We start from the raw sequence: 60,948 nt of genomic DNA, 5'->3' as shown, positions 1-60,948 counted from the left end.
GCTTTAAGCCAGGAGGGCACGTTTTTAGCCTCATAACTATATACATGAAATTGCAACCTATAACATTACTATAACAATGATTACTATCACAACAATGCTCAGTACATCATGAGCCTTCTGAAGACACCTGACATGACAGACTTTGCATTAGATACCACACAATCATATTCTAAGTATGAACATGGGGGTGCTGGGTGTTTCCCCCAAGGTACAGGACATCACACCTCCCCCATTAGTTTACTGCAAGAAGGTTAGTCACTGACTATCTTGAAGGCAGTGTGCCCTGGGTCCTCTTTCCTGGACACAGTGTCTGCTACCACGTTTTCCCTTCCTTTTCATGTATATAATTTCCATGTCAAACTCCTGCAGGATCAGGCTCCAGTGCAGAAGTTTGGAGTTTGTTCCTTTGGTTCTGTTAGACCATTTACCCCTTGGTATGGTTAGTCAGGATCCTAAATTTTCTATTAAAGAGATAGGGCCTCAACTGTTTAACTGCCCACACCATAGCATAACATTCCTTTTCAATGACGGAGTAATTTTGTTCGGTTGGTGATAGCTTTTTACTTAAGAAGACAATTGGGTGTTTTTTGTTACCTTCCCCTGTCTGCATCAGTACAGCACCTACCCCAATATCAGAGGCATCTGTACATAGCTCAAAAGTTTTTTCAAAGTCAGGACTGGCTAGTATGGGTTTTCCAGACAAGATTGTCTTTATCTTCTCAAAACCCTTTTGGCATGTTTCTGACCAAACCACTTCATTGGGTTGGTGCTTTTTATACAAGTTTGTGATTGGGGATACAATGTTGCTGAACCCACACACAAACCTTCTGTAGTAGTTTGCCAGACCGATGAATGATTGGACCTGTTTTTTAGTTTGGGGCACAGGCCAATTTACAATGGCTTCCACTTTAAGGGGATCAGGATATCTGTCCCCCTCCAACCCAGTGTCCCAAATAAGGGACTCTGGTTGCTCCTATCTTGCACTTAGAGGGTTTTACGGTTAGACCAGCCTCCTTGAGTGTGGACAGCACAATTCCCAGGTGTTTTTTATGAGCATCCCATGAGTCACTGAACACCGCTAAGTCATCTATGTATGCCTTGATCCCCTCCCTTTTCTTCCATACAAAAGATTAAATGGGGAAAAACCTGTGGATTCTTGGGGTACTTCCCTGTAAGAACACAACAAAAATGGTAATAACTCATCCCAATTTTGGCCCCTCTTCTTAGTGTATATCCCGAGCATGGATTTTAGAGTCCCATTAAATCTTTCCACTAAATCAGTGGTTCTCTAACTTTTTTTTTTTTTTTTTTTTTGCGAACCACTTGAAAATTGCTGAGGGTCTCGGTGGACCACTTAATGATCTTTGGGGCTTGGGCTAAGGGGCTGTTTAGTTGCTGTGTGGGGGCTCAGGCTGCAGCCTGAGCTCTGGGAAACTCCCACCTCGCACAATTAAACAGCCCCTTAGCCCAAGTCATCTGATCCTGGCCAGCCATGGGTTTTTAATTGCAGTGTAGACATACCCTTTAAGACATGCACTAACTTGATAGGCAAGAGTAGCCCACATGTGTCTGTCTTTTGGCAAAGTCCCATTGAATTCTTGCATTGTAAAGCAGTTCATGTTCTTATAGCAAGTTATGGTGATTACACCATAAATATACATCACAGGGCAAATTACACTCAACAGTTACTTAAATTCCTTGCATATACAAATAAGAAGCCATTCTGTTCATGCTTTTCTCTCAAAAGGTGGCACCAATAATCTCTTCATTAGAGGCCCTTCATTAAGGGGTCCATTTCCTTTACAATGACATTTTCCATCTTAAAATGTGGAGATCATGAGTCGACATGTTTGTGAAATGTGTTTCATTAAGAAACCCACTGAGCAGTCAGTCAACTATTCATTTACTTTAGAAAGGTTTCAGAGGAACAGCCGTGTTAGTCTGTATTCGCAAAAAGAAAAGGAGTACTTGTGGCACCTTAGAGACTAACCAATTTATTTGAGCATGAGCTTTCGTGAGCTACAGCTCACTTCATCAGATGTTATCTGATGAAGTGAGCTGTAGCTCACGAAAGCTCATGCTCAAATAAATTGGTTAGTCTCTAAGGTGCCACAAGTACTCCTTTTCTTTTTACTTTAGAAATGTTCTCAAAGGGCAATGAATTGGTCTCCCAGGTTCAGAAATGAGACTGGTCAATAATTTGGCCTCTAGGGACAGGCCTAGAGTGGCTGTTCATTTGTGTAAACTTGTCTGAGGGTTGAATCAGGTTTGGAAAAAAAAATCAGTAAATTCTGTGTGTCCTTGATTTAGTTCAAGAAGCTACACCTAGAGAAAAGATTTCCCTCCACTACACAGACAAGCAACCAAACAAAGTGGGCACCAAAACCTGAGAATCATTAATCCATGCACAAAATTTACAATCTAAATGCTTTCCACAATGCTTTGACAGGAAAACAAGGTTGGAGTCTTGAACAACATTTGAAGAGACACTGGCATATACTATTTCATTTTAAATACTTAAAGTACTCCAATATACTGAGAAGTAACGAAAAAAAAACAGTGCAGGTTCTGTAGGACTGATTTAAAAAAAAAAGATAATGTTTCATATTCTTGTGCTCCCTGTGCTGGTTATGTTTTTGCCACAGACTACTGAATTACTGTTCCGAGAGCATTGCCCACTCCTTAAGATTGCTAATAATTAGTAGCTGTGGCAGTAACATTACAAAACAGCACTGGAAACCTTTGCATTCTTATTTAATGTGTGGACAAATAAAATGTTCAGTAACTCCTCACTTAATGTTGTAGTTACGTTCCTGAAAAATGCAACTTTAAGTGAAATGATGTTAAACAAACCCAATTTTTCCATAAGATTTAATGTAAATGTGGGGGGTTAGGTTCCAAGGAAATTTTTTTGGGGCATACAAAAGGTATTATGTACTGTACTGTGGTTGGGAAGTGCTCCTGGCTTACCCCAGACAGGCACAGCCCGCTGCAGGCAAGGACGCTAAGAAGCACCTTCGCAGCACCAGTAGCAGCTTACCCGGAGAAGAACAGGCGACAGCTTTGCTGGGGGATGCTCCAGACCCACCTCTTCCCATCCCCTCTCCATTCCAGGCTCACCTCTTTCCATCCCCACTCCACCTCCTCTCTGGAGCACGCTGCATCTCCACTCCTTCCCTGCCTCCAGAAAGTCCTAAGCTGTTTGGCAGCGCTTAGGACTTTCTGGGAGGGAGGGGGAGGAGTGGAGATGCAGCGCTTCCCTGCTCCTCCCCATCCCTCACAGAAAGTCCTAAGAATCGCCAAACAGCTGTTTGGTGGTGGGGGAAGCGCTGGGAGGAAGGGGGAGGAGGCGGAGAAGAGGAACTTATGCAATGCTCCCTTGTAAAGTTGCTGCTCTTCCACCCACAAAATCTTACATGCAGTGTACAGAGCAGGCAGCCAAATGACGTTATAAGGGAGCATTGCACATTTAAACGAGCATGTTCCCTAATTGAGCAGCGATGTAACTTTGAAACAATGTTAAGTGGGAGGACGTTAAGTGAGGAGTTACTGTATTGTGATAACCTCTCTGAAGTTAAAATAGTGCCACTTAGTTACTAGACACATTTTTCAAAAATAGGAGCCCAGAGTTAAGCTCTGAAGGTGAAATTTTGAAGTATCTCTTGGTGACCTACAATCCTAACAGCACTCTTCAAAATCCCCTGGTTAGGTGCTTAAACAGGGACTTAGGAGTCTAAAGTTGGGCTCCTATCTTTGAAAGTTGGACTACAGATATTTTTTTCTTTAAAATTGTTTTTAGTTCTGATTCACAGCCATAGGACCCAAATCCCTTAGTTTAGCCTCAGGATAGGTACAATAAAGGTTCAATAAAGTGCAAGCCTCTGAATGCTGTCACATCAATATGTGGCTCAACTCAGCCCTGAAGAAACCACCTCCAGCATTTAATTTTCTATGGCCCATTCAATATGTGGCCTTTCTGCTGAGACTGCAGGCAAGGCTGCTCATCATTGTTAATTGTAGGTATGTCTATACGGCAGTCAAACATCTGTGGTTTGCCTGTGTCAACTGGCTGGGGCTCAGACTAAAAGGCTGTAAAATTGTGATGCTAGGGCTGGAGTCTGAGCTCTGGGATCCTACCAGTGGAGCATAGAGAGCAATTCCAAGCAATTATTATGGAGGGCCAACTACTTGCCAGAACGTCACCACAAGCCTCCCTCGACACTGCTGATACTGCCATCCATTCGATCTCCACAAGCAGTAGTTATGAAGAGGGCTTCCTAGTTCCAGTTCTCCAGATTTCTGAAAGAGGTACAGTATATAATGGAACAGGGGTTCTCAACCTTTTTCTTACTGAGGTCTCCCCAACCGGTGCTATAGAACCGGGATGGACAAACTTTTTGGCCTGAGGGCCGTTTCGGGTTTCCGAAAGTGTATGGAGGGCTGGTGTAATGTATTAAATTGCTCCCCATAGGAATGTGCTGTTTATGGTGTACTACTTACACTGCCAGTCCTGGCGCTCTGAGTGGCATGGTAAGGGGGCAGAGGGTGGGGGGGTTGGATAAGGGACAGGAGGTCCCGGGGGCAGACAGGGGACAGCGGCGGTTGGATAGGTGTGTGAGTCCCGGGGGCCTGTCGGGGCGTGGGTGCGAATAGGGGGCGGGGCAGTCAGGGGACAGGGAGCGGCGGGGGTTGTATAGGGGGTGGGATGCCATGGGGGCAGTTAGAGGATGGGGGTCCCAGGAGGGGACAGTCAGCGGACAAGGAGCAGGGTGGGTTGGATGCGTCAGGAGTTCTGAGGGGGGCAGTCAGGGGGCAGGAAGTGGGAGAAGGCGGATGGGGGTGGGGGCCAGGCTGTTTGGGGAGGCACAGCCTTCTCTACCTGGGGGTGTGGTGTAATCTATTGCTCCCCGTAGGAATGTGCTACTTACGGCTGCCAGTCCTGGTGCTCCGTAAGTAGTACATTCCTACGGGAAGCAATTTAATACACTACACCCAGCAGCTCTCGCAGCCACGTCGCCCGCAGGAGCTTGCAGCCCCACCGCCCAGAGTGCTGGCAGCAAGAGGAGCTGAGGCTGCAGGGAAGGGGCCAGGGGCTCAAGGGCCGGGCAGGATGGGCCGGATGTGGCTTGCAGGCCGTTGTTTGCCCACCTCTGCTATAGAAACTCCACAGCCCACCTGTGCCACAACAACTAGTTTCTACATATAAAAGCCAGGGCCAGCGTTACGGGGTAGCAAGCAGGACCGCTGCCTGGGGCCCCATGCCACAAGGCCCCTCACAAAGCTACTTTGCTCAGGTGTCAACTTCAGCCCCGAGTGGTGGGGCTCAGGGCCCGTGGCTTCAGACCCCATGCAGTGGGGCTTCCGCTTTCTGCCCTGGCCCCAGCGAGTCTAACACTGGCCCTGCTTGAGGGACCCCCTGAAACCCGCTCCCGGCCCCCTAGTGGGTCCAGGACCCCTGGTTGAGAACCACTGTGATGGAAGACCTTCCTTTTGATGGGTCTCAATTGTTTGTGGACATCACAAGTTAAGTGGATGTCTGATTGCATTAATTCTTGCTACAAATCTTGTAATATTCAAGCACCTTTGGACATATGACCTCACTCTATGAGGTCCATTTCCATCTCTACAGCATTTCTCAAAAGTGTGCCTGTTATTGAAATATGTAAGGCTGGTACTTGGGCTTCTATACATAAATTTGATGAACACTATGCAGTAACTCACAGCTCTGCTTTTGACGTTGTTTGGCTTGGCTGTACTGTCTTCTGTACTGGACTCGACTCCAAAGCCCCCTCTTCCTTAGAGGGAACTGCTCAGTAGTCATCTAGAGTGGAGCACTCATAGGGACACTACTTGAAGAAGAGAAAATGTTTACTCTGCAGTAACTGGTTCTTTGAGATATGTCCCCTATAGGTGCTCCACTACCTGACCTCCTTTCCCTTTGCTTCAGAGTTCTCTGCTATAGGGCTTCGTGGTAGAAAAGGAACTGAAGGTGGTTTGTCCTCGCAGTTCTATATAACAATGGCACGAGATATGATGCTGACTAGCCTGCATGTGTGGGCCAAATGGATACTGCTGTGAGATCTCCAATCAAAGATGCAGAGGGCACAAGCATCCCTAGTGACCACAGTTACTGCACAGGGTGAGTAACCATTTCTTTCTTATGTAATACTTTCTACCAGTAAATCGCAAAGCACTTCACAATCTTTGATGGATTAGTCCTCATAACACCCCTGTGGGATAGGAAAGTATTATTCTCTCCCATGTGCTTTGGTTCCCCATCTGTAAAGAGAGGCTAAGTGATTTTTCCAGGGTCACACAGAAAGTTTTGCAGTGAATTGAACCTGAATCTCCTGAGTCCTAGGCTAGTACTATAACTACTGGACCATCCTTCCTCTCTAGTTTTCTGAGACTATCAACAATGATGCCAGTTAGTGTCAGTTCTGAGGCCTGAGATCATCTTCTTTCAAAGAAGCTACTGAACAGCCATTAGCTAGTGTTAAGTTTCAGTCATTACTTGCCTCAGATAGATTTCAACTTGAAGCTTAGAATTAACAAGTTTACTATTCCCTTGGGTTATATGCTGTTCCTGCCTTTACCAGGCTTTATATTTTAATCAGTGTGGAAAAATCAGACATGGACAATCCAGAATTTATTTTAAAATAAATAACCCTCATTGATGTACAGTCATTGTTAACTATACAGATAGCCATAATTAAATTTCCTGAATAAAAACTAAGGGAAAACATCCCCCTGGCATTTTATTTAATCTTTCAAAAAAGACAGCCTGGAAATGCTTCAGCAAGAACCTTCTGGAAGTTCGTCGTCTAGACTGATGTAAGTGTAATAGCCATCAGTAATGGATTTGTGAGATGATCCATGAAATTGGCCAAAAAGTCTTTACTGCAGAATAAATACTAACTTTTGACTAATCTAAATTAAGAAAATTAATTTTAAACAAGAAGGGAAGTGTGGGGCTGGCCAGCTGAGCTTAAACATCTCTCAGCACTTAATTCAGTGATGCCCTTGCGATTTCATGGTAAATGCGAATGGAATTGGTTCACCCTCCTTTCTGCTTCATTTTGTCACTGTTGGATTATTGATTTTTTTTTTCTTTCCTTAAATATGTAATTTGCTTTTTTTGTTAGTCTGAAAACCTTCAGGTGCTGCTGTTCATATAACACCCTGAACTAGGCTTATTGTCAGTTAAAAGATAATAAAAAGAGACTGAGAGTGCCCAGCCCAGGTGTTTTATACACACAGATTAACACTAGGTTTTATACAACAAAATACCAGTCAGGACATGTTGGTGCTATGGCAATACCACACAAAGGTGTGCGGGGCTCGTACACAGCTTGGCAGCTTTGAGATGTGCACACCCTAGCATGACTTATTCTTGCTAGAGCAAAAGACATCTATATTAAGATTTCATTTAATCAGAGACACTTCACAACATTAAGTTTTGAGGTTTGGAGGGTTTTTATTTGTTCACTTCTTTAGATTTATACAAACACGACAACTGTGTCTAGCCATACATTGTATGACATAACTTAAAAACACAACCCAAGTACAGAAGTACCATTTAATATAAACTATATCACCATGCACCAAGTACTTGAATCCTTTTCCCTCTCTTACAAGTCCCCTGACCCCTCCGTTGCAAAGTCTTCTCCCACTCCTCTACTTTGAAATGCTAGGAAAAAAGATGAGCTTTGCAATGTGCTCTGAATGTCATGAGATTCAGGTTATTTGGGAGCAAGGTGGGGAGTGAATTCCAAAGCTGTGGGGTCCTTGCAGAGCATGCCCAACCAGAAGCCCCTCTCATTTATACCCATGAGATGCCAGCTTAAGTATCTATGCTAATTTCAACTGTGGCAGAATAGCATGATAGAGAAGTGGCCCATAGCCAGTTAGGGCTTTAGAGGTCAAAACCAAGACCTTAAGTTCACCCCAAAATTCTCAAGCAGCCAGTGCAAATGGGAGAGTATTGGTTTAATATGCTTGTGGTGAGATTTTCTGCTTACCAAGCAGGTCAATTTTATTCCACCACTAGCTTCAGTTTCCAGATGATTTTAAATGTAGACCTCCATAGCACATATTGTAGTATCTGATCTTTATGTGACAAAGGAAGGAATGATAGTTGCATAGTCTACCGAAAGGAGAAACAATTGCAACTTCCTGTCTAAATGTAAAAGATGTTTCTTGCTGCTAGCTGGTCTTTTGATTGTGAGCCTGGCCAACAAATGGTGCGCACACACCCTCAATCAAAGGAGCAGAAATAATTCTTGCCATATCCTTCAGTTGCATTAGTCTTGTCTGGACTGAGCCTCTGTTTATTAGCCAGCTTTTATCCATCCTTCCATGTTCATCCAGATGCTGAGAAAGATCATTGACTGTTTGGGCTGAGTTAGATAGAATGGAGATGTGGAGCTGGGTACCATCAACCTATTGAAAGTACTGCAGCCCAATCTCCTCACTAATCTTCCTGTGGCCCTATATATGCATTAAACAATGGGGTGACAAGAAGGAACCCTCTCACTGCCACATAAGAGCGGCCTCAGCTAGGATGAGCAGTTTTTTCTGCACTCATCTGACCACTTCTCCCTCTGCCTATTTTCCTCCAGTGAGTCTGAATGTCTTTTCATCAGGGGTCTGTAAATCAACAGACACTTTCAACAGGTCATTTGAAATATTAACTGCTATACACTTTTAAACCTTGAGAACAGAAAGCGGGGAGTGAAAGGAGCTGAAGGGTCACAAATCAAGGTTTAAAAAGAACTGAGGTATATGGAATGTGCTTTAATATTACTTTGCCCCTTCCTCACCCATCCCTGAATGCTCCTTTAAAATGCAATGACTAGGCTGGAGAGTGAAACAGAGCTTTCTGATGAGTATGGCCACAAGAGGGGAGAGGGTGGTGGATCTTCCACGTAGAAGCTGCCATCACTTCCATATCTCTGCCCAGCCACTCAGTTAATGCATTGGCTGAATTAAACATGGCAGCTAGAAGAGGCAGAGGAGAGGTAGATTGAAATTCCAGTGCCAGTGCTCCTCCCGCAGTTGGGCTCAAAAGGAAATGCTGAATTTTCCCCTCAGCCATTTATAGTAATGTTTTCAAAGTGCCTTAAAAAAAAAAAGCTATTGTAATTACAACAGCATTACAGGGCGTGTACTTGTCTGCCACTATACACGCTTGTTGAAGCATGAGGAGCAACTACACGTCTAAGCTGTGTACATCGGCTAATAAACACACAACCTTGGAGTGTGTTACTACATACTTGAAGCACTCTGTCATACTGCACTGGACAAGTACAGTCCCTGCAGTGCTCATGGAAGCACAGTACTCAAGCGCTGAGGCAGCTGGAGGGATGGCCATATGAATTGTGCATACTGGTGTTAGTTTTAAAAGGTTTTATTTTAAATCATAGAATCTGTTTATATAGGAGCTAAGTCCTTCCTTTTAATTTAGTTGTGTGGCTGTATTTCTTTCTTTTAGAAGAGCTTCATATTGTGAACAGCAGCAGTGCGTACAGATGTTTGATTTCATTAGTCTTCTCTGATGCATAGTCTTGTTCTGGTAACTTAATTACAAACCTAGGTTGCTTCATGTTTGAGGGAATAACAGTATCATGGTATGGGGGGGTTGTCATGTACATTTACTGATGTTTGTATCAAGTAACTCTATTTTATAGACAGATATTAGGCCACTGCATAGCTGTTTTTCAGTTAACAGGAAGCACCCAGACATTATTAAACTGAAATGTTTAATTAAATATTCAAATCTGAAATGGAAGCATACGTCTCATAGACTTTAAGGCCAGAAGGGCCCATCATGATAATCTAGTCTGACCTCCTGCATAGTGCAGGCCACAGAACCTCCCCCACCAACTCCTGTAATTGACCCCTAACCTGTGGCTGAGTTACTGAAGTCGTCAAGTCATGATTTAAAGACTTTAAAACCTATCCAAAGTTCCTACAGCCAAGAAGCAAACAACAAAATAGGAATTGCCTGGATCAGAGCAGTCATCTGCCTCGGGCCTAATCCAGATCCCTTTGAAATCAGTAAAAAGACTGTCCCGACTTCAAAGGGCTCTGGCTCAAGCCCTGAGTCTGTATCCTGTCTCTGACAGTGGCCAGTAACACCTTCTGAAGTATGTGGAACATTTATGCTAGGTTCTAGGGCCTGTGTTATGCAGAAGGTCAGACTTGATGACTATAATGGTTCTTTCGGGCTTTTAATCTATGACTCCCTGTAGCAAACAACCATGGAATAAGTTGGGGGGAGTTTCTTCTCAACTTCAGGCAGTTAGGGAGTAGTCTATGCCCTGTAGCATGAAGGTTTATACCCCTCATCTTTGTCCTCTGACACCTGTGGCTGTTCTTCAAAGCCAGAGCCGGCCCACAACATTTTGACACCTGAGGTGGAGCGCTCAAATGGCACCTCCATACCCCCTCGCTTTGGCCAAAATTTTGAAAGATCACAGTTCTGCCTTTTTCCTGTTCTACTCCTCTCATGGTACTTCTCTGCTACCTACCCCAATAAAGGAGAACTAACAACTTAAAATGCCTTGTTCAAAAATTTTAAGTAACACTTAACTTTCAGATGCCTGAACAGCAAATGTAACTTTTCTTGTCTGCACAGTAAACACTGGCATTTTTATCTGTTTGAATAATCAAAGTGGTGCTTTCTGTGCCTCCTTGGTTGCACAGATTTTAACTGCTTCCTGAAGATCCAGTCTGGGCCAGCTCATGCTCTATTGAGATGGTTGCAAGGCCGACCAGCCTCTCCTGTGTCATTGTGGAGCGTAGATGTGTTTTTATTAACTTCAGCTTGGAGAAGCTGCATTCTCCACTGGCAACTGTTACAGGAAGTGTTAGAAGTATGGGCAGAGCAACAAAAGCATTTGGAAAGAGGGTGGTCATCTTATTTGTGCACATATATTCCAGAACAGCCTTTGGAGTTGATCCTGCTGAAATGTATCTTGAAAGGGCTTTCAGTTCATCACCTAAATCACTCGCATCAATATTGCACGTCATCATGTGTCAACACTGTCTCTAGTGCCCTGCACTGCTGGTGTGGGTCTTCTTCAGGTATAGTGAGGAGTTTTGGAATATCATACAACATCCCAAATATACTGCTGTGTTCCTTGAGCTGCATGAAACGTTCCTCAACTGACTGTATTGCACAATCTAGCACCTGGTTAAAGAATTCAACTTTGAATTGTTGTTTGGGGTCACTTATGGGATTTTTCCTGTGCCTTGTAATCAAAATGTCTTCTTTTTCGGTGACTCTTGTATTCTTGAATGGGTGGGAAAATAGCTTCAGTGTGAAGTTCCTCTGCCAACTTTTGTGCACTCTTCAGAACGTTTTGAAATCCCTCATCTGACCGGTAAGACTGTAGGTATGACTTTGCTTTGTCCAGTTGTTCCGTTGCTCCAGATATATCGAGGTCAACACCTTGGAGTCTCTTACTTACAAATTTATTTCAAACAGTATGTCATGCCACAACACTAAGCCACACAGAAATTTGAAGTTATGTATGTTTCTAGTGATTCCATTTCCCTCTGCCACTGTTCTCCCACGAACAGTTCTTGTCATAGCATTATCCTCCATAATGGCAACTATGGCATCATCTATCTTCCCAATTTGGTGTTTGATAGGCTTTATCGCCTCCACTCGACTTTCCCATCGTGTGGCACTCAGTGGTTTCAGTGTCCGAGAGGACATTCCCAGATGTTGCTTCAAAATTTGCTATCGCTGAGTTGATGCAGAAAAAAATACATAGATGCTTTGAATTACATTAAAATGTAAAATGCTGCATCACTGACCACCAAGTTCAATGAATGAGAACTGCATGAGACAAAAAAAGCTTGAGGGTTTAACTCTCGGATCCGTGTCTGCACTCTTCTGTTCTTTCCTCTCATGTTGGCACCATTATCGTAGCCCTGACCTCTCATGTCAGCTATCACAATTCCCGTATCTTCCAGCTTTTTAAGAAGCACATTTGTCACACCAGCTCCTGTAGTATCATCAATGTCAATAAATTCTAGAAAATGCTCTCTGACAGTCACCATTGCAGGGACATTTTCACTAGGTTCTGTTGTTGTTACAAAATGCACCATTAAAGTAATTTGTTCCATATGGCTGATGTCAGGTGTGCAGTCCAGAATAACAGAGAAATATCTTGCTGACTTCAGATCTGCCACAATCTTCTGTTTGACTTCTGTTGCCAGTAACTGTGTGATCTCATTTTGAATGTTTTTTCCAAGGTAGCGGTGTGTGCACATTTCTTGGGTGGTGACTCTTCTTAGATGCTCCTGGAGTTCAGCGTCAAACTCAGCCATCAGCTCCACACTTTTAAGGAAGTTTCCATTGTTTGGCACATACAGCTGATCTGAAGTGCTACATAGTGCTAGGTTTTGGGTAGCAAGCACTCTCACAATGGCAGTGAGCCTTTTCAGAACATTTTGCCAGTAAAGAGACTCTGATGCAATTTTCTCTTGATGCTGATCATCTATGGTGGCCTTTAACCTTAGTCTCATCTCAAGCTGTTTCCACCTATGGAATGCTCTCTGGTGATTTTCTGCCTTCTCATGGCATGCCAGATTCCTAGCCAGATTTTTCCAGTCCTTTGTTCCTGTAGAACCCAATGTGGCTGGAACATTAGACTGGAAGATTTTGCAACAAAAACAGTATGCAGCATTCTGGGTTTTTGAGTACATAAGCCTTGGCCTCTCCACTTTGACACCATTGTGGATTTCACGCCAGTAATGTGTTGGATGGAAACTTCTATTTTCATTGTCTTTGGGGAACATGAAGTTTTTCACTTGCTGTGGCCCAGGCAGTAGAAGGAAGTCCCTCAGGCTACTGCTCAAGTGGGTCCACAGTCCTGGATCATCTAAACTTAAGGAACTAAACTCAGCAGCAGCTGTTCCTTGCACCTGAACCACACTCTTCTCTGATCTACACTTTTCTTCAGGAATGTGCATGGTTGCATCCATTTGAGATGGAGATATGGATGCTGTAGTAGCTGCCAGGTCACCTGCACTCTGACTAACTGGAAGATCAGGCATCTCCTCACCACTCATCCTCACTGAGGCCGGAAGGCTCACCGTGAACATTTATGTCTATGTATTTCAGGAGAGCTCCTTCCTGCTTAGATAGAAAAGTTTTCTTTGCTTTCTTTCTTTTTCTGAATGCTGCCCCAGAGGTGCGTTTTCTTCTTTCACTCATCACTGCTGTTCTGTGCCAGCTATATTGGCTCTCAACACTCAATTGAAGGGGACAAATAAGCAGGCTGGTAGCAGTGCCTGAGTGAGGGAAGATATCAGCATCTTAAGGGCCTAACTGGCTCCTGCTACTTCAGTTGACTGCCTGTTCTCCTCAAGTGGGTTCAGGGAAGCAGCAGGAAACAGGCAGCTCCCTGCGAAGCTGGTGTTAATCAGACCAGGCTCCTGGGGGTGCTAGAGAGGTACATAAGAAGCTCCTCCTCCTCCTCTCTCTCCCTGCAGCTCCTGCTGCTTTCTGTTATTCCCTCTAACCTTTTCTCCTGCCTGTCTGTTATGTCTCTTGTGTCTCAGTTTTTCTTTTCTCTAGTTATTGGATATAGTCCTGTTTGCTAAGTACATCGTTTTTATATTTCAGGAGTTAAGTATCAAAGAATCTGCAATGGGTACTGAGATGTATCATTGTACTGGGAATTGTAGAAGGTGTCTTCATGTGAAACATACCCATAATTAAAGTAAATGCTAAGAGAAGTTTTCTTGTGACTGTTTTGAACTTTTCACTCATTTCCTCCATGTAAATTATATGGCTATGGAGAAACAAAATTGTTCAGGATCTTATTAGACTGTACCATGTTGGCTGTAGTGTTGTAGGGCCCAGGATATCAGAGACAAGGTGGGTGAGGTAATATCTTTTATTGGACCAACTTGGTGAAAGAGACAAGCTTTCAAGCTACACAGAGCTCTTCTTCAGGTAGCTCGAAAGCTTGTCACTTTCACCAACAAAAGCTGGTCTAGTAAAAGCTATTACTTCACCAACCTTGTCTTTCTAGCCTTCCATGGTCATTACTGTATTAATAGTAATTGAAGTAAGGTTATAAATACAAGATATCACAGATTCCATAGATAATTAAGTGGTACAAGAAAACTTTCCTTTTCCTTAGGAAAACTCCTACCATGCACAACACAATAATTCAGCCTTTATGAATAACAGTTTTGTCTTTTCATGTTCCATGGGTATTACTCTAACATGATGGATACCTATCTTCCATGCTTGGTGTGTTCTGAAGATCACAAGAATACAGGGCAGAGATTTCTATTGTGTGTAGCTGATAGGATCCTTTCAGCCACTGGACGCTAAAAGACCAGTACAGAGAAAAGCTTAAGGCTATTGTCAGGCTCATAGACTGGCTTCAGAAAAAAAATTGTACAGTAGGCAAAGAAGAACTACCTTCAGCATTAGTGTTCTGCCTGCACAACTGTGGAATATTGGTATTGAAACAACTTAGTTTCCTTTTTCCCCAGACTGATGAATCCTGCTAATCTGTGCACTGAGCTGAGTTGAGAGTTTTCTTGGAGCACCACAGTGTCAAGTAATCTACTGTAATGACAAGAATGGTCACCTAGAAGTAGACCCTATGCAGTGCCAAGGATCTACAGGATGGGGTACATAGTGAGTAAAAGCTTGATCTTACATTAATATCAATTGGGGTTTTGCTATCAACTTCACTGGGAGCCCTAAATGCTAGCCATTCAAAGCTATGTCAATGGTGAGAGCAACTTCCACATAAACAGTCACAGTTCTGGAAAACGGTTGCAATTTTTCCCCTGCTTATTTCTCCCAGTTATTCTCATTTATGCCATGGCCCTTATTTGCCCCTTTGCCGGTATAAAGTGGCCTTGAAGTGGGTTAAGTTATATTTCCCATATATTTAAATATATTCTAGTTGTGATGTACCAAAAAATGTCATTGAATTGTTTCCTAAATCATGTGTTGATACTACCATACAGAGAAGGTAGTGGCAACAAGCTAGTCAAGTTTATCTAATGGCAAGCAGACTACACAGATAAAGGGGAGAGTGAGTTAGAGTATTTAGATGAATATAATTCATGGATACAGGCAAAACTGAGAATTATGCATTCAAAACACTGTTTTAAAATAATTTAACTTTATTTTTGCATTTGAAAAACTGCATATAAACATAGCCTCATTTTTACATCAGAATTTGTCATTCTTTCTATCACGCAGGACCCCAATGCCCCTTAATAAAATTAGAAAATTTCTTCATGCTGTAATTGTGCAAACATACTTCAAAAACTATTTACATCTTATGGTTCTCACTTTCCCTAGTGGTAGTTCAGTTGCAAGAGGTATGTATTCTGCATACATAGCTTGCTCTTTGGCGTTCACGTTTGATTCAGATGTACAATAAAAAGCTTTCATGGTTTAAAAAGCTCCCCAAAGGCAGTTTTAATAAATCTCATTTCTCCTTTGTAAAGGAGGCCTCTGTATCAAAGCTTCCATCTAAATGCTTCAGAATTCCGCAATTATTAGGAAATTCCACTCTGTTTCCTAGATCATCTTCCTTTAGCACGAACGCACGCTTTGCTTTCCCCAATGAATTGTAGTGGAAAGGGGAAAACTTGATTTTTGTAACAAGCAAAGTAGAGTGTAACAAAAAGTCAGACTCACTAAATATCTGGTACATCATTCTTTGTACAATGCAAGATTACTTACAGTATAATACATTATCTAAACATCGCAATTAAACTACCATAAATCCAGCAGCAGAAGCTTAGATACTAAAAATTGGATTCATGCTCATCTAGTCTTGATTTCTCATTTTCTAAAAGAAAAGCTGTAAACCATCCCTTTATATCATGACACCATCCATTTTAAAAATTAGCAGACTACTAAGACAGACGGACTTCAGCTGCTTGGGTCATGCTATATTTGACTCACATTTCTGATATACCGTAAACTAGGATGCAAAAAAGAATTTCAGGTTTTGCAAGATAGTTCACGTGTACCATGCTGGGAGGAGAAGCTTTTTTGTATGCAAAAAGTATAATATCCTACCTATTATCATCATAAATACTTTTTGCTGTTTGCAATACATTTTTATATATGCTAGTAAAATTAAATTCTGATTGAGTGTGAAAACATTATTCTAGACAGTATAATAAAGAAATAAGGGCTAACTGTTAAAGAACATAGGTTTTCTCTACATTATGGATCTACTACATATGAACACTAGTCTCAGTAGGTAAGCTGAATATTAAGTAATGCATTCCAAAGTCGGTGTTGCACAGTCACAGAATAAAAGTTGTGCTCGTGTTTTATTTAAATACGAACTGTACAGCGAGGTTTTATTCTGGTTTTCAGTTATGGTAATTGTGCAGGCTAGCTTTTGTATGAGGAAGCATTGTTTCCACAAACCCAAACCTTTTTCTAAACAAAAAACCCCTACATGGAAGAAGACATTTCACATAGTAGCTGTTGCATCATTAACCCTGGCAAGTTCAGTTCATAATGGCAACAGTACTTTCATGCTGATCTCCAAATAACTGGGAGAAGAACTCAAAAGCCAAATGGATGTGGATAGGGATAAAGACATAAGCTGTATACACCACCATAGCAAAAACAGTAATAAAAATAGTATGGAACATGGATCGCTCCCAGGGCTCCAACACATAGCAACAGGTGATCAGGAGGTATTGATAGTATAGCCAGTAAAGATAATCCTTCGCATGCTTAATATCCATCTTCAGCTTTTAGTGGCTTTGGGAAACTTGACCTGTAACAACAAAGAACAATGCATTATAGCTGAGATGGAAGATGAGTGGAATGTTGAAAGCCCTAGATATAGAGGTGGAAAAAGCCTTGATGCTGTGAGTTACTATGACAGACACAGCTGTGTGTGTTGTAATTGTTACACAAAATAAAGTTCATCAAATAGAAATAAAGTACCTATGTTATCATAAATCTCTAATCCTCCTAGAGTCAATACTAATAATAACCGGTTTTGGAGGAAGAGAATTTCCACTTGGAAAAAATAAAGTATCAGTTGAGCACTCAAAATTCTTAAATCCTGATTTATGAATATTCTTCTTATTCCATCCTATAAATGGAGTTAAAGCTACTGTCTGCTCTTGAATGCAAAGGCTCACCTGGAAGTCAGAAGGAAGGCTTTGGCCCCAGTTCTGCACACTGGGAGAGCAGACTCATATGTTTCCGGAATAAGGATGAGATTTAAAACAAAAGAGCTGCTCATTCCAAACTCCTTTGCATTTTACGTTTAGTCCATTTCTTAAAATCAGACAAAACAACCGTGCAGAAAATCAAAACAGAACTTGAAAAATGTCTAATCTTCCCTGCAAACTGGTAACTAGTACCCAGATCCACATGGTTAAATTATCTCACCTTGTAAGATGTATGGTCAGCACACTTCCATAAAATCAAAGCACAAACTTTATAAATGAGAGGAACGTTTGAGTAAAGTTTAGACATCTAGGGAAAAATTCTTTCCTCAGAGCTACCGAACAAGTAGTAATTTTAGATATTCTGCATTCCTGCTTATATACAGAGAGTTGCCAGGAGATGTGCTTTGCCCTTTGTTTGTGTTTCTGAGTGTGGTTTTGAAGTCTGTTATGTTAATGCTTTCTTTAAAATCAGGATGACACAAAAACAGTCTACAATGAGGATAGCGATTAAGTGATTATAAATAGCTGTTCATATTTCACAGAAAATAGGTTTATTATTGTTCTTAAGTACTAAGTGTAGAGACACGTTCATTCACATAGATCTGTCCTTGGTTCAAGACAAGGGAAGTGGGTGAAGGGGAGGCTTTAAGCCAAGGTTGTGATCTCCCTTCTTTAGTGGCAGCTTCCTGGCATAAAGTAGAGCAGCATCAGGGTATTGCCCATTGCCTATGACCCCCAAGGGGCTACACCAACAGCCATGGACTGCCCAGGCCTAGAGATGCCCTGAACTCGCCCTGTTTCCCCAGACACCACCCCCACTCCAGAAGCTGGGAATTGAGGGTGGTGTGGATACTCTTATGCCAACATCCTCCAAGGGCCAGTTAAGCCAGCTTTTAGGCTCTCTTGTGCCTAGATTTTTGTGTCCAGATGCAAAACTACTACCAATTGAGCAGAGCTGGTCAGAAAATGCAACTTCTGTCCCACTGTTTTCTTTTAATTTCTATATAAATTAAAAGGTTAAAATTAAGATGAACCAAAACAGGCAAGTTAGAACACAATACTCCATTTTGATTTGAAATTGTTTAAGTTTTTCCACTGAAAATTTCATTGAAATTAATGTGTCCACACAATGTTTCAATTTTAACAAACCAGCATTTGCTGATGGAAAACTGTTCTGGCGAAAGTTTTTTTGGCCAGCTTTATAACTGACTCATAAGGACATCATTCATTCCAAGGGCCAGTCTGAAAGCTTAACTGATGAATCTCCTAGCAGACATTCTTAGTTATCTTGTAGTATCCATGTCAAGGCAATAAACTAGGAGCACTGAAGAATTTGTCTGAGGGGTGAGAAGTGGGAAAGTGGAGTCTCCTTCTGAGCAGCCAGGGAGAGGCGTGTGTGTGTGCGTATTAAAGATTGTCTTTTCAACCTGAAATTATCATACACACTCTAGCAGAGGAGTAGAGGGGAGTTAAAAAGTCAAGACAAGCTATACACCTGATTTGACTTAAAAAAAATCTCAAGATTTTGGGGCCGATCTCATTATTTTGGGGATTCTGACTCCTGGTTTTTGATCGTTGAAGATTGGCAATACTGAATCCCCTCCATCTTCCTCTTCCATAAGATTTTGATGCACCTTCGCACTTTTGTTTTACAGTTCCACAATGGCATTGATTCACCTAGCTCCAAGAACGGGGTGCTGGACCTCCTCCTAGGACATGCAGACATATGCAGTATGGAATGGACTCCTCTGCAGGAGCTTGTGAGCCACTTGCGCACACTAGCACAATCAGGGATAGCTGCCAGTGAGCCACAGGCCTCGGGGTGGTACAGCCACGCCAGAGGAGCTGCAGGTGCGGGGTGCTGGCTCCTGGGAGTGGCGGCCTGACATGCTGTTGCTGCGGTTTCCAGTAGAGCCTTGCAGGTCCACGGATACAAATTTATATTCATGGATATCCGCATCGCAGATATAAAGCTGTGCATGGCTCTAGTCTAAAGGCATAAGGGAACATTAGATCATTTAGTCTGACTTCCTGTATATCACAAACCATTACACTTCATCCAAATATCCCTCTAAGCCCAACATCTTCAGTTAGACCAAATCATTTCAGTTCTTGGGAGACTGAACTGCGTGCTACAGGCAGATAACAGGAGACTGAGGTGCCACTAACGCATGAGGTAACTCCAATGGCTGGGACCTGATTAGGTGAGATATACCCAGATGATCCTAGCAGGTGAACCAAACCCCGTGCTGCAGAGGAAGCCAACCCCTGCCCCAGCTCCTTGCCAGTCTGACCTGGGGAAAATTCCTTCCTGACCTGAAATCTGGCTATCAGTATGACCATAAGCATGTGAACAAGACACCCCAGCCAGGCATTATTTCTAGAGGATTCTTCGTACCACATCAGATCAGTGGTCCAGCCTGTTCAGTGTCCCATCTCCAGCTATAGCTAGATGAAGGCATCCCCTCCTACTAGCCTGCCCAAAATACATCTAACCAATTGTGCATGGGGGGGAAAAAATCCTTCCTGTTCCCAGTGAGCATCCAGCAGTTGAGAGGTCTTCTTGATGGATCCCTCAGAGGAAGATATCAGACAGATCCTGCTCTTTGTAGAGGAATGATCCTATCTTCAAGATGTGCACAAGGTGTTCCACCCAACAAGAAAAAGCCAAAAAGCTTTTAAGAATTCTCCCTAGTCTGACAGACCTACATTCTAGTGTATTGGTATTAGGCCAGGCCTAGAGCTGTCTCGTCAGCATTAGAATATCTGCCTGGCATAATTTTTAGTGAGAAGGTCAAGTCTGAAGTAATAAAATAACATAGATCTTTGCAGCTGTTGCTGTCATGATGCCTTACAAATGAAGGTATCATTATTCCCAGTTGACAACTGGTGATACTGAAGCATAGAGAGGTAAAGTGACATTCCCATAGTCACCAGAAAGTCAGTGGTAGATGCCAAGAATAGAGCAGAATAGGTAAGAAGGATGCAGATAGGGCATTTAAATGGGACTGAGGAGACCCGAGTTCAGTTTTCAGCTCAGCCACAGACTTCTTGTGTAAAATCTACCAAATCCCTTACTCTACTCCAGGGTTGAGCAAACTTTTTGGCCTGAGGGATGCATCTGGGTATGGAAATTGTAGGGTGAGGCATGAATGTTCACAAAATTGGGGTTGAGGTGCAGGAGTGGGTGAGGGCTCTGGCTGGGGGTGTGGGCTCCAGCGTGGGGCCAGAAATGAGGAATTCAGGATGTGGGAGGGGGCTCCGGGATGGGACAGGGGGTTGGGGTGGGGTGGAGGCTCCGGCTAGAGGTGCGGGCTCTGGGGATGAGGGGTTTGGGGTATAGGAGGGTACTCCAGGCTGGGACCAAGGGGTTCGGATGGCAGGAGGGGAAATCAGTGCTGGGAGGCAGGGCCAGGCAGCTCTGCGCACTGCCCCATCCGCAGACGCTGCCCCTGCAGCTCCCGTTGGCCACAGTTCCCGGCCAATGGGAGTTGCGGGGGGTGGCACTTGGGGAGGGGGCAGAGTGCAGAGCCCCCTGGCTGTCCCTATGCATAGGAGCCAGCGAGGGACATGCTGGTTCTCCTGGGAGCCACGGCATGCACAGAGTGCCGCCAGACCCTGCTCCCTAGCAGGAGCTTGAGGGCCAGCCCAGATGTGGCTTGCCCACCCCTGCTCTCTGTACCTCACCTCACACGGTTATTATGAGGACAAATTCACTAGTGATCATGGGTTGCTCAAACACTACAGTAAAGAGCACCACGTAAGTTCCTAAATAGACCAAACTCAGGTCCCTTGACTCAGCACAGTGCTCGGAATACTGAGCTATGCTGTCTCTAAATAAAACATAAAGGTTCATCTAAATAAAGATAGTCAGTCATTTTTCAAGTCTCTGTCCCTACCACTGATGCACTTCCACATTTAATATACTGAGACTTATTCATTTTGAGTGGGGTTTTTGGAAACATACCAAATGGAAAGAGCATCTCAGGGTAATGGAATTCAATATAAATTATATATATATATAACAAAAACCCATGTAGATGGCAAGAGCCAAAGCCATCTTAAACCAACTGATCCATGAACAAGATGTAAGATAATCCACAGTGGTATGCCGGCACGGACACCTTTTACTAAGACCCATTTTATGTTAACTCAGAGCTGGCTTTAAGCACAAACACTACTTCAGGTCGGAGGGCTTCTGGAGGCTCCAGGCAGACTTACAACTCATGAGCAAGCCACATTACTTCATAACAGCTGGACTAGATAGGGAAAGAAATAAAAAAAGAATAAATGCTCTGGCTGTTTGGAGCCCTGCACATTTTTTAAAACTTTATTTTTTCTTGTTTTTATATAAAATATAAGCACATAATGAAACAAAACATAGAAATTCATGCACAACATGGAGATAACAGATAAATAACAAAATTCAGTGTGCATTATTTGCACAACCTGGAAAAAAAACAAAACCAAAGCCGCAAAGGTCATTCAGGGCATCAATTATTAAAGTGACTAAATGAGAACATAGACTAATATATACTAAACTGCAAAAGTATGCAATCGTTTCATGTGTGACCAGATCCTCATATTTTTTTTCCCCAAGTATTTCTATTAGACAGAGACATTTCCCCCCCCATTAATGCAATAGTAGAGAGCTCTCTAAGCCAATCTGTGTATGAGGGAGGAACTGCAGAGTTCCATTTTCTCAAAATAACTCTTTTGACCACTAAAATAGTTATTGCAATCCATTTCTTAACACTAACTGGTAATTCCAACTCATTCAGCACCCGTAAAATACACAAGCTAGGAGAAGGAAAGAGCAACGCTTAAAATTTTTGAGAAAGAGCTGTAAATAGTGTTTCAGAACATATGCCTTTTTGACAGGCATAGAGGATGTGTGAAAGGTTAGCATGTGGCTGTTTGCATTGCCAACAATTGCTGTATGTTGCCAATCTAGCCTTAAAAAAACCAAAAACATTCTACTCATTTAATATCTTATTCTGGAAGAATGGCAAGAATACAGAACTTGAAGTATCTTTCATATTAAGCCAGATATCCTCCCATGTTTCTGTTGTGCTAGTAAGGCTAAGTTCTTTCCCCCCTTTTTTTCTTTCAGACTGAGCTTGAGGAGGTAATGCAAAGCATTTAGCCACCTATAAGTAATTCCTACAAAGTGACTTTTGTTTCCATATTTCTTAACATGTTCTTCTAGAGCTGAGAGAGTTGAAACAGACCAATTGTCCCCATCCTTGCATGGATCCTTAAGCATAGCCGCTGAAAGAAGGAACTGAGACACAGCAATAACTGGTATTTGTTTCACATTTAATTGAAGGAGACCAGTCTATAGTCCTGTATTATATCTTTAATTTTTATTAATCCTTTTTTTTTATCCAAATTGTCTTAAGCGTGGAGTTAGCCTTGATCCTGAGGCACAGATTATCCCATAGTGGTATGAGAAGAGAATTTGTAAGACTTGATGCTGTAATAATCAGAACGCATTGCAGAATGCCCCATGTAGATGCAAAGACTGGGTAGCATCTTAAGGTATATACAAGAAGAGAGGGAACCAAATGGCATAGCTAATTTTTCAATCTCAAACCACGCCGCTGTGTATATAGAGCCACTGGAAGGAACCCCCTTACAACAGGACACGTTTGGAATGCTAGATAACATTGATACAAATCTGGCAACCCCATGTAACGCCCAGTTGTCCAAGATTTTTTAACGGCCTTGTGTGACAAGCAAGGCTGTTTTTTTAATCTTATATAAATGTCATGATACGCCTATTTAGTCGAGGAAAGAATGAGGGAAGATACTTTGAAAGGCAATAGCTTAATGATATAAGTCAATCTTGGGCCGATATACATTTTGGCTATTTCTGTTCTCCCCAGTAAGGACAGAGGGAAGAGATACCATCTCTCTACATCCTTGGAAATTTCTTGTACTATATTGTCCGTATTTATAGAAACAATTTTGGGAAGATTAGGACAAATGTTAACACCTAACTAAGTTATTTCCTTGCATAATTGAAATGGAAAATGCTGAAACTGAGAAGGATTTGGTCTTTTGGATATATTCATTTCTTGTGATTTATTCCAGTTAATGCGAAAACCACAAATCTTTCCAAAAAATATCAACCACATTCAATAATAATGGGATTGATGAGGATGGATTCTTCAATAGTATAAAAATGTCAGCATACAAACTGATTTTGTGTTCTTTCCTGTTTATAGTCATAACATCAGTGGCTGAGTGCTGACATATTTACATTGCCTGTGGTTCAAGAGAGAGATTAAAAAAGAGGGGCGAGAGGGTGCAGTCCTGTCATGTCCCTCTTCCTCATTGAAATTGGTAGAAATATTTCCATTAATTGATAATGAAGCAAGGGGAGAGATGTAGAATACACTGACCCAATTCAGGAATATTGGTCCAAATCCATTTTTTAAGGACAGCCATTAGATCAGGCCATTCAATCCTATCAAAGGCCTTTTCTGCATTTAGAGATAAGGCTAGCGAGGGAACATCTGAACTTGCTGGATCAAGTGAATGATTTTTCTCGTGTTATCAGAGGCCAATCTTCCTTTAACAAAACCAGCCTGATCTGCATGTATAAATTGATGGGATGATGGCATTCAGTTGTGCCTCTAAAATGTTTGCAATTATTTTGCAATCTGTATTCAACAGTTACAACCATTTTTGTTCTTTAATTTTAAAGTAGTTAAAACAGTTCTCATGTCTGGAGACATGGCTCCTTTTTGGAATGTTTAATTGAAGATCTTTGGAAAAACAGAAGATGGTTGATTACAAAATGTTTTGTAGAAATCTGGAAAGCCATCCATCCCAGAGGCCTTACTTGAATTCATATTTTTATAGCCTATTCAGTTTCTTGTGTTGTGAAGTCCCTAAACAACACTCGTACTGAAGTTAGGGTATTAAAAGCTAGGCCTTCAATGAAATGTATTAGTCATATTGATTGATTTATATAAAGGTTGATAGAATTGCTTAAATTGATTATATATATTGGTTCAAGGATGGCACTCCTGTCTTCGTGTAACAAGGAAAAAGTATTATTGTTGCCTAGTTCCATATTAAGTCTTCTGGCAAGCAGTTTACCTGCCTTATCTCTCCATTCATAATGTCTTCGTTTGACCCTCTTGAGCGTAAATTTGACTTGGCTGGATAAGCATTCATTATATTTATATTTGGCATTGATTAGAGAACGTTGAAGGTTTTCATTATTTGGGTCAGTCTTGTGTGTTCTCTGCACACATCTATTTCCTTGTCCAGAGAATCTAGTAACTTGAGTCCCTCTTCTTTTGGGAGGCATACTTTATGCATTCATGCCTTACAGTAGCTTCCAGAGCTTCTCAAAAGATAACTGAGTGCTTATTTTCTTGTATGAAGGTAGAGATGATTGAATCAACTGCAGAACAAAATTTTGCCTTTTAGTAGCACAGTGTTCAGCTTCTGTCCGGAAGATTTTAATGATGTGTAACCAGTGTCATTGGTAAGTATAATTGAAACATGACCTCAAATTATCAGCAGTTTCTTCTAGTCATGGTAGAATCAGTTCTAAAGATACAAGAAAAAAGTCAATTCTGGAGTAGATGAATGTACTGTAGAGAAATATATACACTCATACTCTTTGGGGTGTCCCAGTCTCCATATATATTTTAAATCAAGTTAATTCATTAACAATTAGGGTTGGCCTATTGTGCTCTGAAAGCTGGGTTTCATACAATTGGATTTGTCCAGATGTCTATCACAGCATTCCGATCTCCTCCCAGTATTACAGGAATGCCTTTTATTAGAAATGGATCTTACAAAATCTTATGGAGCTTGCTAAATCCATAGTGAAGGTGGATTGATACTTGATGCTGTATCTGCCTTTGGTCCCCTCAGGATTTGCTTTATGCCCTTGAATGTAGCTCTCTTTTTGTTAAGCTCAGATGAGATGTCAAGAAAAAAAGAAATTGTGTGTCTGCGTAAGGGTTTTGGCTTCTGGCAGTATTCATTAACATTACTTTACCATTGAACTTCCGCAGCTTGAAGATGATGGATCTGGGCTTATCAGATTCCTGCCTTGTAGTACCAGCATTCAATGAGCCCTTTTGATATCTAATGGGGGCAGCTGGGGATCCAATTTAAGTATGTCAGGGAGCAGCTTCTGAAGAAAGTAATATCCTTCTTCTCTAGGCCCTCAGTAATGCCCAAGACGTGAAGGTTGTTTCTTTGAGATCTATTTTCCTACTGTAAGCTTAAGGAAACAGTTTCTTCTTTAATTTCACTGTTTTCAATCGCAGTCTTTTATAGCTTATTTTCTAACTAAGTCATTTCAGCTTGTACATCACATTGCACTTTAGAGATTGAATCCAGTCTTTCTGCAAGGAAGTCTTTCAGTGCTGCGATATCCTGGCCTAGGTTCTGCTGTGGCCTTGTGGTCTCCCCCTCCAGCTGCTTAGGTCTTTTGTTGCCTCTCATTTTTTCATTGGAATCCATATTCAACAATTTGAAGTTTATCCAGGGAACTAATTTAAACTTTTATGACAGGAACTTATTGCCAATTTCCTAGGAAAGTAATTATTAGAGATGAGTAGTTGATATATGGGGCGTGAGAAGGTCTGGGACTAAGCAGCTATCTTCCTCACAGGTACCAGGTGACCCTACCCTGCACATTTTAAGGGTCCTGCATTAGCTTGTCTGGTCTAAGAATCCCAGTCTCAATGGATCATTACACAAATATCACCCGATAACAAAAACTGATCTGGAATTTTGCTTCTTTTAAAACTGCATAAATGTCCTAATTAAAAGTTTCTTCCTTCTACCGCTATATGTGCATACACATCCCCACTTCTTGCTTACAGCCAAAGCACCAAGATACTATGCGAAATGCTGTTCTTGCTGCATTTCCAACCCCTATAGCAACATTTTCTCTGCAGTTTATCCTAGTTGGGAGGAGAGGAGAAGATGGTTTCTCAGCATTGTGTTATTTTGCTGCTGCACTACTACTAAAGATTTTTTTTTTTTGGTATCAGTCAGCTAACCAAAGTTATTTCCTATTTAAAGATCATGGAAGAGTTAAAACCAGCTATGAATAAAATGAATGGAATTCAGTCTAAAATACACTAGGAATCACTGGCAAACTCAGGTCCTCCTTCTGGAAGCAGAATGAAAGGAGAAACCAGAAAAGCAGGTTTCTTTGTTCTAAATCCCACCTGATTTTCCTGCCTATTGACACACCTCTGATTAGATCAGTCTACGGAGAGAGATATTTTTATAAAAGTGTCTCAGTGCTTGTTGACACTGGGCTCATTTCTCTTTAAAAACTCTGTGTCATTGTCATGTAATCCTGCTCTGAACAGGGTTAGATAACATGGTGTTTAAGGTACTGGTGGGCACCTAGAGCATTGTTCAGCCTTGTTCAGGCTCTAGGGCTCAGACTGGTGCACTGTTGATAGCATTGGTGGAAAATTCTTGCCCCCCCCGGAAAAAAAAAGTTCTCTTATAGTGTAGCCAGTCTACACTAGACTCTAAAATATGTTTGAAAAGCGTGTTTTAATTTAGTTAAAACGCAGTTCTAGCTAACCCAGTTTGGGTACTTAGTTGCTTCATTCAAGCTTAGCAGTCTGGTAAGGTACTGGTGTTTTAATCACAATGCTGTCTAATGATGCTCAGAGGTAAGAATGCCAGTGCCCACTGAAACCTGTTTACACCAGCACTCCCACAGTTGTGGGAGACTTCTTTTTCTTTTTTTACTAAGAAAAATGCAAATGTACAGAAGGTCGAAGAGCCCAATCCAACTCCTACTGCCTGCAGTGGGAGTTTGATAAGGCCCCAGTTGCTTAACACTAAATCGTGGAATTTATTTCACTATTCACATTGAACATGGGGTATGCTATTGCTATGTCACAGAGACTTATCATAGGTCTTTCAACAGACAAAGCTAAATGGTCATGTTCAGGCTCCCATTTTAAATAGCACCCAACCCCTGGTTTGGGACTGAAATTTTCCATGCTTGGTTATAACCCAAAGGTGAATTTTTTTTGTTTAGCCATTTGAATTACAGAAGAGTGCAACAACATAACGTTAAACAGTGCAGCTAGATTTTGTAATCCAGAGCCACTACAGGACTAGCAGTTAAACTACACTGCACCCCTCAAAATCCACACAGAACTTCCTTCTGTCTGGCCCCACAAACACACCCAGCCTTTAGTGGACTGCTGCTTTGGCAGCTTTTAAACAGTTTCTCAGTGGTCATTGGAGGTGGTTGGCCCTGGGCGCGTGACTCCTATAACTCATAGGAGTTGTATATACTTGTAAATATAATTGGTAGATTCTTGCCAGATTGAGAATGTATATCTACATGGGTTGCAGTGTGTTGACAATGGCAGTCCTTGAACTATTATATACTCCTGCATTGAAATCATAAAGCATGCAAAGCCAGTATGACAACTATTCATAATACAGTTTAAAATGATCTAGGAAGTAATTTAGATTAGAGAAAGCAAATCTCAGATTGCTCAACGGATGTTCCATTCACAACTACACCTGTCAGTGCTCCAAGAATGTGGAGCTGATCTATAGCTTCCAATGGAATTGAGTCCGGGGATGGGACATCAACTCCTCAAAGCATAGCGAAGTCCAAAACACGGGAATTTTTTTTTTTTTTTTTTTTTACTACTAGGACCAGTCAAACAACCTTCAGGGAAATCAAAGATTGTCAATATTCACACTGAAGAATAACTTACTGTAGCACTCTTGGTTTTGTCCTCCTTTTCCTATTGTCCTTTTTGCCACCTAAAAGGATGCGAAGCCTCTCCCATCTATTCCATTGTAATGTGCTTATCACAATAGTATCTAGGCCTCTTTTCTTCAGTCTATGTATCGCTAGAATACGTTTGCAGTACAAATATATTCTTTCAATATTTGCTATTTTCCTCCCTCTAAAGAGTTCTCAATTTTTTTTGGTGCACAATTTGTTGTTTCTTCCCCATTTGACTTCAGTTCATTTGTCCATATCCTCCCTCTCCCCACCCTCCATCATTATTCTGCATTCACTCCCCCTCTTAGGTTGTGAGCGGGACAGTATATCTTGATTAGCTTCCAGATGTAGGTGATGAGTGTTTCAGAGCCATTTAAATGCAAGTGAGTTGTTACCTCCCACCCACCAATGGTTGCAGTTTAGTGGTGGCCACCCCCCACAAATGGTTGCACTTTAGTGGTGGCCAGAGGCAGTACTACATGGGTCAAATCCGGAGATCTTTGCCAGTGAGTGTGATGGGGTCACAGTTTCACCCTGATTTCTATTGTGTGTGCAACTCTATAGAGTTTTGAGTAGAGATGGGCCAAAACCAAACCCTGAACTTTGTAGGTGATAAGAATCCAGAACTGGGTTTAAATTGTAAATAACACTAAAAAGTTCAAGGGATCTTTAAGGAGGGGCACTACTAGATGTTTTTAAACTGACATTGCTCCAGATGTTTTTTTTTTGGTCTTGTTAAGAAATTTCAAGCTCACTCAGGAGCCTTCCAGTAATCCATGGTTCTAGAATCTAGGCTGGAAACATTGAGAAACTTCAAAACACAGCACCTGCAGAAGGTCACAAAAAATGGGGGGTGGGGGGGCATAAACAAAGTTAATGAAGATTTTGTGAACCTCTAAAGAGCTTTTAGGTTAGTTCTTATATTAATGAAACTGATTTGCTCAACTCTAAGCCACTTTGATATGGGCTGATAGTATTAACTGGATTTTGTGTGACTTGGGAGAATTTGATTTTTTTAAACAATTTGTTTATTTTAAAGTTTTTTTATTTTTATTGATTTAAATTTTCATAAGGTGAGGTAGTCAGACAATTATTTAATAGGAGTAGAGGTTTAGATTCAGAAAGTTAAAGTTTTATAACCATTAAAATACAAATTGTCAACATCACATGTCAAAATGTGCAAAATAAATATCCTTAAATCAAACTCTGTGTTCTTAAGCAGCATTTTCTTTACTTTGCCTTTCTGTACATTTCAATTATTATCAATGGAAATTTTGTTTGTCTGTGCGTTGAAACTCAAATTGATGTTTACTGACATCTACTGATAAAAATCTAATCCTACCAACCCTACATATAGGTTATATGTAATCTGACAAGTTGAATGTTGTCTTAGTTCTATTAATATCATCAAGTGGAAGACATTATCATTTGTTGTGCAAGTATATCACCTTGCTGCACTAATAAAGTGAAGTGGAGATCCGCTGGTAACTGCTTATGCTGGTCAGTGGGTCACAATAGAAAAAATATGGAGGTAGTTATGGTAAAAGTGGAAGTAAAAAGGGGCCTGCATCTTCCAGATTGACATATTTATCACCAATGCACGTTCCAGGAAACAGCCTTATCGTCAGAGCTTCACTCTTTCAAACTGGCACTCCTAAGAGTGGCAGGCTACAGCCAACAGCTGTACAGAAATATCAGTCTAATTTGACCAATCTGACTTTGAATAAAGTGAGCACACCCTTGACACTGTGAGTACTCTTGTCCATTCATAGGATGAGGGTGCAGAGAAGAGCAGTGTATCTGTTGGGGTGGGATGAGAGGATTGTCTGTGGATAAGACATGGTGCTGTCACAATGCCAGTTCCTGAGAGGTGGAAGAAGCATGTGGGTTGTCCTGTGGAGAAGCTAGGGCAGGCAGAACTAGTGGGTAGGAAGGAGAAGCTCCCTATAATGAACTACTGACATCTTACTCCAATGGGGTCACAAAAGAAAATACACTTGTGATCCAGACTTGAGTATAGGGAAGCTGATACTCCTACTAAGAGAACCCACAGGGACTATTAGGGATACTGTAGATTCCCACCGTGGTGTTTGAACTGCTCCACACTGCAAAGCAGCAGCAGCACAAAATATGGTACTTGCTAAACAGCGGGAAAGGACATAATTGGGGTGGGGTTATTTTTCCTTTGCAATGATGCAATACATGTAATTAGCCAACATATATGTCTGCCAGCTGTTCAGCGCAGTCTTCAGTCCCACCTCTGCTCCCAATGCGTGGGTTCTGCAGTTGTGCTGCACAAGCAGCATGAGGTAAAGATTCAGAGAACACAGGGTTAGCAGCACCATAGCTCATGGGATGGAGTGTTTCTCATCAGATAAGAAGAGCATTTTAACTTCTGAATGTCAATTCACCAGATAGTACCAGAGGTAGGTGAGTTCTTCACTGCCTGGCCATGCTCCTGGCACACAGCTGGTTAACCAAGTAAGTCCCTACCCCTGAATTACTGCCTCTTTAGGGATCCCTCCACCATTGCTCCCATTGGTGATGGTTGTACCCTACTCCCACCTCCTTGTACTGATGCTGATCTTTCCCCTGGCTCCATCTCTGCCAAAACCTCCCTCCTTCCCCTTCCACAATGGCCATGGGAGCACTTCTGGCATGAATGCTTGCAGACACATGTATTCACACTAAGTACCGTTGTACTTGTGTGCAGAAGATATTCCTATAAACTAAATAAATAAAAGCACCTTATACTGAATGTTTGCAAATACATGGACTACAGTAAATATCACATACATTAAGTTCCAGCATGGAGCACAGGCCAACCTCATTATAGTGACCCTACACCAAGGACACCATGCAGAGAGCCAGAGTGAATGATTGATGAGTGAGTAAACATGGAGTGGTCTTTGTTCGAATACCCCAACCCCTTCCAAAATACTAATCAGCTAAAATTAATAACTACATGCCCACTGGGCATGCTTTTGAGACATGCGTCTCTTTTAAGGAAAAAGAGTATAAGAATCAAGTGAAGTAAATTACTGCCGAGAAAAGGAGAGAGGGGATTCCTTAATGGACGCTTGAAGAAGCTGCTAGAGAGAGTAGCCAAAACCTGGCTCCCTGGGGTCGAGTAGGACTGTGACCTGTGGGGTTTCCAGGCAGCCAAGGCCTCGCCTCGAGGGAAACTGAGACAGACCAAAGGGCTGAGGAGACTAGACCTGGAGGAAAGAAGTTGTCTGTAGAATTGGTAAAGCAGGAACTGTGTGAGGCTAGCACACGGCCTGTTTGTGAAAGAGAGGCTCACTAAGAGGAATGTATAGCTCGATGTATAGTTCTTTAATGTCTAACACAGGAGTTATGTGCTTAATGTAACCCTTTACCGCTTGTGTAATTCCGTCTCAAATAAACTGCAGTGTATGCAAGTTAATTACTGTGGACCTTTTCATTGGTATGAAAGTAATCTGCTCCACTGGGAGCCATAAAAGATCTATTCGTGGTAGTAGCCCCCTGGTGCCAACAACCCTCATCCTCCCCCCTCCATTACTCCCTTTGCTTGCCTGTTACACGCATTGTACAATTAAGATGTAAAATTCTTGGTGGGCAGATCCTCGTAACTGGTGTAAGTTGTCTCAGCTCCACTAACTTCACTGGAGCCACGATAATTTACACTTGCTGAGGATCTGCCTCTGAGTTCTTTACTACGAGTACAGCACCTAGCATAATGAGGCCTGGTTAGGACCCCAGGACACAACCATAATACAAATAATAAGTAACAACTACACTGAAGTGGCACAAACAAAAGTAGCTTGTCCAAGGTCAAAGAGTTTAGAAATTCCTGGCTCCCAGTCCTGTGCTCTGCCTCAGTATTCCTCCTCAGTATTCCTCCCTTCACCCTTTAAACCATACATCTTTTGGAAACATATACATCACACAGACATTTTACAGAATGTTTTAAACTAGGTTCTGATCTGATAATCTCACCCACTTTATTTGCTTTCTGGAGTCTATCACACAGTATGTTGTTTTTTCTCATTCCCAATGTGAGACTACCAGAGGTTGGAATAAAATGTGCCCTAGGATGGCTAATTATCTCCTTTTTCGTGTAGGCTGCTAAAATGTACCATACTTGTCCAGTTATTTGGAGGGAAAGAGAGGGGACGGGGAAGTGAAGGTAAAAGGGTGAAAAAAGAGCACAGATAATATATAGTTTGGGACTAGTTGTTTTTTTAGTTGAAGTAATTTATATAGGTACTTCTGTCTCCCCCTCCATTGCCACAGTATCTGATTGCCTCAAAAACATTAACAACTGCCTTGTAAGAAACCTCCTCTGAGATAGGGGCATATTATTATCATCCCCATTTTACAGATAGGGATACTAAGGCAAAGAGAAATTGATCCCAGATTTACAAAACAGTTTGGTACTGAGCTCAGCTGAAGAAATAATTTATCTGAGATCACATAGATCTGGGAATTAAAACCTCCCAAATCCCAACACTTAATCGCAAAACGATCTTTCTTCTTTTAGTCCACAGGCGTGTATCAGGGTTTTAGTTTTTCAGAGTATAAAACAAAACCAGTGAAGTGGTTGTAAGATCTTCAGACAAATGAACAACCCTTATAAGTAAAGCACAATTACTTACACTTCCTTTAGTATGGTTCATGGAAATACTGAGGAATTATCCTGAACCACTCCTAGGCAAGGAGATTCTCTCTCTCCCTTTAACGAAAAATAAAGGAATATTGTAGAAAAATTAGTGCCCGTGCCATATAAGAACAAGCAAACTCTCACCTCTGCTTGTAGGCGTATTACACTAGTTCTGGATGAGTGATGCTCCCTGCTGCATGGAGAGGTGTGGAAACTGAGCTGGCTGCTGGGTTCTCCCAAGTAGGTCTTTTTCCTGCTCCGCCCTGCCCGGCCCTTTCTCGCTGTTGCTCAAACCTCACCTAACAGCCAACCTGATTGCGGTGATTAATGCCTGACAAAGAGAAACCACGAATGCACTGGGAGCATCTCGCTGATATGCCCAAAGCAATGGCCCGGGGTCGGGGAGGGTCTAGCCCAGGCTCCGCCGCGGCAGTTATACTTGTTATTGGAAGAATGCAGCCAAACAACTCGTGTCGCTCGGCCCCAGACCTTAGCTTAGCCCGCTCTGCGGCCACGGGCCCGGCGCGCTGCGGGGCGGAGCGGACCGGGGAGCCCGCAGAGCAGGCGGAGGCATTGCAGTTACCCCGGGGCTGCGAGCCGAGCAGGAAGAGGGACGGGGAGCTGGGCGCGCCCCCCGCCCCGGCCACCGGGGATGCGAAGGAGGCGAGTCCCTGGAGCTCGGGAAGCCCAGGCAGCGGACCTCACGGCGCGACAGATCACAGGGGTCCTCTGGCTGCTGCCTCGGCAGGCTCCTGCAACAGCAAAACGAAAACAACCGCGAGCGGCCGCGGCACTGCAGGCAGCTCCCTGGCCCCCAGCCTGTGAGGTTTCCTGTCAGGGCCAAGCCCGAGGCAGTGTCCGCCTGGAGCAGAGAAAGCCCCTTGCAGCCCAGTGGGTGTTTGTGCTCATGCAGACCTGTGCCTGCTGCTGGCGCTGCCTGCGCACTTATCAGCTGTATCTTTAGGCAGGAGGGGGCGAGCAGCAGCCTCTGGAAACCCGCTGGGTCCCGGGCGGCTGCTGGGGAGGGAGACCGGCGCAGGCCGCTGGCGAAGCGGGACTGCGGTTTCGCCGGGGCAGCGTGTTCTGGCGCGGGACGGAGGCTGCGGCCGCCGGGAGCGCCGGCTCGCTACCCAGCGCCCGCGGGCCTTGAGTGCCCCCCCGGGCCTGGCGCGGGAAGGGGGCGTTCGCCCTGCCTCCCCCCACGCCAGCCCCGAGCTCCGGGCTGGGAAGCGCTAAATCACAGGGGCAGGGGTGCTGATTTTCCCGCCCGGTGTGTTAGCCTCGGTATCAGCAGGGGGGTTTGGTTTGTTCCTACACTTCAGACAACTAAAATTACTACAGGACCCCAGGAGGGGGAGCCCAAGCCGGGCAGAGACTTGCTGCTGCGGGGGGAGGACAGAGGCGAAGCCGAAGGGCTTCATTCCCCAGGCAGGGGCCTGAGCCCTGCTGCCCAGGGTTGAAGCCAAAGCCTGAGCCCCGCCACACAGGGCTGAAGCTCTTGGGCTTTGGCCCTGGGCAGTGGGGCTTGGACTTCAGCTCTGGCCCCGGGTGGTGGGCCTCGGGCTTCAGCCCTGGACCCCTGCAAATCCAATGGCAGCACTGGGGACTCCATTAAAATGGGGTCGTGACCCTCTTTGAGGTCCTGACTTACAGTTTGAGAACCGCTGCCCTGGAAGCACAGCGCTACACGGGGCGCGGGAGAGAGAGAAGAGGAACTCCGGGAACACGTTTTGGGTGGAATTTCCTATAGAAAAATTCACTGCAATTAAACTCAGACGAGCATGAACCTGTGTTACATCAGCTCTGCCACCCCTCCACCCCTCTTTAGAAGATGTCACAGAATGCAGATGGCAGGAGGGTAAAAGAATGACATGGAAGCCAGCTATACTGCCAGTGCTAGGAGGAAGAGTTTTAAGAAAACCCCTTCTACACCTCTTAACACAGAAGGAGAACAGAGGTGGCTCTGGGCATGGCCCAGGGTCACCTCTGTACAAGAAAGAGATAACATGAGACAATGCAGCTAATTAAGGCAAAGTTATTCAGCATAAGTATCACCAGCAATAAAGACAGGTTTCAGAGTAACAGCCCTGTTAGTCTGTATTCGCAAAAAGAAAAGGAGTACTTGTGGCACCTTAGAGACTAACCAATTTATTTGAGCATAAGCTTCCGATGAAGTGAGCTGTAGCTCTAAGGTGCCACAAGTACTCCTTTTCTTTTTACCAGCAATAAAGGCATAATTGATTCAAGTATATGGCCAATGCCAACAAACACTGAAGTACAACCCTGAAGAGGAAATATCTTATACTACCTCACTCTCCATGCTTACAACTTTCCTTGACCTAATTCATTATTAAGTTCCCAAATTAATTTAACAAGTGGAATAATAGTGTTAAATGCATGTTGTTTGCTGAGTGCCAACAGTGGGCTCATAGTTAATACCAGAAAACTCAATTATACCCCTTACCCTACCTACATGTTTGGTTGAGAACAATAATTTACCTACTAAAAATCTTAGTCCTCATTCCAATAGCCAACAATAGATACTAAACCCAAGCATTATTGGGTTTATTAACCTTTATGCAACCCTGACCTGGGTCATGTGGCTGGGGTCAGGAATAAGTCAGTTTCTTACAAAAAGAAAAGGAGGACTTGTGGCACCTTAGAGACTAACCAATTTATTTGAGCATAAGCTTCCGATGAAGTGAGCTGTAGCTCTAAGGTGCCACAAGTACTCCTTTTCTTTTTACCAGCAATAAAGGCATAATTGATTCAAGTATATGGCCAATGCCAACAAACACTGAAGTACAACCCTGAAGAGGAAATATCTTATACTACCTCACTCTCCATGCTTACAACTTTCCTTGACCTAATTCATTATTAAGTTCCCAAATTAATTTAACAAGTGGAATAATAGTGTTAAATGCATGTTGTTTGCTGAGTGCCAACAGTGGGCTCATAGTTAATACCAGAAAACTCAATTATACCCCTTACCCTACCTACATGTTTGGTTGAGAACAATAATTTACCTACTAAAAATCTTAGTCCTCATTCCAATAGCCAACAATAGATACTAAACCCAAGCATTATTGGGTTTATTAACCTTTATGCAACCCTGACCTGGGTCATGTGGCTGGGGTCAGGAATAAGTCAGTTTCTTACAAAAAGAAAAGGAGGACTTGTGGCACCTTAGAGACTAACCAATTTATTAGAGCATAAGCTTTCGTGAGCTACAGCTCACTTACTCAGATGCATATCGTGGAAACTGCAGCAGGCTTTATATATACACAGAGAATATGAAACAATACCTATTCCCACCCCACTGTCCTGCTGGTAATAGCTTATCTAAAGTGATTTCCAGCACAAATCCAGGTTTTCTCACCCTCCACCCCCCCACACAAATTCACTCTCCTGCTGGTGATAGCCCATCCAAAGTGACAACTCTTTACACAATGTGCATGACAATCAAGCTGGGCTATTTCCTGCATAAATCCAGGTTCTCACATCCCCCCCACCCCCATACACACACAAACTCACTCTCCTGCTGGTAATAGCTCATCCAAACTGACCACTCTTCAAGTTAAAATCCAAGTTAAACCAGAACATCGGGGGGGGGGGGGTAGGAAAAAACAAGAGGAAACAGGCTACCTTGCATAATGACTTAGCCACTCCAAGTCTCTATTTAAGCCTAAATTAATAGTATCCAATTTGCAAATGAATTCCAATTCAGCAGTTTCTCGCTGGAGTCTGGATTTGAAGTTTTTTTGTTTTAAGATAGCGACCTTCATGTCTGTGATCGCGTGACCAGAGAGATTGAAGTGTTCTCCGACTGGTTTATGAATGTTATAATTCTTGACATCTGATTTGTGTCCATTTATTCTTTTACGTAGAGACTGTCCAGTTTGACCAATGTACATGGCAGAGGGGCATTGCTGGCACATGATGGCATATATCACATTGGTGGATGTGCAGGTGAACGAGCCTCTGATAGTGTGGCTGATGTTATTAGGCCCTGTGATGGTGTCCCCTGAATAGATATGTGGGCACAGTTGGCAACGGGCTTTGTTGCAAGGATAAGTTCCTGGGTTAGTGGTTCTGTTGTGTGGTATGTGGTTGTTGGTGAGTATTTGCTTCAGGTTGCGGGGCTGTCTGTAGGCAAGGACTGGCCTGTCTCCCAAGATTTGTGAGAGTGTTGGGTCATCCTTTAGGATAGGTTGTAGATCCTTAATAATGCGTTGGAGGGGTTTTAGTTGGGGGCTGAAGGTGACAGCTAGTGGCGTTCTGTTATTTTCTTTGTTAGGCCTGTCCTGTAGTAGGTAACTTCTGGGAACTCTTCTGGCTCTATCAATCAGTTTCTTACAAGAATTCCTGTGCATTGTATTTTTATTAAGTTGTTGAGGTCTACAGCTTAGGTCCATTCTTTATGATACGATATGTGGTTGGCACAGCTGTGCAAAAGTTTTGTAACAAAATCTGGGGCCAGATGAATTTTTTTTGTTAATAAATCTAAAAACAGAGCCAGGCTCGATGAAACTTCAGTTATCTAGGATGAGTTTTGAATGAACCCGAGCAAACGTTTGCCTGTGAATGGAAACCAATTAACTCTTGAAAGTTTGGGCTGACTTTTCATTTTCATTTTTCCTTAGACCTGGGGGATGTATGCAAATTAACCTTCTGGAACATGGAGATCTCTAGTTGTAGTGTTAGAGAGAGGATGAGCTGGGTGGGGTTTAATTTCTTTTTTAATGTATCATTACAAAACAAGCTATGAATATATAAGTATCAAAATGAATAATGAATATAATTAGAGAGATTTGCAACGAAGATTTGTATAAAGTGGGAAATCCATTAACATCAGCTCAATCCTACATTATAGTTGTGTGAGGTTTTTAAAGTATACCTGTTTAACTCAAGCTTCACTTTATTTTCCCAGGGCCTGCAGCAGAAATGATCCATGTGAGGCAGCTACTTAATATCACCTGCCCTCTGGATACTTGGTGGTAACACAAATAATCCAGAAATACTTGCCTGTATATAGTTAATGTTAAGCTTTGTATTATAAACACAGCTTTACACCTAGCTCTGCCCGAACCAAGCTGATTCATGTGAAATTTCAAACTGATGATTATACTAGACTTTTTCTAGAAAGTTTGGAGGCAAACCTCACAAGGCCTTTGAAAAATATTGTTTCCCACTAGTGAGTATGTACACAAGGTCCCTGACACAATATGAAGGGTCAAAAGTTGACGTGGGTTTCAATTCTGGTACTTTTGGCTTACGGTCTTGGCTCAGCATCTCTCTTAAATGGTTTAGCCTGGAACATGAAATCAGTGGGTGCTGCTTACTAGCACATGGTTGCGAGGGGTTTCCCAGTAGTTCCTTAGTTACTGTGCTAATAATTATGCCTCACTGAGTGAGCCACTGGAAGGAGGAGACCATTGCCCTAATATGTGTTTTTATATGGGGGAAATCTTTTGATGACTGAGGGAGACAGCTATGGTCCTCACATAGAGACTCCTGGAGATCCTGTTGGGGAACCTCAGCGCTTTGAGGGGAAGCATAGGGGACACTGAACTATAGGAGTGAAGAGGAGTGGCCAGACCCCTAGGATACTGCGGGTCCAAGACTGGGTGAGAGCTGGTGATTTGGGGAAGCACAAGCACAGGGGGATGTGGAAACCCACATACCTGATCACTGTCATAAAGAACCCAGATCAGCCTGGTTTAGAGGGGGGTTCTAGGCATGGCCCTAATTCATCCAGTGGTCCTGGGACTCACCTGAGCAGGAGTCTGTGCAGATTGTGACAGTTTATGAAGTGGTTTTGTTTTGTGAAGAGACAGAAGCCACCAAACTAATTTTATTTGATACACACCACAGCCAGACTTGTATCTGGCCTCACAAGATAGAAAACGAACATGCTAACCAGCTATACCGCATTGTACTTCTGAGCAGTCATTGACATCTAAAGAAAGAACTCCATGGTGCTTACTAACACCTCTTCCCACCTCTTTCCTGCCCCCATTCCAACGCCTTCCCCAAAATCCCCACCCCAACTATGCCCCTCCCTGCCCCCAGGGGGTGCAGGGGGCTCAGGCAGGGGGTTGGGGTGCAGGAGAGGTGTGGGATGTGGCAGGGGGCTCAGAACAGGGGGTGCGGCAGGGGGTTGGGGTGCAGGTGTGGCGGGGGTTCGGCTGTAGGAGGGGTTCTGGGGATGGGCTCTGGTCTGGCATGCACCGGGGCAGGGCAGGCTGCCCGCCTGCCTGCCCTGCCCCTGGGGGAACCGCGGCCAATGGGAGCTTCAGGAGGTATCTGGAGGCACGGCCAGGGCAACACACAGACCCCTGTGCCCTCCCTCCCCCAGGTCCCGGCCGCTTCCCGGAGCGGTGTGGGGGCAGGGCAGGGCAGGCAGGTGGGGAGCTTGCCCTGCTGGAGCTGCTCTAGGTAAACTCTGGGGATGTGTGTTTGAGACCCCTGTTCTAACGTGTGTGTGTGATGGGTTGGAGCCCTTGGGAAGCCACCTGATGTGCTGAAATACCACTGAGTCTACCTGTTCTGCCAGCATGGGCCCCCCTTTAACCTGTCTTGCTGACCCAGGCTCTTAAAACCTCCTCTCTCACACACACAGGCAGGCCCACACCCAGCTGCAGATCAGCTCTGGGAAGACTTGCTCCAGCACTCAGATGTCCACCTTCCTTGGAGTGCAGACCCAAAGATATATTATGAAATTCGCCCCCTTTCTCAATATGGAGAGAGGTGTTCTTACCCCTGCCCCAGTTAGAAATTACAGAAAGTGGGTTTAATAATAAGCAAAGCAAATGTTATTAACTATAAAAGGCAGATTTTAAGTGGCAAAAGGGGTAACAAACAGAACAAAGCAGATTACTAAGCAAATGAAATCAAACACACAAACTAAGCTAGTTTCACTAAAGAAATTAGTTACAAATAGTATTTCTCACCTTAGATACTGTTGCAGGCAGTTTGAAAAGTTTCTGTGGTTCAGAGACTGGACCCCTGTCTCAGTCTGGACTTCCCCCTTGCCTTCCCTTTTGCAGTCTTTCTTCTTGGGCAGACTAGCCATGGAGAGGAGAAGTCCTGTTTGCCTTCCTCCCCACCCTGAAATAGGATTTACATAAGGCGGGAATCCTTTGTTTCTCAAACTTTGCCCCCCTTCACTTACAGTGGAAAGTTACAAGAAGTCCCAGGTAATGTTTTAGTATCAGGTGACAAGACCACCTGACCCTGTAGTATCACAGCGTCCATGAGTCAGTGGCAGTATGGAGGGTCCACAGGAAGGCAAGCTTTTCACAGCTCATTGTCCTCACTGATTGGCCATCTGCCCTGTCTGGCTTTTCCATTGTTGTACCTGAAGTGTTAGCAGTGGGCATCACCCAAAGTAGCATAGTTGAAATACAGATACATAGTCAATATTCCTAACTTCAGATACAGAAAGGATGCAGGCATACAAATTGGATAATCACATTTAGTAAATCATAACCTTTCCAATAAGAAAAGGAGTACTTGTGGCACCTTAGAGACTAACCAATTTGAGCATGAGCTTTCGTGAGCTACAGCTCACTTCATCGGATGCATCCGATGAAGTGAGCTGTAGCTCATGAAAGTTCATGCTCAAATAAATTGGTTAGTCTCTAAGGTGCCACAAGTACTCCTTTTCTTATTGCGAATACAGACTAACACGGCTGTTACTCTGAAACCTAACCTTTCCAATGATATCTCACATGAGCCATCTTGCTTAAAGTATATCTCAGTTATGTCATATTCATATCGTAAGCATATTTTCATAAATAATATGGAAGGACACGTCACAATGTGCTCTAGGTCAAACAAGAATTAATTCAGAGAAGTCCTGTGGCCTGTGTTGTACAGAAGGTCAGACTAGAATCAGTGGTCCATTCTGGCCTTATAATTAGGGCCCTACGAAATTCACAGCCATGAAAAATGCATCACAGACCGTGAAATCTGATCTCCCACTGTGAAATCTGGTCTTTTCTGTGCTTTTACCTTATACTATACAGATTTCATGGGGGAGACCAGCATTTCTCAAATTTGGCGGTCCTGACTCAAAAGGAAGTTGCAGGGGGGATTGCAAGGTTATTTTAGGGGGGCTGCAGTATTGCCACCCTTACTTCTGCGTTGCCTTCAGAGCTGGGTGGCAGAGAGTAGAGGCTGGTGGCTGGAGAGTGGCAGCTGGTGGCCAGGCACCCAGCTCTGAAGGTGGTGCCCCGCCAGCAGCAGCGCAGAAGTAAGGGTGGCAATACTGTATCATGCCACCCTTACTTCTGTGCTGCTGCCTTCCGAGCTTGGTGGCTGGAGAGTGGCAGCTGCTGTCTAAAGGCCCAGGTCTGCAGGCAGCAGCGCAGAAGTAAGGGTAGCAATACCATACCGTGCCATCCTTACTTCTGCGCTGCTGCTGGTGGCGTCTCTGCCTTCAGAGCTGGGCTCCAGCAGCTGCCGCTCTCCAGCTGCCCAGCTCTGAAGGCAACTCCGCCACCAGCAGCGGTGCAGAAGTAAGGGTAGCAGTGCAGCAACCCCCCGCCCCACAATAACCTTGCAAACCCGCCCTCCCGCCCCCCGCAACTCCTTTTTGGGTCAGGACCCCTATGAGTACAGCACTGAAATTTCAGATTTAAATAGCTGGAATCATGAAATTTACAATTTTTAAAATCCTATGACAGTGAAATTGACCAAAATGGACCATGAATTTGGTAGGGCCCTACTTATAATCTATGAATAAAGTAGCCCGGAAATCAATGCCTTCTAGAAGTGTGAACTGACCTGGAGCCTTTCAAAAAAAACAAGGGCCCTATGGCTATAGTTATTTCAGATCCCAAAGTCCACCCGGAATGGCTGTGAGTGTGTAGCAGCCAGGCAAGGTACTAACAAACTTCAACAGGACTTTATTTTTAAAGTGGAAACCTCTTTACCAAGCTGCTGCTTGCACCCTCGGTAGCTCTCACTCTGCCTCCTCAACTTCCCCCCCTCTTTCCTGTTTCCTGTCCTTTCAGACTCTCAACAGCCAGTGCTCCCAGTTTGAATAATTACAAGCAGCATCTAAACACCACAGAGTGGTCCATAATTAAACTGTACTTAGTAGAATAAGTCAGTGACTAACTTTCAACTCCAAAAATTGGTTTGTATCTCTGACCGCTCTGCAGGGCTACCAGCAGTAAAAAGTAGTAATAAAAAACCCTTATTTTTTGTCACTGAAGTCAGCAGTTAAGTTGCAGAATATGTAAAAGGGAGTAGGACTGTGCGGGTAAGAAGGTGCTATTGTTATCCAGTAACTTTTCATAATAGAACACTTTTCATAGGTGTTAGCAGGAACAGTTAAAGAAAGGGGAAAAAATAGGAAAAATAGAATGTTATTTAGGAAATCGAGGAGTGCTTGTGGCACCTTAGAGACTAACAAATTTGAGCATAAGTTTTCATGGGCTAAAACCCACTTCATTGGACGCATGCAGTGGAAAATACATTAGGAAGATATATATACACACACAGGGAACATGAAAAAATGTTGCCATACACACTATAACGAGAGCGATCAATTAAGGTGCGCTATTATCAGCAGGAGAAAAAAAACTTTTGTAGTGATAATCAGGATGGCCCATTTCCAACAATTGACAAGAAGGTGTGAGTAACAGTAGGGGTTGGGAAATAAGCATGGGGAAATAGTTTTACACTATTGTAATGTGTAATGACACATCCACTCCCAGTCTTTATTCAAGCCTAATTTAATGGTGTCCAGTTTGCAAATTAATTCCAATTCAGCAGTCTCACTGGAGTCTGTTTTTAAAGTTTTATTGTTGTAATATTGCGACTTTTAGGTCTGTAATCGAGTGACCAGAGAGATTGAAGTGTTCTCCGACTGGTTTTTGAATGTTATAATTCTTGACATCTGATTTTTGTCCATTTATTCTTTTATGTAGAGACTGTCTGGTTTGGCCAATGTACATGGCAGAGGGGCACTGCTGGCACATGATGGCATATTGGTAGATGTGCAGGTGAACGAGTCTGATAGTGTGGCTGATGTGATTAGGTCCTATGACGGTGTCCCCTGAATAGATATGTGGACAGAGTTGGCAACGGGCTTTGTAGCAAGGATAGGTTCCTGGGTTAGTGTTTTTGTTGTGTGGTGTGTGGTTGCTGGTGAGTATTTGCTTCGGGTTGGGGGGCTGTCTGTAAGCAAGGACTGACCTGTCTTCCAAGATCTGTGAGAGTGAGGGATCGTCCGTCAGGATAGGTTGTAGATCCTTGATGATGCGCTAGAGAGGTTTTAGTTGGGGGCTGAAGGTGACGGCTAGTGGCGTTCTGTTACTTTCTTTGTTGAGTCTGTCTTGTAGTAGGTGACTTCTAGGTATTTTTTTGGCTCTGTCAATCTTTTTTTCACTTCAGCAGGTGGGTATTGTAGTTGTAAGAATGCTTGTAGAGATTTTGTAGGTGTTTGTCTCTGTCTGAGGGGTTGGAGCAAATGCGGTTGTATCTTAGAGCTTGGCTGTAGACAATTGTGCCCGCAAGGGTGCGGGGGAGATAGCAGCGAAAGGATGACACTCAGGCCTAAGAATAGTAAGCTACGCTTTATTGAAGGAAGAACTTACGCTCCAATCTGCACGGGGAGCCCCTAGGATGCGTGGAGGGGCTGCAAGGGATTCTGGCTGTTCAGGACAGCTGACCAGGCGGGACTCTGCCAGGGGGAGTCCTCTGCGGTGTTATATTCTCCATGCTTATCTCGGGGCTACATAGGGTCAACAGCTGGTTACATTCTTACATGTATGATTTATGCTTGTTTTACAAACTGACTTGTTTACAGGCAAATATATGCTGAGCTATGCTAAGATATCGTTTGGCAGGGTCTGTCGGACAAAGTTCATTGCAACTGCGTGCATCCTCCGCTTACATCCAGTCCCATACTCAGTCCACCACTTTGCTCCTCGCCAATCTTCCGCAACCTTGCCCCTACAACAACAGATTGTGTGGTGTGGTCTGGATGGAAGCTGGAGGCATGTAGGTAAGTATAGCGGTCAGTAGGTTTCCGGTATAGGGTGGTGTTCATGTGACCGTCGCTTATTAGTACTGTAGTGTCCAGGAAGTGGATCTCTTGTGTGGACTGGTGCAGGCTGAGGTTGATGGTGGGATGGAAATTGATGAAATCATGGTGGAATTCCTCAAGAGCTTCTTTTCCATGGGTCCAGATGATGATGTCATCAATGTAGGGCAAGTAGAGTAGGGGCGTTAGGGGACGAGAGCTGAGGAAACGTTGTTCTAAGTCAGTCATAAAAATGTTGGCATACTGTGGGGCCATGCGGGTAACCATAGCCATGCCGCTGACTTGAAGGTATACATTGTCCCCAAATGTGAAATAGTTGTGGGTGAGGACAAAGTCACAAAGTTCAGCCACCAGGTTTGCCGTGACATTGGGGATACTGTTCCTGACGGCTTGTAGTCCATCTTTGTGCGGAATGTTGGTGTAGAGGGCTTCTACATCCATAGTGGCCAGGAGGGTGTTTTCTGGAAGATCACCGATGGATTGTAGTTTCCTCAGGAAGTCAGTGGTGTCTCGTAGATAGCTTGGAGTGCTGGTAGCGTAGGGCCTGAGGAGGGAGAGTCTACATAGCCAGACAATCCTGCTGTCAGGGTGCCAATGCCTGAGATGATGGGGCATCCAGGATTTCCAGGTTTATGGATCTTGGGTAGCAGGTAGAATACCCCTGGTCAGGGTGCTAGGGTGTGTCTGTGCAGATTTGTTCTTGTGCTTTTTCAGGCAGTTTCTTGAGCAGATAGAGTAATTTCTTTTGATAACCCTCAGTGGGATCAGAGGGTAATGGCCTGTAGAATGTGGTGTTAGAGAGCTGCCTAGCAGCCTCTCGTTCATATTCCGACCTAATCATGACGACGACAGCACCTCCTTTGTCAGCCTTTTTGATTATGATGTCAAAGTTGTTTCTGAGGTTGTGGATGGCATTGTGTTCTGCACAGCTGAGTACCTTCTTGTCAACTGTTGGAAATGGGCCATTCTGATTGTCACTACAAAAGTTTTTTTCTCCTGATGATAATAGCTCACCTTAATTGATCACTCTCGTTATAGTGTGTATGGCAACACACATTTTTTCATGTTCTCTGTGTGTATATATAACTTCCTACTGTATTTTCCACTGCATGCATCCAATGAAGTGGGTTTTAGCCCACAAAAGCTTATGCTCAAATAAATTTGTTCATCTCTAAGGTGCCACAAGGACTCTTCGTTCTTTTTGCTGATACAGACTAACATGGCTACCACTCTGAAACCTGTCATTTAGGAAATAGTTTTTGGCCAGTGTTCAATACAACAAATTTCATCTTACAATGCTGCTTTTCTGCTGATTAAATGCACCTTTACTGGAGTTACTTTTATCAGATTTTACAGCACATTGTACAGGTATGTGTAGTTAACGAATCACATGTTTAGCGATAATCCAAAGGTGTGTAGATGTACTTGTGGGAGTACCACACCCTTAGAGTACTGTTTGAGACACTTTCAATTCACTACTTTAAGTAGGTAATAAGTCAAGAGTTACTGCAATAAGGATACATTCATGGCTTTGCATATAAACATTTGTTTTGGGCTAAATGCTAAAGTAAATTCTAGAGCTGGCTGAAATTTTTTTGACAGTATGTTTGGGTTTTTTTGGTTGGAGAGTGCTGTTTTGACAAAAATCAACTTTCTGTGGGAATGTGTTGATTGACAAAATTTAATTTTAGAAAAGAAATGAAAGTGAAGCATTTTAATAATGTCAAAATGGTCCATTTAAATATGTTCAGAATGGAATATTTCATTTTTTCAGAATAACTTTTCCTTTCAAAATATATTTTAAACTAAAAAACCCCAAATTTTTAAAGTTGAAATGAGATGTTTTAACTATATTGAAATGAAATGTTTTGTTAACTTTAACTGATATTTTTTTGAAAATTTAATTTTGTGGGAAATTTTGAAATTTGATGTTTTGATTTGGAATGAAAACAAATTTTGAAATCATGGAAATTTCTGCTCAGCTCTAGTAAGTTCCCAGGCAAAAAACTGTTAAGCTGTGTTAAATTTGTAAATATTTCTTAATTACCTAAGAAAAAGATTCAAAAGTGATTGTTGTAGCTTTTTCAAAAAGTAGAAATATTAGAAACTTAAGGTTAAAATTTTTATAAACCCCCAAACATTAGGAAGTTTGGAAATTCTGAATGTGCAAGCAAATGTATTCTGCCCCCTCTCCTCCACTGACATTTCACCCTTGTACACTTTACATGTAAAATTTAGACATTTGGATTAAGCACTTTTCATGATAGAGATTTCAATAAGGCTTTAAAGAAATCATATTAAATCCCTTTTATTTTCATGGTTTGCCTATGGAGGAGAGGGAATATAAAGAGAAAATAGTGGATTTTTGGTTATTATTAATTATTATTATATTTTATTTTATTATTGTGGTAGTGCTAAGAATCAAGGGCCTGGCTGTTCTAGGCAGTGTACAAACAGGTCACAAAGGGACAAAGAACTTTCAATATAGTCTCTAGACCCCTCCGCTTCCCATACTGAGCCCGGCAGCTCTTTCCCTCCTGCTGTTCCTAAACCACTCCCTATGTGTTTCCCTGTTTATTGTTCCTCTCATTATGACTATCTGTGGAACCAGGCAGAGCTAAGAAATCTGCACAGCCCATAATGTACATGACAAAATGACATTTAATAACTAAACTATGCTGTCAACAGCTTCTTCCAGTCCAGAAATATATCTAGCCAAAGACATCAGTTCTCACCAAGAACAACAGATGAACACAGTTTTGGGGATTGTGAGCCAAGCTGTCTAGGAGTTATTGGTAAGTCAAAAATGTTTTGGAAAGTGTTATAGAAATAAGAACATTTCCTTTTTTGAAACACATTGTCAGATTTGCCCCAAATTTTCTAGAAAAGTTCTACTGTGGTATAAAAATCGCACCTGAGAAATTTCAGGGCTTGTACTTGAGAACTCAACAATTGTTAGGCAGCTTCTGTGCTGTGCACACTGCTTATCTCACTGATCACAGTGATCTCATTGTTAATTTGTGATTCTCTCATATGTATTTTATATTTGCCTGTTCTTTCTCAGGTTATGTTTCGACTCTAAGCTCTATGGAGCAGGGACCAACTTACTGTTATGTTTTTATAGAGCACCTAGCACAGTGGGGCTCTGATCCTTCACTGGGGCCTCTGGGCACTACTTCAAAACAATTTACAGTGTTGCCAACTCTTGGGATTGCAATATTTAGTGTTTTTCTTAAAGCTTCAGCTCCTGAAGTCATAGGAATATACCAGAATCTTAGATTTAATTTAGAGCAAAAAGTAAGCTTCTAACCCAGAGGGTTGCAGAGAAAAGATTGACAACAGGAACCCTACAGGGTCCAACACCAGAAGGCAAATAAAAGGAACCCCAATTTTTTAAAAAAAATCTCATGAGCTTTAAAATACTCCTATGATTTTTTGCAGCATGACTCATGATTTTAGAATGCTTGGGGTTGGCAATACTGCAAAAAGTAAATAATAATGCATTGATTTAGATTGGGTGAAGCTAGGATGTGAAGGTGGGTGGGTATGAACGGTCTCTCCATTATAATGATTCAGTATGGCAAAAAACCTTTTTTCCATACTTTTTCTGAAGTATATTGACTACATAAAAAAAGGAAAATGGAACTTTCTTGCTCTTTCCAACATTTTAACTTAACCTTTGAAAACAAAAATAAATGCCCTTAGTTTCTAAGTCATATTCAGTATGTTATAATTTTTACTCTGTTCTTTTATCACTTGCTCTTTCTGGAAGTTGCTTTTTATTATCAATATAAAAAACAAACAGTGAATGTTCTGAAATCTATAAAAAGAATTCTCATTCACAGCAGTTACATAAACTACTCTTCCCCCAAAAGGAGGATAAACTATTTATCCCTGCAGGAGAATAGTGCAGCTAAATCAAAGTGCAATAACAACATTTATCACTTATGCACTGCAATGCTTGATATGTTCAAAGCACTGTAAAAACTTTAACTATTTTTAGCATCACAACACTAATACAACATGCATATGTAAATATCCCCTTTGTACATATGGGAGATTAGGGCCAAAAATTTTAAACTTGGCTGCCTAAAATAAGAGAGCTGTAGTTGGGCACGTGTTGTATCTTTATACTACAAATAGAATACGAAGGAACCATATAACTATGTTTGCCAACTATATACAAGATGCAAGGCCTTGATCACTGCTGATCTGGCAGTGTCCTGGTGGCTTCTGGACCACAGAAGACAGTGAGGCTCACTAGAGGACTCACAAATTATTTAAAGGGATATTACCCAATACTTATACACTGCAGCACCCAACACTGAAAATCTTGGCTGAAGTTAATTGTTATACAATATATTAGTGGTAGAGCCATTAGTCACTGGTTCCTAGCCCCATCCTCAATTCACAAGCCTCACTGATTACTAATATAATGCAACCCAAAATATAATGTAGATTTTAAGGAATAATACTGGTGAGCAAGTTGAATCCTGAAAATGTCTTGAAAGATATAAGATATAATCAGAGAGGGGCTTGGTAAAATTCAAGCAAGAAAAATAGAGAAGGTTTGGTGGTGGTATAAGGAAAGGTATCATCTAAGGACCCATTCCACAAGCACTTAGCAATGTTAATAGTCCTAGTGGATATTTTGGGGCCCAAATATATTCATTTTTACTTGGCCAGATCATTTGCAAACATCATACAGGAAATTTGAGCACAATAAAATGAAACAAAATTGTGAGCAGTGCTATGTTTAATAAAACCAGAGTTTCTGATCCAAGTCAAATAAAGGGCAACACACCTCTAGTGAGAGAATGAGCCATTCTTCTTTGTAATCTACTTTTTATAGTTTTTAGTTGGTACATGCATTTGGCAGGAATTCTTATTGTTGTTCTGACTTTTCACTGTGTCTTAATGAAGGTTTTAAAAATATGTCCATTCATTTAACACATTTACAAGCCACTTTGAACAAACAGAGTAGCACAGACAACAAGGGAAGGATCCAGACTCATGCCATATATATATAAAAGGCTTTTAATGTAATCCATTAACTAGCTTTTTACTCAGAAGCATTGTCCCTGTGACTTTGCAGCTGCTTGTTACTTTTCTCATTCATAGTCTTTAACTGGAGGACTGATGCTCACTTATCCCCTGAAAACACGTATGTACATGTTCAGCATTTGCACAGCCCTATTGATTTTTAACTTCTATCATGTGAGTAGTAGTTGCATTGGTTTCAGTGGGACTACTCAAGTGCTCAGGCCCTCTCGGAGGTCCAGAGAGGCCGGGGCCACTTCCAGCTTTTGAGGCCCCTAGCCATAATAAAAATAAAAAATGACAACACATGAAAACAAAATAAGGCACCAAAAAAAGAGACCTTTTTGAATATTTTTTTATTTAACAAATGCTTTTCTAACCATTTTCTGTGCAAATGTACTAATTGAGAAAAAAATCTAGCTTTCGTGCAATGTCACAGTTGATATTAAGTATGGCGAGCCCATTCAAACGCTCTTGTCCCATAGTTGAACAGTGATAGTTGTTTGCCTGCTTCAATAAGTTGAAGGTGTGTTCACCTGAAGCCGCTGATGCAGGCAAACTGACAAAAATACGCAATGTAATTGTGATATTAGGAAACACCCCAGAGAGTCAGAGTATTTCTTAAAGCAATTCCTTTGGCTTGCAATCCAATTTAAAGTTCGTGGAATATATTTGTTTGAGAAAGATGACCTTGTCACTGAGAGCTTTTGAGTTTTCTTTGTTGTACTTTGTTCAGCTGCAGAAAGTAGATCTTCATTACTCAGTCTGTTGAACTGCCAAAGAAACCCCGAAAGGGTACAAATTAGTCGCAGTGACTCAAATCAATGTGTAAGACCTGATTGAATAGAATCAATGATGACAGGGAAGACATTGACCCTATAATGCTGCTCGGCATCGGATTCAGTAGGTAAGTTGTGATTGGTGGAGAACTCAGATGAAATGCCAATACTATGTGCTACTACTTTGGACTCAGTCAGGATCGCATGCCATTGTTGATGAATCTGTTGAATGTCCTTGATAAGACTTTCAACATTATCCCTCTCAACATCAAGTATAGCATTGCGTGCTTCAATTACCAGATTAGTTTGGTGTATCATTGTAAGTAGCTTCATCCACAAACATGACATCAGAATGCATTCAAATTTGGACATGTGCTTCTGAATAGACTGAAGTTCAGTTTGAGCCTGTTTAGTGAGATTGAGAGATTCAATCTCATTTAAAGCCTTTTTCATGGAATTCAAATGCTGCACAACTGGTTGAACACTATCAATCCATGCAGACTATCTAGTTTTGGACATCCCATGCAGTGAAACAGGAAGATACTGCTTCAGAATTTTCCATTTTTGTGACTACTACTGAAGAGACTGTACATTTGCTGAACAGTTCCAAAGTAAGTAATTGCCTCCTTGCATGATTCAGCACAGTCAACACCTACAAGGTTTAGTGGGTGGTTTCCACAGCTGGAGAAAATACAGTTTTAATTATGCTCAAGCAGAACTGCTTGTACACCTTTGTACTTCCCAGCCATATTAGATCCATTATCATAGGCTTGACCAATACAGACTTGAAAATCTAACTTAAAACCTTCTAGAATTGCTAGTACTTGAGCAGCAATTTTCCAGTTTTTTTGTGTGAAATTATCAGACAAAATAAACCTTTCTTCAATTGAAAATTTTGAGCTGCCTACAATCTTAATGTAAGAAATAACCATAGTAGTCTGTTCCTTGTGAGAACAATCTGGAGTGGCATCAACAATGACTGAAAAATCCTTGGCATTTCAAATCTCATCAAGAATTGCTGTTTGTACTAATGACCCACATAGCTCATGTCACAGGGCCAGGCCAGATGGTGGCTACAGGAGAGTGCTAGAAGGTAGATACATTAGTCCCGGATTAAGCAGGTCCCTCTTCCCTGAGTAAGATAACAGGGACTATTCCAGACCAATCAGGAACCTGCTAGAACCAATTAAGGCAGGCAAGCTAGTGGGGGCAGCAAGTTAAAAAAAAAGACATCCTTTCAGTTAGAGAGAAGTGCGGAAGGAGCTGGGAGCAAGAGGATGTGCAGCTGGAGGACTGAGGAGTACAAGCATTATCAGGAAGAAGGTCCTGCTGTGAGGATAAAGAAGATGCTGGGAGGAGGCCACGGGGAACTGGCCCAGGGAGTTGTAGTTGTCACAGAGCTGTTACAGGAGATGTAGACAGCTGCTATCCACAGGGCCCTGGGCTGGAGTAGAGGTGGGCCCGGGTTCCCCCCATACCCCCAACTCACGATTTGACACAGGAAGTGTTGAGTTGGACTGAGAGTCACATCAGAGGGGAAGGTCTAATTTGGAGAGGGATCTGCTCTGTCCCCGACCCACTAGGCAGGACAACAGAGACTGCAGAGATTGTTCTCCCTTTCCCTGGCCAGTGATGAGGTTAGCTGAGTGAATGGCAGGTTTAAGCCTCTAGCAAAAGCAGCCAAACTGAGGGCTGCCGTGAACCTTTGAGGTGAGCAAATCCACCAGAAAGTGCAGGATCCACCAAGGCAGAGGAGGAACTTTGTCACACTGAGTAAACTCATTTTGTATGCGTGTGGAGAAATAATGGACTTGCATGCGCTTTTGCCTCTCTTGTGATTCTCGAACACTTAACATGCTCTGATAAAAGTGGGTCATATTTGCTGAGGAGCTCAACTATGCCTAGAAAGTTTCCATTTGCATGATCACCAGTACATTGACTGGAACCAAAGAAAGCCAATCCCCGCTCAGAAAGAAAAAATGATGACATTCAGGATGCGCTCAAGAAGATTTTTCCAGTTATTAGTTTCTGTAGAGAGTTCACTCAAGAGTAAATTGTCAACTGAACTTTCAGCTGATGCTTCCTTACTTGCTGATTTCCATGCAATATAGTTTTCTTTGTATGACGTTGAACTCTGATGTGATGGTATTTGGTCTTTCAACTTCCTCCAACCTCTGTTGATGCTCCATCCTGATTGATCAGAGAGAACTGATGCATTTGCAGCACTTTTGTTGAAAATGAAGCAGAGTGCACAGTACAGAGATTGTTTTTCTGTACTCCAGCATAACCAGTCTCTTGTGCAGGTCTTACCATTTGGAAGAGTTTTTGTCAGCAGACAAGTAGGGAAAGCATGATTATCAGTATCTGGTGGAATGTTACTTGGAATTTCAAAACAATGAATTTGAAGAAAAGATTGCATTTGAGCAGTATGCTCTTATCAATAATTCCAATGTCAGTCACAATCAAACCTGTAGTACTCATGAATTTCTCTTGCTGCATAAGATCTACATCTTCCTATTGCTGTTGAGTTTCTTGATCATACACAGGATCTTCTGCTGCATCCGTTACTGCATCTCCTTCTTGACTACTGTCCTCATGGTCAGGTATTGGCATTGAAATATCACCTTTTGCAGCTGAGGAGTTTTCATTATCTGTAGTATTATTTGTTGGGTAAGGTGTGTTTTCCAATGGTTTGAGAAATGAAATTATTGGCTTTGAGCTCTTAGCTGCTGCTTCATGCAGTTGTTTTCACTGTCTTAGATTCATAGATACAAAGGTCAGAAGGGACCATTATGATCATCTAGTCCGACCTCCTGCACAACGCAGGCCACAGAATCTCACCCACCCACTCCTGCGATAAACCTCTCACCTATGTCTGAGCTACTGAAGTCCTCAAATCGTGGTTTAAAGACTTCAAGGAGCAGAGAATCCTCCAGCAAGTGACCCAGGCCCCATGCTACAGAGGAAGGCAAAAAACCTCCAGGGCCTCTTCCAATCTGCCCTGGAGGAAAATTCCTTCCTGACCCCAAATATGGCGATCAGCTAAACCCTGAGCATATGGGCAAGATTCACCAGCCAGATACCCAGGAAAGAATTTTCTGTAGTAACTCAGATCCTACCCCATCTAACATCCCATCATAGGCCACTGGGCCTATTTACCATGAATAGTTAAAGATCAATTAATTACCAAAACCATGTTATCCCATCATACCATCTCCTCCATAAACTTATCAAGTTTAATCTTAAAGCCAGATAGGCGTTTTGTCCCCACTGCTTCCCTTTGAAGGCTATTCCAAAACTTCACTCCTCTGATGGTTAGAAACCTTTGTCTAATTTCAAGGCTAAACTTCCCAATGACCAGTTTATATCCATTTGTTCTTGTGTCCACATTGGTACTGAGCTTAAATAATTCCTCTCCGGTATTTATCCCTCTGATATATTTATAGAGAGCAACCATATCTCCCCTCAACCTTCTTTTAGTTAGGCTAAACAAGCCAAGTTCCTTGAGTCTCCTTTCATAAGACAAAGTTTTCCATTCCTCGGATCATCCTAGTAGCCCTTCTCTGTACTTGTTCCAGTTTGAATTCATCCTTCTTAAACATGGGAGACTAGAACTGCACACAGTATTCCAGATGAGGTCTCACCAGTGCCTTGTGTAATGGTACTAAAACCTCCTTATCTCTACTGGAAATACCTTTCCTGATGCATCCAAATACCACATTAGCTTTTTTCACGGCCATATCACATTGGTGGCTCATAGTCATCCTGTGATCAACCAATACTCCAAGGTCCTTCTCCTCCTCCGTTACTTCTAATTGATGCGTCCCCAGTTTATAACTAAAATTCTTGTTATTAATCCCTAAATGCATAACCTTACACTTCTCATTATTAAATTTCATCCTATTACTATTACTCCAGTTTACAAGGTCATCCAGATCCTCCTGTATGATATCCCAGTCCTTCTCTAAATTGGCAATACCTCCCAGCTTTGTATCATCCACAAAGTTTATTAGCACACTCCCAATTTTTGTGCCGAGGTCAGTAATAAAAAGATTAAATAAGATTGGTCCCAAAACTCATCCCTGAGGAACTCCACTGGTAACCTCCCTCCAGCCTGACAGTTCACCTTTCAGTAGGACCCGCTGTAGTCTCCCTGTTAATCAATTCCTTATCCACCTTTCAATTTTCCTATTGATCCCCATCTTTTCCAATTTAACTAATAATTCCCCATGTGGCACGGTATCAAACGTCTTACTGAAATCAAGGTAAATTAGATCCACTGCGTTTCCTTTGTCTAAAAAATCTGTTACTTTCTCAAAGAAGGAGATCAGGTTGGTTTGGCAGGATCTATCTTTTGTAAAACCATGTTGTATTTTGTCCTATTTACCATTGACTTCAATGTCCTTAACTACTTTCTCCTTCAAAGTTTTTTCCAAGACCTTGCATACTACAGATGTCAAACTAACAGGCCTGTAGTTACCCAGATCACTTTTTTTCCCTCCTTTCTTAAAAATAGGAACTATGTTAGCAATTCTCCGATCATACGGTACAACCCCTGAGTTTACAGATTCATTAAAAATTCTTGCTAATGGGCTTGCAATTTCATGTGCCAATTCCTTTAATATTCTTGGATGAAGATTATCTGGGCCCCCCGATTTAGTCCCATTAAGCTGTTCGAGTTTTGCTTTTACCTCAGATATGGTAATATCTACCTCCATATCCTCATTCCCATTTGTCATGCTACCATTATCCCTAAGATCCTCTTTAGCCTTATTAAAGACTGAGGCAAAGTATTTGTTTAGATATTGGGCCATGCCTAGATTATCCTTGACCTCGACTCCATCCTTAGTGTTTAGCTTTCCCACTTCTTTCTTTGTTTTCTTCTTATTTATATGGCTATAGAACCTTTTACTATTGGTTTTAATTCCCTTTGCAAGGTCCAACTCTACTTGACTTTTAGCCTGTCTCACTTTATCCCTACATGTTCTGACCTCAATAAGGTAGCTTTCCTTGCTGATCCCTCCCATCTTCCAATCCCTGTATGCTTTCTGCTTTTTCTTAATCACCTCTCTGAGATTCTTGCTCATCCAGCTTGGTCTACAACTCCTGCCTATGAATTTTTTCCCCTTTCTTGGGATGCAGGCTTCCGGTAGCTTCTGCAGCTTTGATTTAAAGTAATCCCAGGCCTCCTCTGCCTTTAGATCCATAAGTTCTTCAGTCCAATCCACTTCCCTAACTAATTTCCTTAATTTTTGAATGTCAGCCCTTTTGAAATAAAAAACCCTAGTTGCAGATTTATTTTTGTTAATCCTTCCATTCAGTTTGAACTGAATTAGCTCATGATCACTTGAACCAAGATTGTCCCCTAGAACCATTTCTTCTATGAGGTCTTTACTACTCACCAAAACCAAATCTAAAATGGCATCCCCTCTAGTTGGTTCAGCAACTGCTTGATGAAGGAATCCATTAGGTATCGCATCTAGGAAAATCTGAGCCCTATTATTATTACTAGCACTCCTCCTCCAGTCTATATCTGGGAAGTTAAAGTCTCCCAGGATCACAGAGTTTCCATTAGTATTTACTTCATTAAAAACATTAAAGAGGGCTCTATCCATATCCAAATTAGATCCCGGTGGTCTATAGCGCACCCCAAGCACCATCCCAGGGGAGGCTCTAATAGTTTTCTTCCCCAATGTAATTTTTGCCCAGACGGACTCTGTCTTATCCAGTCCATCACTTCTTATTTCTTTACATTCTACCTCATCACTGATATACAATGCTACTCCACCACCTTTACCTTTATTTTGGTCTTTCCTAAACAGCACATACCCTTCAATACCCGTAGTCCAGTCATGACGACTATTCCACCATGTTTCTGTTATCCCTATAATATCTGGTTTCACTTTCTGCACCAGTAGCTCTAGTGCCTCCATTTTGTTACCCAGGCTCCTCACATTGGTGTACAAACATCTTAATTTTTGCTGTTTGGCCTCGCTCACATTCTGTACCCTATTAGGCACGGTCATTCTACAGCCAGTATAACCTAGTAGACTGGTATCCACACTGCCCTTCCTCCTTATATACATTCTCCTATCCACAGCTGTATCCTTTCTTACTTCGTTTTCTTCCCTCTCAATGCTAAAATCTGGTGTGGAGATTACCCAGACATCTCCCAACCATCTCCCCCAAATTCCTAGTTTAAAGCTCTCTTAATCAGTTGTGCCAGCCTCCATCCTAGAAGTCTATTTCCTTCCCTACTCAGATGAAGTCCATCCCGAGAGAACTGTCCTCTGTACATGAATGCCTCCCAGTGGCCATACATCCCAAAGCCCTCCCTATAGCACCACTGCCTAAGCCACCTGTTGATGGTCATAATCTTGTCACATCTTTGTTGCCCTTCTCTAGGAACAGGCAGAATCCCACTAAAGATCACTGAGCCTCGATTTCCTTAAGCATCTTCCCCAGCCTAGCATAGTCTCCCTTAATACTTTCCAGCAAGAATCTAGCCATATCATTTGTTCCCACATGAAGGATAATTAGGGGATTCTTTCCTGCTCCCTTTAGGATCCTTTTCAACCTCAGGTCTATATCCCGTATCTTAGCACCTGGAAGGCAGCATACCCTTCTATTCTCTGGATCAGCTCTGGTTACAGGCCTGTCTGTTCTTCTCAGTAAAGAGTCCCCGATCACATAGACCTGCCTTTTCCTGGTGATGGTGCTATTCTCCAGTCTATCCCCTGTTCCCTCTGACTGCAAATTCTTTCCATTCTTATTCTCCCTTGTAATCCTCTTCAACCCATCCTGTATCCTCCTGGGGCTCATATTTGGTGTAGTCTCCATTGACTTTTCCCCTTTTCCTATAGGACTAGCCGCTCTTCTCTTCTTCCTTGCCCTTCCACCTTCAGTGGCTACCTGCTGAGCCCCTTTTTCATTTTCCAACTTTGCAAACCTGTTCTTGAGCTCTGTTTCTCCTTCACTAGCCCTTCTTTTTCTCTGCCTGGTTCTTTTAGTCACATGCTTCCACTGACCACTTTCCTCACCCAGTCTCCCCTCAGAATTCCTCAGTCCTGCTTCCATCTGCAAGTCTGAGCTTTACCCTTCAGATACCTCATGTCTTTGCTCCATAATCTGCTAGAACCCCTTTCTAAATTCAACCAGACTTTCCACCTGCATCTCCAAACCTCAGATCTTTTCCTCCATCAGCTCTATCAGACAGCATTTCATGCAGACAAAACTCTTACCAGGTAGCCCCTCCAGGATCATGTACATACCACAGCTTCCACATCCAGTCATCTTCATTGTGTCTTCCACTACATGAGTCACTCCCACTGCTGCCTCTGTATCTGTCATAGCATTCCCATCTAAATCCTGTTAATCTGGGAAACACAAACCACACCAAAACACCACCACCCACAGCAAAAACAAACCCCAAAACAAGCACCACAACACAAACTCCCCTGTTTACAGCTGTGTTTGCTAGCTCCTGTGCCACTAAAGCTGTCTGTGCCACTGCCTGACTGGCTGGCTACCTTTATAGGACCCCTAGTCAGAGAAGCCCCGCCCCTTAATCAGGACTCAGCTTCTCTCCCAGCACAAAGCCCCTACAAGCCTCTTCTCCTCCAACAGAACTCCGACTGAAACTCCCCTGTTTACAGCTCTGTTTGCTAGCTCCTGTGCTGCTACAGCTGTCTTTCTTGCACCACTTTGAAATCTCCTCTTCATAGTGATCTATCTGGTCAATAGGTAGCCTATCCACACTTGGAATATTCTGCTGTAAAGAAGTAGCTTATCTACACTTGAAATCATCTACTGTAAACATGTACACAAATGCTGAATGGTACACAAAAGCTGAAAAGACTTCAGACAAAGGAACAGTAATTAAGAACACAAAATGAAACAATCAGACACGTTATTATCCTCATCACTGAATCAAAACTCAAGCACGCAAGGTATAATATAACAGGCTGAGCTGAAGACAAAGTGATGACATATATATAGTAAACACAGACACGGATACGGACAGAGGGATAATGTCCAAAAAATTCAAACATTTGTCCTCACGAAACTCACTGTACAAGATTGTCCTCACAAATTTTCACCTTGAATCTGGGCCTATAGACTATGATAGCCTATGATGATGGCCAAGCTGCCAAGCTAGGGCTCAACCAATCAACCAGTCACCTCTTTTAGCTGCCATATGAAGATAATAATGAGGAATTCTCACACATAAATGATTCCTTCGTCAGCTATTCATAAAACTATAAAGACACTAAAATATAACAATTCTCTACCTTTCAACACTCACTTGGTCCAGCACCAGCCACTACTAGTGGTTTGTTTATGTAATCAGCTGATCTGAGAGGACATGTTCCTCATGGTCTAATCTTGTACCATCAGAACCCATATATTTTTATTAATATTTATGAACATTTTTAACTCTTTAATATGACAAAATTTATATCAGTTAATTTTTTTGCTGTCTTTTACCAAATCACATCTCTTATTTGCTTAAATTTGCAGCTCTAAGCTGAGAGACTGTGTCACATTTTGGTCCGATAGGGATGGGCATAAAAACAAGTTGCAAAACTTATCAAATGCCGAAAAGTTAACAAGTGTCTAAATTTGAGGCCCCCTTTGAGCTTGAGGCCCAGGCCAAATGGCCCTCCTGACCTCCGCTGATTGGCTCTGAAAGTGCTTCAAGTTTAACCTGTGCATAAGGCCTAATCTACGCTCGGAAAGGTTTGCTGATATAGCTGGTATCACTAGTATCACTGTACTGGCGCACCCTCCTAGTGTAGATGCAGCCTATACTGGTAAAAACTTATTCCAGTTCCCTGTACAAAGTAAGCTAAACTGGCAAAAGCTCTTTTGTGCAGGTATAATTGCTTTTGCTGGTATTAAAATGTCATAAAAATTACACCTTAATCAACACTATTAAATTGACTTTTGTTTTAAGTTTAGATCTGACCTAAGCATCTGCTGAATCGGGGCCTAACATAAATTTTTCTAAAGATACCTCACCAGCTTCCTTCGTAAGTATTCATCCCAAGAGTTATGTGTGCAGTGATATATGTGGGACCTTCACGGTTTTCACGGCTGAGGATGTGAGGGAGATTCCCAAACCTGAGCCATTCTTTTTAGGTGACAAATCTGAGGAACTGTTCCCTATTGAGGTATCGTTAGAGGAGGTTTTGGAACAAATTGATAAACTAAACAGTAATAATTCACCACAACCAGATGGTATTCACCCAAGAGTTCTGAAGGAACTCAAATGTGAAATTGTAGAACTACTAACTGTAGTTTGTAACCTATCATTTAAATCAGCTTCTGTACCAAAGGACTGGAGGATAGTTAATGTGATGCCAATTTTTAAAAAGGGCTCCAGAGGTGATCCCGGCAATTACAGACTTCAGTACCAGGCAAACTATTTGAAACTATAGTAAAGAACAAAATTGTCAGACACATAGATGAACATAATTTGTTGGGGAAAAGTCAACATGGTTTTTGTGAATGGAAATCATGCCTCACCAATTTACTAGAATTCTTTGAGGGGGTCAACAAGTATGTGAACAAGGGGGATCCGGTGGATATAGTGAACTTAGATTTTCAGAAAGCCTTTGGCAAGGTCCCTCACCAAAGGCTCTTAAGCAAAGTAAGCTGTCACAGGATAAGAGAGAAGGGACTTCTCATGGACTGATATCTGGTTAAAAGATAGGAAACAAAGGTTTACTAGGTCTTTAGTTTATTTAACCCTCAGGACACTAACAAGTCCAAAGGGGATTTAGCCCCATCCCCTTTAATTTGGGGAATTCAGCAGGGCACATGGGTAGAAATGAAGGAAGGTCATGGGTTGGAGGAGAAGCAAGGAACTCCAGGGTGAAGTCAGGCTCTCTTCCCCATGCCACACAGATACCAAGTTTTGGCCACTCTGTTTGTGGTGGTCTACATAAATTAATCAGAGAGCTAATTTGCGTAGAAGCATAAACTTCAGTGTATGGTGATCACAGCCTGCTCCGAGCAGTGGAGATGAACAAACTTGGCAATGGAGGGTGGCTGGGAATGCTGGTATCTGTGGGAATCCAAGGCAAGTACTGGGCTCTTATCTCTGTCTTCGCCACTGAATCCAGTAGGTGGCACCATCAAGGCCCCTGATGGCTCAGAAAGTCATCAAACATTATGCATTAAGCATGGCAAAAGAAGTAACAATATTTCTTTTATATTGTTGCGTAGATAGGGGTTCAATAGATATCTCTGATGTCTCATTAAATATTTCCTTTATTAGTCACTATTTACACCCTTCAAGTCTTAAAACGTAAGTACACTTTCACAATTACACAATGAAACAAGGTTCACAGTATCGCAGCTGAGCTCTCACTTCACTTCAGTTCGTTCTTATATCTCACTGACTGACTGGCGACGCCCTGCCCCTTATACACCTAGGAAGGCACGGCTGACAACATTCTAGGAGGTTCCAGGAAAATGTAGTTCTCAGAAAGTCTGGAAGGTTTCATGAGATTTTATAAAGATCCAGAACATTCTAGGAGGTTAGTGAAAAATGAATCCACATACAGAATACCTGAAACACGTTACTTCAAACATTCTATTTCCCTTTTGTCGCTAACATCAAAAACAGCACCCTGAGCGTGGCGCCCCCTAAGCCTGGCACCCCAAGTGGTCACCTGGGTCTCCTGCCCCTAAATCCGACCCTGCTTGAGAGGCTAGAAGCAGGTGTAGATTGAAGTGTACATGGAAGGAAAGCCGAGACTGTGCCCCACACCTACTTTACCTTGTGGTTTCTTATAACCTCCAATGAGTTGTGTTTCATGTTGAGTCTATTAGTGTATAGTTTACACCAGCTTAGACTTGCTTAGACTTCATAATCAGAGACACAGTTGTGGGGGGTGGTGTATGAGTATGAGCAACAATTTTTTTTTTTATATTTTCAACATGGCTGCAGTTCTCATAGATAGATACAGGTTGCCATTCCAGCTCAGATGTGTGGTCACTCTGGTATCATTTATCTTGCACTGCCTGGTTCCAAGAAATGCTATAAAGGACAATTATGGAAAAACTTGTCTTTAGGGGAAGTTTCTTCTTAATTCCAGGCAGTAAGTGGTTGACTTGTGCCTGAAAGAATGAAAGTTTGTAGTCCTTATACATTGTATATTTATATATACATTCCATATATTTTATGGAAGTGTGGATAACCTTAATCATATAAATGTCTAATCTTTCTTTAAAATTCTGCTAAGCTGTTGGCCTCAATGTTGCGTCAGTGGGTCCTACAGACTAATTATGCACTACATAAGAAAACCTCAAGCATTGTCATGCCTTCTTCCCCTCCCCCTCAACATTTTTATGTGGCTGTACTTTTCACATCCCCTCTGAGTTTGTCTTCCAGTATTTAACAACAAAAAATGCAACTGCTAGGGATGGCTGATAGGCATTTGACAAGAAGCAG

General features: G+C 42.4%; 1 protein-coding gene and 1 long non-coding RNA gene across 3 annotated transcripts; one reads left to right on the top strand and one right to left on the bottom strand.

Moving 5' to 3' along the window:
• The first annotated feature begins 5,846 nt into the window (after positions 1-5,846).
• Positions 5,847-24,100, top strand: LOC140917205 (uncharacterized). The gene is made up of 4 exons (XR_012160742.1): positions 5,847-6,139; positions 14,527-14,674; positions 18,861-18,965; positions 22,415-24,100. It is a non-coding gene; the product is annotated as an uncharacterized lncRNA (long non-coding RNA).
• Positions 16,202-33,027, bottom strand: SPTSSB (serine palmitoyltransferase small subunit B). Of its 2 annotated transcripts, none has more exons than XM_073359493.1 (2): positions 32,754-33,027; positions 16,202-16,799 (listed from the first exon to the last, which is right to left on the bottom strand). In XM_073359493.1, exon 2 carries the CDS (start codon positions 16,765-16,767, stop codon positions 16,525-16,527), a length of 243 nt encoding a protein of 80 aa, XP_073215594.1. In that variant the 5' UTR covers positions 16,768-16,799; positions 32,754-33,027; the 3' UTR covers positions 16,202-16,524. The 2 variants fall into 2 exon arrangements, with proteins under 2 accessions (XP_073215594.1, XP_073215595.1); XM_073359494.1 differs by lacking the exon at positions 32,754-33,027 and adding an exon at positions 17,173-17,195.
• Positions 33,028-60,948: the final 27,921 nt, after the last annotated feature.

Source organism: Lepidochelys kempii, chromosome 9 (assembly GCF_965140265.1).
Source record: "Lepidochelys kempii isolate rLepKem1 chromosome 9, rLepKem1.hap2, whole genome shotgun sequence".
Lineage (NCBI taxonomy): Eukaryota > Metazoa > Chordata > Testudines > Cheloniidae > Lepidochelys > Lepidochelys kempii.
The sequence above is the reverse complement of the archived record's forward strand: the minus strand, read 5'-3'. Positions and strand labels throughout refer to the sequence as shown.

What these genes read in the sequence shown, in the direction of transcription:
- SPTSSB (XM_073359493.1), bottom strand. Translation starts at nt 16,767, where the DNA reads ATGGATATTAAGCATGCGAAGGATTATCTTTACTGGCTATACTATCAA.